Genomic DNA, 60948 nt, shown 5'->3' on the forward strand with positions numbered 1-60948 from the left:
CAGCCAGGAAGCCAGTGGAAGAATTTAAGGAGGGCCTTCAACAAGAGAGGCGATGGAAGCTGGTGGCTCCAATGTCAGTGGAGGGGTGGATCCACTCTGGGTTTTGGTCAGAAACAGACTCTAAAGGAGCTTTCTAAGGTTCAGAGGCCAAATAGGTTCAGCACCTTGGATAGCTCCTTTGAAGTTCGTACTGGTTCTGACCGAAACCCGGAGCACCCCACTGACATTGGAGCCACCAAAATTACTTTGGCGGCAAAATCCAGGACCCTGAAGAGAGGGTTGAGATGTGACAACCAAAGGCCAGAGAGGAGAAGGTTGCACAAGTCAGGCGAGAGATGTGCTAGGCGTGAATCTTGTTGTACAGGGAGCTGTCTTTTTTCTTTCTTTTGTAATGTTTGTAATATAAGAGAGTGTACAAGGAGAGTTTGAGGTTGTGCAAGAGACCACGGGTGCTGGTTCAGCGCAACCCAGCCATCTCACTTGCCATGCCCAGAGATGAGTGCAGATCTTTCTCTTGTCTTTGTTATCTTGATATTGCCCTCAATCCGTGCCCAACCATTTCCAGTGCAACTCACTCCTCCAATTCTACAAGTACGAAAGACCGAAAACAGACTTCTAGTGAACACTACTTTCTCCTACCCATCCTGTGTGAAGGACATCTTTCAACATCTGACCTACGACTTGGAGCTTTGGGCAGTTGGAACAGAGAAAATAGTGAGTAGAAGATGGATATGCAACTTGCAAACTGTCTAAGGAAACATAACTTGAAAGCTACTATCTTAGATATGTAACATTCTTCCCCATTGTAGGACTTCCTTGAGAACTATTTATCAACTTGTATCCCACCCTTCCTCCAAGGACTTTCAGTTAAAACCCCCCAATTCAAACATCATCTCCCCAAAAGCACTTTGTACAATCCTCTTCAGAATTCAGGAGTATGATTGCAAGTTCTGATATGTTAGCTTTGTACACACAGGAATTCTGGAACTCTTGTCCAAAGGAGGCCCGTCTCACTTTCTTGCTAATGACCTCCTGGAAGATGGTATAGAATCATACAATTATAGAATAGTAGGGTTGGAAGGGGCCTACAAGGCCATCGAGTCCAACCCCCTGCTCAATGCAGGAATCCAAGTCAGAGCATCCCTGACAGATGGCTGTCCAGCCTTGTCTTGAATGCCTCCAGTGTGTTGCTCTAACAGTCAGGAAGTTTTTCCTGATGTCCAGCCGGAATCTGGCTTCCTGTAACTTGAGCCCATTATTCCATGTCCTGCACTCTGGAATGATCGAGAAGAGATCCTGGCCTTCCTCTCTGTGACAACCTTTCAAGTACTTGAAGAGCGCTAGCATATCTCCCCTCAGTCTTCTCTTCTCAAGGCTAAATATGCCCAATTCTTTCAGTCTGTCTTCATAGGGTTTTTTTTCCAGTCCCCTGATCATCTTTGTTGCCCTCCTCTGAACCCTCTCCAGTTTGTCTGCATCATTCTTAACGTGTGGTGCCCAGAACTGGACACAGTACTCCAGATGAGGCATAACCAGTGCTGAGTAGAGAGGAACTAGTACTTCCTGGGATTTGGAAGCTATGCTTCTATTAATGCAGCCCAAAAGAGCATTTGCCTTTTTTGCAGCCACATCACATTGTTGGCTCATATTCAGCTTGTGATCGACAACAATTCCAAGATCCTTCTCACTTGTAGTGTTGTTGAGCCACGTATCCCCCATCTTGTAACTGTGCATTTGGTTTCTTTTTCCTAGGTGCAGAACTTGGCATTGATCCCTATTAAATGTCATTCTGTTGTTTTCTGCCCAGTGCTCCAGTCTATCCAGATCATTTTGAATTTTGTTTTTTTGTTTGGGTTTCATCACTTGGGTCGTTCATTAAAAGCCGAAGTGGTGAGCAGGAGGGAGGCAGCCTGCCCACTGGCTCGCTCCCACATGCCCCACCAGTTCCTGGGTTAATTAACTCAGGAATTGTCCATGATGTGTGAACTGGATCTTAGAGTCAACGCTTACAGAGCTTGAAGGGATCCTGTAAAGGACCCTTGAAAACCATTCAGAACAAACCCAAACATGTAACAATATTTTAAATATTTTGTTGCTTATGCATTATGCCTTTCTGCTGTTGTTATTGTGCTTTATGTTACGGGGGGATTTTTTAAATGGTTAAATTATTCATTTCTTGGTAGCCACCCAGAATGAGCTGCCTTTAGTGCCATTTTCCTGGTATACAAATACAGGGATACAAATAAAATAAATAAATAAAAACATTCAGAGATAGGTCAGGATATAAAGGTTTTAGAATAAATAAATGAACTAAAATATTTGCAATGAAGCATACAGCCCTCCCCTCCCTGGTGTCCTCCAGAAGTGTTGGACTATAACTCCCAGAATCCCCCAACTGCATACCAGGCTTGGATTTCTCCACTGTGCTACAGTCCCATGTACATTTGAGAAGAGAGGTCATTGTCTCTTTTGGATGCCCATCCACCTTGGCCCTTAGACAGCAGGGCTGGAAAAGACCCTTCTGCTTGAGATCTGCTGATTGCCAAAATAGGGTAGCCCAGACTGGGCTGGAGGAGCTATTGGCCCACGTCAGGCAGTCTTTCATGCCCTAGCATCAGCAGGTTGTTCGGCAGTAAGGCCAGGAATGTGTTCTACACGCACATTTCGGACGGCTGCCTTTTGAAGCGCCCTTGCTCCATTGCTTTTCATAGCTGCCTGAAATGCAGAAGTTTCCCAGGCAAAGATTCCCTCCCCCACACCCTTCGCTTTATCTTCATGCCAAGAAAAGCTTCACCTGCTAGGTTTCTGCCAGTCTCACTGTTAAAAAAAAACATGGGAGGAGAGTGAGTAAAGCAGGGGTGGGGAACCTCAGACCTGTGGGCAAATCTGGCCTTCCTGGGGTCTCAGTCTGGCCCTCCAGGCTTCCCCAGATGGCCACGCCCCCTTTCCTTGGCCCCACTACCTTTCCCCCCAACCACTAATCATTTGGTGGTTTCCTGCCTTGAACACATTTTGTTTTTCATTCTAAAAAGTTGAAATGTCTCTCCTAAGGCTGAGTTACTGGCAGTATAGAGCTTGAAGATAAAATATGCGTTATCTTTTGGGCCCACCCCTTTGTCTCTGGCCCCGCCCACCATCGAATGTAGCCCTTGAGAGCTTCTCCAAAATGGAATTCGGCCCTCGGGCTGGAAGAGGCTCCCACCTGTGCAGTGAAGGAAGTTGGCTACCTGAGTGTTAATCTGAGGTCCACCACGATTCGTCTTGTTCTTGGGCTGCTTTGCAGCTCAGCCAAGGTGATGTTTCTGCTGATCCCTCTCTTGATTTCTAGGGATGTCGGAGAATTTCTCCACGAATCTCCGGGAGGCCGAATGCCAACACATTCGGCCCCCCGAAATTGGTGGAGAAACGGTCCGCCCCCCCCCCGGGGATGGGACTTACCTTTGGCGAATGTCCCTCGCGGCGGCGGCTCCCGGCGGCGGCAGCGGCCGGTCTTCCAACCAGCTGCTGCCACCGCCATTTCCAAGTAAAAACAACAATAACAACAACAACAAACGTGATCGGCTACGTAAAGATTTACGTAGCCTATCACGGCTAGATTTTCAAAAACCACCGTGATAGGCTACGTAAATCCTTACTTAGCCTATCATGGCTGACTTTGGGGGAAAAAAAAAAGCGCGTACGAAATGGCGGTGCCCATGGGCGCCGCCATTTGTGTTCCTTATTTGGGCACGTGTAGTCTACGTAAACATTTACGTAGACTACGGCGAAAATAAGGGCAACGCTATTTGTGTTGCCCTTATTTTCGCCGTAGTCTACGTAAATGTTTACGTAGACTACATGTGCCCAAATAAGGAACGCAAATGGCGGCGCCCATGGGCACCGCCATTCGCGTACGCGCTTTCCCCCCCCCCCAAAGTCAGCCATGATAGGCTACGTAAGGATTTACGTAGCCTATCACGGCTGACTGCAGGGACGCAAACGGCGGCGGCTACGGCCGCCGCCATTTGCGTCCCGGCAGGAGATGAGATTCGCAGCCGGGGAGACGGGGCGCTCCCCCCCGGCCAGAATTTTGGCGGGGAGGGACAGGGCGCCTCCCCCCCCCACCAAGAATTTCGCGGGGAGAAACGGAGCACCTCCTCCCTACCGCGAAGCAAGCTGCGGGACCAGGTAAGGGACTTTCGTCCATCCCTATTGATTTCAAGACTTTTTCTTTCTTTACCTGCCAGATGAGGTACAGCAACAGGAAGGAGAAGGCACTGGATATCAACACTATAGCGTTAAGCAGCGGCAATTACTGCCTCCGCGCCCGGACCTTCTTCCCCACAAACAAGAAATGGAGCAACTTCTCCGAGCCCAGTTGCACATTGTTGCATGAAAAAGGTACAGCCTGAAAGGAGGAGCACAGGCTTCAAGGCCAACTTTTCATATTTGCCCTGATCCGGTAAGCTCAATCCGTGTGCAGTGGAGGCTGGTGGCTCTGATTTTAGTGGGGCTGTGAATCCATTCTGGGTCTCAGTCAGACCCAGCCAGAACTCTAAAGGAGCTATCCAAGGTGCTGAACATATTTTGGGTATATGGTTCAGCCCTTGGATAGCTTCTTTAGAGTTCTGGCTGGTCAAGAATGGATTCACAGACCCACCGAAATCAGAGCCACCAGCCTCCACTGGGACAAGCTTCTGCACGGGCAGCTGATAATGATACAGATGAGTCTGCCCCATGATCATTACTGTCCACTAAAATGGTGGGCCGTGTCTCTTGTTGGGTGTGGGAACAGTTTCCTGTAACCTCAGCTGAAGGGAAGGGGGTTTATCATGCACCCTGAGTCCTTCCCCCCATCCTGACTCCCTTCAGTCTAAGGCAGAGCTGCAGGGGACTCCTCCCTGTCTCTCCCTTCTTCTAGCTTTCATCACCAGCTCCAAAGCTTCCCCTTCTTTAAGTACATAAGAAGAGCCCTGCTGGATCAAACCAAGGGTCCATCTAGTCTAGTCCAGCATTCTGTTCACACAGTGGCCAACCAGCTGCCCACAGGAAACTCACAAGCAGGACATGAGTGCAGCAGCACCCTCCCACCCATATTCCCGAGGAACTGGTGTACCGAGGCATAGTGCCTCTGATATTGGAGGTAGTAGCATATAGCCATCAGGACTATTGTTGTTATTTGTCGTTAACATCTATATACCACTGTACTGGTTGAAAAGTCATCAAGGCGATGTACAACAATTTAAAGCAATAAATCGCTGCAACCATTAAAGACAAGAACATAAAAAACATAAAAAACAGTACAAACAGCAGAACATTAAAAGTGGCACATTTAAAAGGCTAAATGGAAATGATGCATCTTCACACCCTTTCTAAATGCCAAGAGAGTGGGGCCCAATCGCAGTTCTTAAGGGAGCGCATTCCGCTGTCTGGGGGCAACACAGGAGGAAGCCCTTTATGCATGCCCAGCAAAGGGGCCTCTGCGGGTCATGGTGCCCTCAAGAAGGCCGCTCCTGCAGATCTTAATAGCTGGGCAGGTTCATAGTGAGACAGGCGGTCCCTTAGATAGTCAGGTCCAAAGCCATTTAGGGCTTTAAAGGTTAAGAGCAAGACCTTGAACTGAGCCCGGAAAGCAACTGGCAGCCAGTGCATGTCTTTCAGGACTAGTAGCTTTTGATAGCCTTAACTTCCATAAATGTTTTCTTCTAATCCCCTTTTTAAAGCCATCCGTATTGGTGGGCATCACTGCATCTTCTTTGCTCCTGAATCCTCATTCTCTTTCACTTTCCTTGCTTGCCCGTAGCCATAGCTTCTCCACAAGAATCATGTTCTCTTGCCCTCCGCTTCCTCAGCATCTCCAGGAAGGGCTGAGAAAGAGCCCTGTGTGACACCCTGGAGAGCTAGCGCCATTCAATGTAGACAATAGTGAGCTTGATGAACCAACGGTCCTATATTGCAAGTGATAGGTCAGATGCCCTCCATTCCAAATCCCCATATTTTAGTATATGAAAGATGTTTTGTGCTCTTTTAACTGCTTGGGTTTTTTTTCTTTTCATTTGCAGCAGAAAACTGGACATTGGTTGCCCTTCCATTGCTACTCATGTTGTCTGCCGTTGCCTTTACTGTCATCCTGTGGTACAAGAAGATGGTTAAGCAAGTCAAGATGTCTCAAGCTTTGGTATGGGAAGTATAGCAGGCTCTTGAAATAGAAGTTAGTTGCCCCGCCCCGGCTGCAGTTAGCATCTGTTCTGTGATTCTTGCCCTGGGCCAGGTCCATTCCTCTTCCCAGAGTCTGGGAAGGGCAGCCAAGGGCAGGGCAGCCAAGGCAGACCACTGACAGGCTGAGGCTTCCTCCGCTCAAGAGATGACCCACAGACAGATCTGAGTTAGCTGTGGAGCGCATTTGGACAACTCTCGACTTCACCTTCTGCCATTTTAAGGATCTCCATCACCGCTTTCCCTTTGCTTGTTGTTCCCATAACCGACGGGTAGGGAAGCTCAGGCTTGTGGATCAGATGTGGCCCTCCTGGGTTCCCAGTCCTTTCTCCCACCCACCAATTGTTTGGTGGTTTTCCAGCTTTTGCAGTTTCCCCCCCTTCTAAAAGATTGAAATGCCTCTCCTGAAGCTTAGTGACTGGCATCCAGAGCTTTAAGCTACAACATGCTGGTAGTTCTGGTGTTTTGAGTCTCATCCCTTTTGCCTTCAGCCCCACCCACCCTGGAATGCGGCCCCCAGGAGCTTTTCCGAAATGGAATTTGGCCCTCGAGGTAAAAGAGGTTCCCCATTCCTGAGTTTAACCAGAGCACTCCTGATGGCAGTGGTTTCCAATCCATGTTCCCAAGAGCCCTGGCTTTTCTCCCAAGCCTTTTGGGGGTTCCCTGATGAGAAGAACAGTCATGGAAGACAGCTCCTCACAGCCAGTGGTCTTCCCTATGCAATGGGTAGTTGTAGGGCAGTGTTGGTTGCATTGTAGATCATGCTCTCGGCTCAAGTGGAACAACCGTGAGGCCCCACTACTGCCCTGCACAAATCAACTGCGAGCCCTAGAAAATACCCCTGAATCTTCTGCAGTGTGATAGGGATGACTTGGCAGACATTTTAGGTAGGGTTCCTCAGTAAACAGGTTGACATGGAAAGTATTTGCTGAGGATAAAAGGTTTGGAGAAAACTGACTGCCTTATTGCAAAGCCAGGGAAAAGTCCTAGCACCACCTGCTGAGACGTAAATGTGCATTTCAGTGGATTGCACCACAGCTCAATTAAATGCTGTGTGCTTTGAATGAACCACAGAAGCAGCAGGGAGATGGTGTTAATAGAAATGTGGAGGAGCTGGAAATGGCCACTGAAGGAAGAAAAGAGCCAAATAAGGTTCCTCTGGTAGCTCCAGTGAGCGTTTCGTTGAGTATCTCTGACAAAGCATGTGTATGACACTTAATCCCCACTTGACCCTGTTGATGGTAATCTGGCATTGCTGCTTCTTACTAGACCTGAAACAAATTTGTCCTCAAAACTCTGGTGATGTTGAATGAGAACTTTCACCAGTAGTTCTCTGAGCATGAAATATTTGATACCTGATATCCGTGATATTTATTATCATTTGACAGCTGGCATTACGAACATGTGATGCTGTCTTATACTGAGCCAGAGCATTGCTCTGTCTGATCCAGCACTGCTATCAGCAGCCACTGTCCAATGTTCTTTTTCTGAGTCAGTGGCCTGGAGATTGAAGGTGGGCCCTTCTGCATGTAAAGCAGGTCCCTGTGCCCTGAGCTATGTGAGCCTTTCTCATAGCTTGTTGCTTTTAATAGTCAGTCTTTAACAGCTGATAGGATTTGATAAGTGACATGCAATGGTACATAACTTTTCACACTTGACAACTCATGAGATTTCATATTTGGTGCCTGCCTAACTCAAAAAAAACTAAGGGTTGCAAACAAGAGCAGAGGACTTGGGTTTTGAGTGAGAAACGTCATACTCAAAATCTTGAATGGTGCAACCGACAATGTTGCTGTATTTGAACTATGCAAATATTTGTTCCTGCTCTTCTTCGCCCATGACTTGGTAATCACCCCAGCTATTAATCATTACCAAGATCCATACTAGTTTAAAATGGTTTGTTTGTTTGTTTGTTTGTTTTTTAAATCCAGAATTAAAAGGTCGAGCCAGATACTTCTAAACAGTCAACTGCCTTCTCTTTCCCTAATCAGGATTTTTCTAGGTACAAAAGTCCAAAGAAGCTGCTGGAATTTGGTGAAAGGGAATTGATCAAGGTGGATGCCCTCATGTGCACAGGAGTGCCTTTCGTGTCAGGAAAGAGAAGCAGGCTTGGCCCCCAAATATACTCAACATTCTCCCCATCTGTGCATTCACTGTCAGAAGAAGATGAGGACGATGATGCGGATGACAGTGGGAGCCCCATACCTTACACTGAAGTGCTTCGATTCCAAAGGAAAGGCACTCACTGCCAAATGGTCGGCACAGGTCAGAAAGCACCAGACCCATCTTCCGGATCCGGAAGCTGTCAGGCAACGGAAGGGTGCTGGACAGATTTAATAGTGCCAGGACCCTTCATTTCGGCTGAGTGCATGACAGGGGAGGATGCTTCTGGGTTCCCAGAGAGTAAGAGGACCTCATTTTCTGAGGGTTCTTCTGTGGAAGAATCGCTTCGGTTTCCCAATTGTCCAGCTGCTGGAGGAGAAGGACAGGAAGACATGGATGGGGGTATAGATGTTTTGCTTCAGTTGCCCACACTAGTGGGAAGACCTGACTGTAACTTTCCCACTGGGATGCAGTGTGTGGCTGCAGGAGGCCATCCTGAAGCCAACCATGGAAGATTAGAAGGCTCAGACATAGCTTCATTTGGGTTACAAAACAAATGGGACTCCTTTGAGTTCCTCACTGAGAAGCAGCTTATAGACGAGAGAAGTTTTGAAAATGACTCTAGTGGTTGTGGAAGACATATGGTAGAAATCCCTCTTTTGAATGTGTCTTGTGTGGGCTTGGAAAATGGGGTACTGGGAGGAAACGGAGACTTGGAACTGGACAATGATCCAGAACCTATATTTCATGATTATCAGCCTAGGCACGTGCATTATATTTCAAGAACCTGAATTGGACAACTGGTTGTTGTTGTTCAGTCATTAAGTTGTGTCCGACTCTTCGTGACCCCATGGACCATAGCACGCCAGGCCTTCCTGTCCTCCGCCCTCTCCCGGAGCGTGCTCAAGTTCATATTCGTTGCATTGGTGGGATGACCGGTATCCACCTAAAAATGATGGGAGTAACTCTAGAGGTTTTCCTCACCAAGACCAAGGTTGTGAATTTTGCACTAAAAATCCCAGGAGAGCCAAAAGAAGGAATCACAAATTCTGTGTCCATAACATAATGTTCTAATTAGACTTTTTAAAAAAGTATTTCACTCAGAGCTGTTGGTTTATGACAGTAAGAGGGGCAGGAAGTGCAGTTGAATTGTACTTCCTGTTTCCCACGTTTTTCCATCATGTCCAAAGGCAGTCTTTTGTTAATCAGAAATGTGTGGAAAAAGAAGCATAACTGACCCATGCTTCCTATTTCCTCCACTTATCATTATATCCCAAACAGCTCTCATTGCAGACTTTGCATTGGAAATTGGAATTTCTCTCCCAAATGGAGTCATGTGTGCTTGTCTGGGGTCCATCGAGCAGGCAGAAGCCAATCCCAATGTAAGCTGGCTCAGATTGAGGGAATCTGTCTATGTGTCATCTGCAAGGCTGAGAAAATTGATATGGTGGAGTAGGCTGAACAGAGGTGGATAATTGAGGAAGAAATGTGTAGTGTGGGGAAAGAGAAGTCATCAAATGGGTTTGGAGGCACAGCAAAGCAGGCCTGAGAAACCACTAGCGGAGAAGGGGAGTTCTGAGTTGCAGGAACTAGGTCACCAACAGGATATCCAGGGTTGTGTTCCCTGTTGAAGGAACTTAAGTTTAGATAATATCCCCCCATCCTAGCCAGCCAATCAAGAGATGAGGCCCTGAACCAATCCAGGCCTAAAGAATGCATGAAGAACCTTTGGCAGGTAGAGAGGCGCTGCAGCTCCTCAAGGGTAGCTGAATATTAAAGGATTTCTCTCCTTCGACCAAAAGTACTCAGCTTTGGGACCCATCAGTGCCAGAATCTAAAGGCAGTGTAGTAGTGGCTTAATGAACCATACATCAAGAGTTCGGAGCGCTTCATCTGAGACAGGATTTAAACTCCTGATGTTGGATGTTCTGCAATATTTAACATGTTTACACAAGACAGCAATTGTAAGTGTTTTATTTAAAGATAAAATTTTCTTACAGAAGTCTAAAACAAACTCCCAGAACTTGACAGAGAGTGGAGGTGGTTGCAAGAAATACAAGGTGTGTCTTTTATGGTGGCTGTTTTATCTCACTCCTGGTCAACAACAGGTGTTCAGGGCACACACTGTCATGCTTTGTTGGGGCTTGAGGTTTGCCAGGTCAAGGCCAGTCAGACAAAGTCACTCAAGGCAGGTCTCTCAGAGCAGGACTCAGGACCTTGGAAAGCCTCCAGGTGGCCCTACTGACTGAGCTATAGAAAGGTGTTGCCTCCGAGTGGAGCTGAAATCATCTGAGGAATTATAAAGGCAGGCAAGGCCTCTTCTGGGTTGGGCTTCACCTCCTTGAAGGAGCCAGCTGTGTTCCTTAAAACAGTCCTCCTCTGATTCTGAATCCTTTGGCTTGTGCAATATCTAGGATAGCCTTCTCCATCCTTGTGCCTTCCAGATGTTTTAGACTTCAACTCCCATTAGCTCAACCTAGTATGGTCAATGATCGGGATGCTGGGGTTGTAGTCCAAAACATCTGGAGGGCAGCAGGTTGGAGAAGACTGGTCTAGGAGATGGAAGAGCTGCTGTGGACTCATCTCTGAGTCCAAGGATAGTGGCACGGCTGCGTCCTTTGGACAGGAGGACCTGGCAGAAGGCACTGAAGCCTCCACCCCATAAAAATGGTATGAACCTCATCTGTGTCTTTCTTGGAGCACTGTAGGATCCCAGGATCAGGGGCTGTGGCATACTGTCTTTTGAACAGTTAGACATGTGTCCCAATTGCAAATTGAGAACATGGCATAATTCAGGTGTGTGTTTTTTAAACGCAGAATCACAGTCAAACCATTCACGGGTCAAATTTCAATGTACATCCATCAGTTCAGTAGGTTGAAGTCAGCATGCGAACATGCAGTAGTGGAGTCCACTAGCAATCCTTGGGGAACAATCAGTGGAGAAGAAACTTGTGGAAAGTTAACTATTGCAGAACCTAATTCACTGCAAAGTGATAGTATTTTCTTTAGCTGCAACTATGCAAATCTTCCCCCATAGTGAAGAGCATGTGGGGAGAAAGACTTATCTTCCACTTCAGATAATTATTATTCAGATTATTATCAAATAAGGTAGTTTTAACCATAACGAATATTTCTACATCTGCTATGAGGATTTGGCCTTCCTAAAGAATGTTAGGAGAACAAACAAATGATAGGTTTGTTTTTTACACTGCAATCCTGTGCATGTTTATTTGGAATTAAAAGTTGCAGGGCTTGCTCCCAAGTGAATGTGCATAGGTTTGCACTGTTAATTTGATAGATTTATCTATGTAGAAGTGCAACTGTTGCAGCTGGCATCCACTCTGCTAAGCATGAGAGACCTTCGAAGATACAAGGCTATTATCTGATGAGTGTGTGTGTGTGTGTGTGTGTCTGGAAAAGAGGGAGACTTACGCCTTGTCCATCTCCCAGCAATCACTGGGCTTCATCACACAGAGCTGTTATCCTGTGATTGAGACTGCTTCTTCACGGAAGTTTGCGGGCTGTTTACATGATGCCGTGACCCTGCTGTGACCCTCCCAGGCATCTCCTGCACTAAATGCCCTTTGTTCCGTTTTTAAATAGATCATAGATAATGAGTCATCAAATTACCCAGTTACGTTCCGCTTCAGTTTCCTCCATGAAAAGAGGAAAAGCGGCAAGAGGAGCGAGATCAATGCAAGATCATGGAAGACTCAGATACGGGGAGAAGGAGGGGGAAAGGAAGCATGTGAAAAAGGCAGTCATGATTCTCATTTAAAATGGAAGCAGAAAGCCCCATTTTAAATGCAGGATTTTAGGCTGGTGCAGAGATGCCCAGAGTTTACAGTGCACTGTCTCTGTTTGGTAGTGACAGCAGACTACCCGGGGTGCTGAGTCCGGTGAGCGTTGTATTCTGACCGGCTGCTTAGCAGACATGGCAGGTCAGGCTGGTGAGTCTAGCCAGTGCTCTGTCCAAAAGCTTCTTCCAGTCTCTTTCTGAAACAGGTTGGGAGGAGGATGGAGTAGGATAGCAGCAGAGGCAAGTGCCTGGAGACAGGGCTTCTCTTGACTGCAGGCTCCTCTCTTTCCCTCCCTCCATGTCTTCCCAAGCTGTTTCAGGAGATGGAGGGAGAAAGGAGGTTGGCAACTGGGGGGGCGGGGGGGAGCAAAGTAGCTGCTTCTAATGGGTGAGTAGTGATCCACTGGCTGCCTAGTGTTAAGCCCAGTTTTACATTCCAGGTCCATTGGTCAGTGGCAATACCCCTTGGTCAAAATGGTGAGGATTTCCCAGGAGAACAAAAACCTACCTTGGCCAAAGCTGCTTTCTTCCTTTCCCTTTAGTCTGGGGGTTCTGAGCCTCGGATTTGCTGGCCATATCTGGCCCGTCTGGGGTCACGATCCAATCATCCAGGATTCCCCAGGTGGCTGTGCACCCATCCCCTGCTCCCCACTCCCAGCTGATGATAGTTTGGCAGTTTCCCAGCTTTTACACAGTTTTCCCCCTCCCCCTCTCATTCTATAAATTTTAAAATGCCTGTCCCAAGATTTAGCTACCAACAGTAAGAGCTTTAAGTGAAAATATGTTGGTGTTTTCGCCCTGCCCCCTTTGGCTTTAGTCCTGCCCCCTATTACCTTTGGTCCCTCTCCCACTGGAATGCAGCCTCCTGAGAGCGTCTCTGAAATGAAATTTGGACCTCGGACTGAAAGAGATTCGACAGCCCTGCTTTAGTCCTACATCACCTCGCGGAGTGCCTGGGAAATCACTGTCCATCTCCACCCTAGTAACACTTAGGGCGATTTCAAACAGTGTTTTCTTAAGGATGCGTGCTGTGACAAAGTTTGACACATGCATCCACAAATTTGAATTATGGCTCCGGAAATGCCTCTTGCTAGCAGTATTCTGTTTCTGCAAATAGGAGTGGTTCCTTTCAGGAGCGATTTCTGGTCTTTCTGTCTAAAATGAGAAATGCTTTTTGAATTACCAAATCCCAATTCACCAATAAATGAGACTGCCAAATCACAACCCAGAAATTCCCCACGTGCCTTTAAATTTGCCACTCAACTAGGAGATAACGAAGCCTGGCTTCTCCTGTTTGCCCCCGCCCACCAGCCACCCCTCTTCAGTCAGTTTGTCCATCCCTTTCTCCACCTGCTAGAGCTGTGGGTGTCCCACTCAAGAGCTTGGTGGGAGGAGGGCGAATAAAAGAATGAGGGGAGAGTATCAGGAGACGTTGTGGTCACCATCTCCTGCTCCAGTGGAAAATGTAAAGCCAGGGAGGGAATCTCCAGGTTGGACGCTGGCAACCCTACAATGTACATGTGGCGTGTGTGCATGTATGCGTGTGCCTTTCCAAAGGGTTGTGCACTGTTAAAATTGCCAAGGAATGCGTGTTTCATATTTCGCACCCATAAAAGGGAGAAAAATAAACATTTGGAAAAACCCAAATCAACACAAAAATGGATGTTGTGAAGTGTCCTACACAAACAGGGAGAGCTACTTGAACAATTTCCCACAGAATGAAGAACAACCACATTCATTTTGAGGGAGGTCTGGTTGACCCAAAAGTTCCTGTAAGAACTTTTAGCCTGACAGTCTTCACAAAACGTGAAACCAGACTCCTGGCTCACCTTTTCTGCTGCTGACCTGTTTTCATGATGGGGCACCACTCTTCTCACTGCCAGCAGCCACTCCAGCAGGCTGAGATGAGAGGGAGAGCAGGGCCACTCCACCAGCTGTGCTAAAACCATGTTTTCTTCTTCCCTCCCTATTCCTTTTTCTTTGTGTGCCATGTCTGTTTAGACTGTAAGCCTGTGGGCAGGGATGAGAGGGTTAATTGATTATGTGTAAGCCACTTTGGGAGCCTTTTTGGCTGGCTGAGGCAGCATAAAAATACTTCAAATAAATAACACACACACCCTGCATGGACTAGAGCAGGAGTTAGCAACACGCAGCCTGTGGGCTGCATGTGACCTCCACCAAGTTGACTACGGTGGCAAAAAAAATTGCTGCAGGGAAAAAACACTACAACGGGCAAATTTAGCTTTACATTATAATTGCTCGGCAAATTTTTTTTGCTGTCAGCCACGGAATTCCACGGTATGGCCCACTGGGCAGTTGGGGGAAGTGAAAATGGCCCCAGGACCTCCTGAATGTGCCCACCCCTGCCCTAGAGTGAGGGCAGGATGCACTACCCTCATTCTGAATGGGCTTCATGATGATACCAATGAGAGCGAGGGAAATGCTTCCTCTCCCCAGGGCCTGCTGGGGGAAAACAGCACTTGCCACGATGATATATTTGCCAGCTCTTCTGCATCTCACTCAAACGGCAGAAATTACATTCTCAATGTTGCAGTGTTCAAGCAGGGTGGCAAAGTCAGAGGAGCCATTTCAGCTTAGCCCTATTTTAAAAGTGGAGCCTGCTCATTTTTATATGGTGAAATATATTCTGGCCCTGCTGGATGTGGTTAGATATTTGTTCTGTACCCGTGAATTTCAGACTGTTCCAGGTAACTCTGTGTTAAGCTGATCAGGACTCCCTTAGTGAGAAGGCTGATAATGACGCACATGCTCCTCTGCAAAAAAGAGGTTAGGTGTTTCCAAGAGCGCATTCTCGGTTCATCCAGGGAGACAACCAGCCCCACCAGCAAGGCTGACCTTACATATGAATGGGGTTTTTTTTTTTTCCTCTGCATGGTATGCCAATCTTCCCCAACCTGGCACCTGCCAGATGTGTTGGACTACAAGTCCCATTAGCCACAGCTAGCATCACCATTGGCTGTGATGGATAAGGATGATGGGAGTTGGGAAAGGCTGCTAAGTTACACCCAGTGGAGGCTGATGGCTCCTATGCCAGTGGAGCGGTGCTGACCCATTTTGTGGACAGAGTTCAGAGCTTTTGGATGCCTTCTTTAAAATTCTGACTGAAACCCAGAGCGGATCCGCTGCCCTGCTGACCTAAGCGCCTCCACTGGTTGCACCTATGTAGAACTTCAAACTGCAGCCACTCGGTGGTGGAGACTGACATTGCACTGGTATTGTAAAAGGCCAAATATACATCGCTGTAAAGGCATCTGAGTTTCATGTCGGGTGAAGCTTCATTATATGTTAAATTGTGCAGTTACAAGGGGGGAAATGGTGCTTGGGATACTTACTGTACTTTCCAAGACACCCGTAGAATGCGTCTGGTGCTGGGTCACCCCGACTTACCGTGGTAAGGGAAGCACGGGTGCAGAGCAACCCTGTTCTTGGCAAAGCAAGAAGCTTTGACTTCAGTCTTTCTTTTTCATGGAGTTGATAAATTAAGGGCTGACTTGGTTGTTATGAGATCATCTATTCCAAGACCTATAAGAGTTGAGCGTTGCTGGCCTAGATGCTTGAAATATGACTACTAAGAATCGCAACTCATGCTGCAAGTTACTTGTGGTCCTGAAATGTAAATTAGAGCTCTCTCAGACAGGAAGATACTTATCTAGCATGTCTTGCTTCACTACTACGTTCTCCAGACTTCCTTATTCTCTTCATGGGAGGAAGCGTTGGCTATTTGCCAGCACAAGATGCAAGAAAGGAGAAATGGGTACACACACGAGGTGTAACGACGCTGTGCAGAAAAAACAGAAGCAGAAAAAAATGAGTTTCCCATGAGTATAGAATCAGAAAGAGGGAAAGATCCATGAACAAAACATGCCCTCTGAATTTTTTTTAATAGAAGCAAAATTCCTCTGGGTGACCAGAAGGGCAGGCACGCCTCTGAACCGAAACGAGCTGTTGACAAAGCGGTTCTGTTGTCTTACGACAACAAGTCTTTAAACCAGTTCAGCAAAGGGGCCGGTGATGATGAGCAGCAGATTAACAGCAGATCTGTGGCACAGCTTCATTTGCCAAGGAGACAGATGGCACTCGAGGAGTGATGTGAAAGAACCTATATGGGAACCTAGGATGTACATATTGTAAGGATCCCGGGGGTGGGGGGTGGCATGCAGGCTTTGTAAAGTGCCATGTACAGTAGGTGGATGGTGCTATAGAAATAAATAATACCCCCTCACTGGCAGACATTGTGCCCCCTCTTACATCTGCTTCTTGCTCCTACTCCTCCCCCCTCCCCAGCAATGCCAGTCACAGAAAATAAAGGTTTTTATCTAGCCCCTCGCCTTCTGTCCCTCTTCGAATCCATCTCTTGGTCATGCTGAAGTATGACCAGATGTTGGATTCTGGTGAGTGAGTGAATGAGTGAGTGAGTGAGTGAGTGAGACAGAGAGCTACTGTTACAAGATGTCAGGGTTGGATCGGAGACCACAGAGCCCCAAAGCAGTTCTGATTCTGAGGAAGAGATAGAAACCATGGGAGAGGAACCCGCGTGCTGTTCAGAGGCACAGCCGGGGGGAGAGCCCCTCCCTGCTCACATTCATGAGAGTGGTAGCGACCCTGGCAGGCAGGGGGAGGGACAATTGGAGCTTCGGGATGCGAGGAGCTGGCGAAGGGACAAGTGGGAGAAGGAGAGCGCCGAGAGGAGGCGCTCAGCTCTCTTGGCATGACATCAACAGCTGCATCCCGATGCCCCATGGGAAAGGGGCAGACTTTCGCCTCCTAGCCCTTAAATCCAGAGGTTTCCCGCCTCTGTCCTCCAAACGGAGATCAACTGATTTCACTAAGGCTAGAAACCTCTGGTAGGTAGCTCTCTAGAGTTTCCCTCATTAGGCTCATGCAATTAGTATCTGTAAGCGTCATTAGGTTGAATGGAAATAAAGCCTTGGAAAAGAGCCCTATCGTCTGTGTGCTGATTCTGGCTACTTGAGGATTTCAGAAGGCAGCAAGGGTGCTCCTGACACAAGCAGTTGAGGCTGGTGGGGCAGTGAATCCGCTCCAGGTTTCAGTCAGAGCCAGTCCAAGGCTTCGCATTTGGAATGATCTGGAATTAGGAATGAGCAGTGAAATGGCCAAGTTTGTGGATGACACCAAATTATTTAGGAGGGTTAAACAAAAAGGGATTGTGACGAGCTCCAAAAGGATCTCTCCAAACTGGGAGAACGGGCATCCAGATGGCAAATGTGGTACAGTGTAAGCAAGTGTAAAGTGATGCATGTTGGGGCAAAAAATCCCAAATTAAGGTATAACCTGATGGGATCTGAGCTAGCAGTGACCAACCAGGAAAGAGATCTTGGGGTTGTGGTGGACAGCTCAATGAAGATGTCAACCCAGTGTGCGGCTGCTGTAAAAAAGGCAAACTCCATGTTAGGCACAATTAGAAAAGGAACTGAGAATAAAACTGCCAAGATCATACTGCACTTATACAAATCTATGGTGCGACCACACCATAGATTTGGAATACTGTGTACACTTCTGGTCACCACACTCCCCCAAAAAGATACTGTAGAGCTGGAAAAAGTGCAGAAAAGGGCAACTAAAATGATCAAGGGGCTAGAACATCTCCCCTATGAGAAAAGTTACAACAGCTGGGATTGTTTAGCTAAAGGAAAAAAGGGGTAAGGAGAGACATGATAGAGGTGTGCAAAATTATGCATGGTGTGGAGAAAGGGGATAGGGAGACATTTTTCTCCCTCTCTCAAAATACTAGAACCCAGGGTCATCCTATGAAGCTGATTGGTGGGAGATTCAGGACAGATAAAAGGAAGGACTTCTTCACACAGCATCTAGTTACACTGTGGAATTCACTTCCACACAGTTTAGTGATGGCCACCAATTTGGATGGCTTTCAAAGGGGGTCAGACACATTCCTGGAGGAAAAGGCTAACAATGGCTGCTAGTCTTGGTACCTCCAGTACCAAAGGCAGTGAGCCTATGTACACCAGTTGCTGGGGAACATGGATGGGAAGGTGCTGTTGAGCTCATGTCCTGCTTGTGGGTTCCTGGTCGACAGCTGGTTGGCCACTGTGTGAACAGAATGCTGGACTAGATGGACCCTTGGTCTGACCCAGCAGGGCTCTACAGGCACTCCAAGTTGTTTAAGATCATGAAAGGCTTCACAGGACGTGGCTTTCAGACACGGATTCTCACCTTTATTTATTATTACCGATTTGAATGTTGTGCTCCTTTCACCTTGGGCTGAGAAATGCATGACTTTTCTGTTGTTTAATCGAGCACATATGAAATGAAAATACTGTTTCAAAATTACACGCTGATCCCCGTCACCCATTGTGCTGTGCAACTTTTTCAGAAGGATTTTGCCTTCACCACCTGCCAAGAGCAGCACAACAGAATTGCAGAAGTTCCGTAGACACAGGCTGAGGCGTGGAGCCCTGCTTCTTAAAAAAAAGAGAGACGCCGCTGGACCAGAAAAACGAGCTCTTGTTCTGAGGAATGCCAGCAGGAAGTTCCTTATCAGGAAACACACTTGGCCTTTGCTCAGAATACTGGAGGGTTTGGCGTCTTCTGCGTCATGCGGCTCTGTATGCCTGTGGTGCTTGTGCAGGGAAGAGATCGTGGTCAGGCATTCGTGCCCACGGGTGTTTGTTCTGCTCCATGTGCTCTAGTGGGGATGGAAAGACCATGTTAATCCTCCAGCCTGGGCAAAGGGAGTAGCCCAAGATCATCAGCGCAGGAATTCAGAGCCTCCCCAAAAGGGATTTAGCCAGGAGTGGGGGAAGCTAGCCTTGCTTCGTGACTAATCGTGCCTCACTATTAATGAAGGACTTTTTCGCCTTCTGGGTCTTGTGCTCCCTAGTGGGTAAGTGACCAACCTTCAGTTCCTCTCCCTTCTTTCTTTTTGGTGTCTCTTTATTAACTCTGGCTCTTTTAGCTACAGCAAGAGTTCATCAAGGCGGTGAACATGCTGTCCATGTAGCTTCTGGTTCACATTGCATTTGTGTTGAGTTTGTGCGTCGTGACGTTGTCATAGCTCCATTTGTTTCAACCACCAAGCAGGTAGCGAAGGCGTCCTGTGAACTACCGAGATCAGCATCTTCAGGAACTGCTCTCTCCCCCCCCCACCCCGATACTGGTCTCGGAGAGGAAATGTGAGAGAGTGTCCAATCCAACTGAAGAAAAATGCAATAATGGGAAATGGGAAATAAATCAAAAGTATCACACTGGGGACTTTCTGATTCAAAGCCGTGCTTCATCGCTCCCAGATCACATGCTTAGAGTGTGAATTGACAGTGACAAAGCCACAGCTTTGAATCGGGAAGCCCCCAGTGTGACTCTCACCTCAGCCACACATCTCCCAGGGTGGCTTTGGGAAAACCATTGGCTCAACCTTCCACTCATAAGAGGGGGATAATACGAGTGACTCAGTCGTACAGTTGTTGTAAAAATTACTCAATTACTAGAAAATGCCCTAAATGCATGGCACTGAAATCTAACACATCCAGAGGGCACCACACTGGGGAAGGCGGCTTTATATTTATTTATTTATTTATTTATTTATTTATTTATTTGCAATATTTATATACCACTTCTCATTTGCAAAAAAACTAAACACCGTTTAGAGAGGGATCTGATGGCCTCTAGTCTAGACTGCATCGGGTGGGAGCCGGGGGGATAGGATAGTGGGCATAGGATAGTTTGGATTCCTGGATCTGCGGTTGGAGTCAGTGCTCTGACTTCAGACGCAGGAGTCCAAGCTCTCTGCCCCCTCCCCCTCCCAGCTGGCATGGAGAAAACTGCGCTGGCTGCCTCTCCGAGCTCGCAAAGGCGACCTTGGAGAGGAGGGAAAGGGGCAGTTCTGTGGACAGGGAGGGGAGGGTATGGAGTAGGCTGCTTACAAGGAATCCTCCGGCCTCCCCAGCCCCCTTCCTTCCTGCTCCTCAGAGCTCCAGCTAGACGGGAAAACAGCCTGTCTAGCAAAAATGCAGAGCGGAATGGGTGTGGAAGCAAAGATCGCCTCCACGCTTCTCCCACTCTGCATTGGATACCCATCAACCTCTGAGTTCAGAAGCTGACAGGCATCCCGATAGGACTGCACCCTTAGATGCTTGAATTTAAATATTTAAAACACTTCAAATACATGCTAAATAGATGATGATGATGATGATGATGATGATTTTAAAGCATGCCCCAACAACATAACCTACTTCTGTGCCTTTAACAGCCACCTTGTCTGCACAAATCAGCAAGTGCAGCTTTCTTCTGTCACGCTCCTCCGCTGATGTTGACGCAACAAGCTACTGCACGGCGCGTGAGACGGGGGCAGTCCAAAAGCCGGCAATGCTGCAGGCCCCCTCCAGCATGTTATCCATAGTGCAATAAGCTCCTAAGCCAGCCTTCTCCAACCTGGTGCCCACCGGCTGTGTTGGACTACGACACCCATCATCCCCAACCATCATGGCCAACACAGGGAGCGGGCACCAAGCTGGCTTCCTAAGCAGTGTTCCAACAACAACAGCACAAAGTCTCACCCCCTACCGTAAATGTCGACATTTGCGAGGGGTCTCTGTAATGTGCAGTCCTAGCTTCATACCACGGTCACCTCTCTCACTGAAGCTGCATGTTATTCTTTCCCACCTGCTGTATGCCATATTCATTTCTGGTGCAGTGGCTAGAGAGTGTCGGACTAGAACTGGGGAGATTCCAGTTCCCCACTCAGCTATGAAGCTCACTGGGTGAAGTTGAGCTGGATGCTATCTCTCCACCTAGTCTACCTCACAGGGTTGTTGTGAAGATACAAATGCAGGGGAAGGGTTGACCATGTACACCACTTTGAGCTCCTTGGATGAAGTGTGGCTTGTGTGTGTGTATTATATATAAATTTCATAATTTAATGATGAAATTAATCTGCAATAGACTTTATGGCATTGGGTTCTGAAGAAGCAGGATGTTTTAGGGCCAAACTAGATGTATGAGGCAATTTCATGTATGTTAAACACGTATAAACACTGTCCTGGGTATCTACTCTTTATGTAATTGTAGCAGGTGGGGGAGGGGAGCAAAACCTATTGGCTCCCCCTCCATACCTTGTTGCACTCTATTGCTTAGGTAGGAAGAGGCTTTCTTCATGCGGAGCTGTTATCCTGCAATTGAGATTGCTCCTTCATGGAAGTTTGCAGGCTGCTTACATGACGCTGTGACCCTCTTGCACTAAATGCCCTTTGTTCCATTTTTGAATAGATCGCAGATAATGAGCGATCAAATTACCCCGTTGTGTTCCGCTTCAGTTTCCTCCGTGAAAAGAGTTAAAGCGGCAAGAAGAGGAGCGAGATCAATGAAAGATGATGGAAGGCTCAGACACGGGGAGAAGGAGGGGGAAGGGGGGCGAAAAGGAAGCACGTGAAAAAAGGAGTCGTTGTGATCCTGCATTTAAAACAGAAGTGGAAAGCCCCGTTTAAATGCAGGATTTTAGGCTGGAGTAGAGATGCTCAGAATGACTGCAGAATCAACAGGCCTCAAACGCAGCTGTTCTATAATTCAACACACAGAGACGTGGCAACTGAGCAGAGCTCCATCCGCTGTTGCTGCTCCCAGTTCTACAGGAGCTGCCAAGGTTCGAACCAATAACTAAGCCATAGTACACCACCACCACCACCACCACCCGGATACATGACCCTCTCCATAATTTCAAGGGATTCCTGGTGGCCAGATCACTTCTGGTATCAGAGCAGAACTGGGCGAAAACAGTTTAAAAGCAATGGAGGAGTGGGCAGGTTTTGCTCCTCAGAGGCGGCTTAAACCTGGTGTGCATGTGTGAATGCTAACATTTTTTTTAAAAGGCATACTCAACATCTAGGGTGGCCACCACGTGTCCTCTTTTACAGAGGACAGTCCTCTATTTGAAGGGCTGCCAGAAGACCATCCTCTTTTGCAGGCAGCCTCTATTTGAAGGGTCGTCCTGTCCAAGTCTGCTTGAAAGCTAAAGAACCAGAAGAACCAGTGTCCACCAGCCGAACAGGCAGGCGACACATAGGTGACCTGGCCAGAGCCATCTGCACCATGGTGAGATGGACTGTACTTCTATTTAAATTACAATAATTATTTCTAAATTTGCTTCTATACATATAAATTGGCATATGAAAATGTATATGCAAATCAGTGTCCTGTTTTGTCTTCTTTTTGGTGATGCATCTCCTCTTTTTTGGCAATTCATAAGTGGCCACTCTACCAAGCGTCTCCCTAAAATGACAAAATGGAGACAAAGTAGGAAGCAATGTTTTGTCAGGGGCACTTGCCAGAAAATAGAGATTGCCTCTAGGAAATGGGGCCAGTTAGCCCATGTACCATCTCCATGTAATGCAATGGATTGAAAGAATGAACGAATGAAAGGGAACAGGGCTCTTTCCATTAGGATCTGGCAGTCTAAATGTACACATTTGCAAAGTGTGAGAGTTCAACACGACTGAGGGCAGGGGCAACGCAAGGGAGTTGCCATCTTAGAAAGAAAAAAAGGAAGTCCAGATGGGTGCTCCACTGCAGGCATTGTTATAACAGGGGAATTCACAGACACTAAGGAAATGTAAAAAATAGAATTGAATGTGAACGTGTAAGGGCCAGACCAGACAAGACATGGGAGTTCTGGGACTGGGACTTCCCATGTCTTTTTCTTTGTCAAATACCTGCTTCGGGGGAAGGCCACATTATGGGGCAATTTAACTGGGAGAAATGGGGCAGGGGAAAGGGTTAACTCCCTCCCTCCTGCTCCAAGGACCCAATCCAGATACTCCCTGCAATGCAGCTAAGGTGGCATTGTCTAAGAAGAGGACAAAAGAGGACACAAGTGTCGGGATGCTAATTTCTAGCTGTAGATGCAAATTTAGAAGTAATTACTATCATTTAAGCAGCAATAAAACACGCCTAACCCTAGCGGGGGAGACTGTGACCTGGTGAGCTGTTGGCCTCCTGCTCCGGCCGCTCCCCAGGTGCTAACAGGGGATGGGCAACGCTAAGGTGCCTCCTGGTCTCCTTTCTTAGGGCTCTTTATCTTTAAAGCAGACTTGGACTGGACAGCCCTTCAAATGGAGGCGCCTTCAAATAGAGGGCGGTCTGCTTGACAGGTCTTCCAACAGAGGACAGTCCTCTGTAAAGTAGGACACATGGCCACCCTACAATGCAGCTGCTATTTTAAAATAAAATGCAATAACAGAAAGCAAAGAGACAGAGATGCATTCACAACTTTAAAGCGAAGCTTTCGAAACAAGCGGGACTAGTGTTGAGTAGCCTTCCTTGTTTCTAACCTTTTCTGAGGAATTTGCAGCCACGGGGGCAGGTGAGTGTGCATGATGCAAAAGTATAAACATTAAAATGCACAAAACGGCACATGTGTGGAAGTTTTAATGATTTATTTATTTATTTAATTTCTTAATCGCCCATCTGGCCAGTCATCTGGCCACTCTGGGCGATGTACAATGGTACAATTTAAAACGGTAAAATTATACATTAAAACATTATTTAAAAATACTCTAACCCACCCCAAATGCCTGCCTGAATAACCAAGTTTTCAATGCGTGGCAGAAGCTCATTAAAGAGGGGGCATGGCGGAGTTCCCTAGGGAGGGAGTTCCACAGAGTAGGGGACACCACAGAGAAGGCCCTCTCCCTCGTCCTCACCAGCCTAACTGTCCTGGCTGATGGGACAGAGAGAAGACCATCCAAGGCTGATGTTGTTAAGCGGCCTGTCTGGTGTTGCTGGAAGCGCTCCCTGAGATAGGCTGGGCCGGAACCACATAGGGTTTCAAAACCAACACCTTGAATTTGGCCCGGAAAACAACTGGTAACCAGTGCAACTCCTTCAGCACCGGAGTGATGTGATCACGCTGGTGGCTGCCTTTAATCAGGCGAGCTGCCACATTCTGCACCAGCTGCAGCTTCCAAACCGCCTTCAAGGGTAACCTCACGTAGAGTGCATTACAGTTGTCTAGATGAGAGGAGACCAGGGCATGTACTACCAATGGGAGCAGATGGTCGGGAAGGTAGGTGCGCAGCTGCTGTATCAGATGGAGTTGGTACAACGCTGTCCAGCTCACGGCTGACACCTGAGCATCCATGGACAGCTGGGAGTCTAAAATGACCCCCAGGCTGCAGACCTGGTCTTTCAAAGGTAGCCGTACCCAATTCAACACCAGGTCAACATCCCCCAACCTACTCTTGTCTCCCACCAGAAGTACCTTGGTCTTGTCAGGGTTCAGCTTCAGCTTATTCCTCCCCATCCAGCCACTCACCGTCTCCAGACATTTAGACAGGGATTCCATGGCCAATCCTGGTGAAGATTTGAACGAGAGGTAGAGCTGCGTGTCATCCACATATTGATGACACCACACCCCAAACCTCCTGATGATAGCCCCCAGCGGCTTCACATAGATGTTAAATAGCATCGGGGAGAGGATGGAACCCTGTGGCACCCCACACGTGAGTGGCCATGGGTCCGACACCTCCTCTCCCAGTGCTACCCTCTGGTACCTGCCGGAGAGGAAGGACAGAACCACCGTAACATGATGTCTCCAATACCCATCCTCTCCAGGCGGTCCAGGAGGATACCGTGGTCAATGGTATTAAAAGCCGCTGAGAGGTCGAGGAGAACAAGGAAGGAGCATTTGCCCCTATCCAAAGCCCTCTTCATATCATCCACCAAGGTGACCAAAGCCGTTTCTGTCCCATGCCCAGGCCTGAAACCCAATTGAAATGGATCTAGATAATTGGCTTCTTCCAAGTGTGCCTTCAACTGCATCGCCACCACCTGCTCAATCACCTTGCCCAAAAATGGCAGATTCGAGACTGGGTGAAAGTTGTTCAACATTTGGGGATCCAAGGAGGGCTTCTTTAGGAGTGGTCTTATCACTGCCTCCTTGAGGGCTGACGGCATCACTCCCTCCTCAAGGGAGACATTCACCATGACCCTGATCCCCTCACCCAACCTCTCTCTGCAGCCCATAATGAGCCAAGATGGGCAAGGATCAAGTAAGCAGGTGGTCGGCCTTACAGATGAAAGCACCTTGTCCACTTCAAGTGGGAGTTGTGTCACTCACTGCCAATGATATCACAGATAATATCCAATTATTCATGATACCCACGTGGCCACATTCTGCTTGGCTGTCATGGTAGAAACAGATTATTAGGCGAGGGATGTGTCACCTTTTCGATGTACAAAATGTAACACATGGGAAATGCTTATAAATCTTCCTTACAATATACCTACAAGGTAAGCCAAACCACAAGAGAGCACTTCATGCAATGATTGAGTAACATTTGCTTACTTATGAATGACAAATGACATATTTATTGAGTAAAATAGATTCCAGAAGTGTCCATAGAATGGAGTGCAGCTAAACTGGCCTATTTTTTAACATTATGTGCTGAAATTTCCTGTACAGACTACAGCTAATATCAAGATGCCATTGCCCTGACATCATGATTTGCATTCAGGTTCCAGATGTTGTTGTTGTGTTTTGCTTTAGGGGAAGGTATGTCTCTGCAAAATAGGTGCCAACCTCACTGTTTCATCTCTTAGTGCTAGCAAATTATATGGATCTACCTTGGGTTGTGATTAACAACTTGCCTAGGCATGGTGTTTTATTTAAGTGGAAACAAAACCTTGAGCAAATTTAACATTCTGCAACATTTAAGAATTTGAATCCAACTTTTCACATTTTGCTTTGCTTTGGAAATTCAGCTTTAAAGATACTTTTAAAATATAATTCTTCACTCTTGATCAATGTTATGCCACAAACGTTATTGTTGTTATTATTATTTATTTCATTTCTGTGTTGTCCCATAGCTGAAACTCACTGGGCGGTTTACAACAATTTATAAAAATACACCAGCATTAGAAAAGCACATAATAAAAACAGTCGAATGTTTTTAACACAGAAAAATTATAACAATGTAAACAGCTAAAAGCAATTTAAGTAAACAATATTTACTTAATATCGCATCACCTTGTCAAATTCAATACTTCCCCCCCCTAAAATCCCTGACAGTGCGATCCTATACATAGCTACTCAGAGGTAAGCCCCATGGAGTTCAGTGGAGCTTACTCCCTGGTAAGTGAGCAGGAGATTACAACCAAAATCTGACAGCATCCTTCTGAGAATGTTGCCGGTTAAAAACAATTACACTGGAAGGGTATAAAATTGACATTTGGGGGGAAGCAAATCTGAATGAGGAAGATTCATGTGAGAATCTCTCCCCCAGTTTATTTCCACTTTAATTGCTCTGCTCCCCTCTCCCAAATTCCATCCAAGCCTTTATCCCACCCATCACACTGACCACAGCATCTGTATTCAGAGGCAACGTGCCATTGAATACCAGTTTGTGTGGGACAACGGGGAGGAATAGCAAGGGAAGACTTATGCCCTAGTGCAGCCTTCTCCAACCTGGAGTCTTCCTGATGTGTTGGACTACACAACCCCATCATCTCCAGCCAGCATGACAATCTTCTTTGAGGGAGCTTCTCTGAAGTATCTAGCTGGCCTTATTGGGAGTGGGATGCTTGCTGGTCTACGTGTCTCCCGCCTTCTCCAGCAGGGCTCTTCTTACACCATTCTCTTCTGCACTTGTTGAGGACAATATTGTAATGAGGAGAAAGCTTGTCCTCCACCTGACATTGGGCACTCTTCACGGACAGAGATCCTTGCAGGGAGGTTACACCCACCCCAGGAATCTTTGCACTCTCTCAGCACACACCTTACTCATCATCATGACAGGCAATTTGATAACAGACTAGTGCAAATCCCATGTCACCACGGGGGCTAGTAGTCTGAGAATGATGTGATAAAAGCACCTTTGCCCATTTCCCTTGCGATTGGAACAACTTCACCATTTCTTGAAGTTTGAGGACAAAAACACGTGATGTAAGATCGTTCTCTCTCTTCTCCCTCTGGTGCCCTTTCAGCTCTTTCTCCTCAGCTTCCCTTCCTGCTCCTCTAACTGGCACCAACTGACTTTTCTTCAGCCCTTTCAGCTCTTTCTCCTCCTCCTCCTCTAAGGCTGCCTTTACACTAAAGAAAACCCACACAGTCCTCCCATTCTGGAGGCCTTCCACGTTTATCGCAGACTCCCCCCAGGCAGCGACCACATGATTGCTGAGAGGGGAAGCTTTTAATTTTCAAGGTTCCATAGAACTCACTGAAACAGCATCATCTAGTGGCTGTTTTAATCATGTTACATTCCAAGTTTAAAAAATGGTTCATTAGTTCTGGATCTATTTCAGACAGAATAACCAGAAAATACCTCTGGATGTGCCCTGGAGGTTAACAACATCATGAAAACGACCTGCAAATGTCCGTGAGTGAGCAATCTCAATAGCAGGATAAAAAGCTCCGTGTGAAGGAGCCCTAACTATCACCAACTGACTTCTCTTGAGCCCCTTTCCCAGCATTCTGTGCCTGTCCTTTCATTGGCCCAGCACTCTAAGATCTCACAGGAGTAAGCAGTATTACACATGCATACATACACTGTGTCACATGCTACATTATATGTACAATGCAGGACATATGCATTAATCCCCCCTTTGCCTCATCCCTCTCATTTCTCCCTTCCCAAGCTGTCCAAAGTTCGAGCTCTGAACTTTTTCAAAGTTTCAAAATGTTCTGCACGTCTACACTGCTCAAGTTTCAGTTTTTAAAAAATGAGCAAATCGGTCTGGTAGATCTCTAGTAATAAGCCTTACACTACCATATTCTTATATAAGATGCCCATTCTCAGCTTTCATCCCTTGGTCATGCTGAGTTTTGGGGCACAGTACATCCTCCTGACCTTTAGGAGGTGCTCACCATGACCAAGAAATAGAGGAGACAAGGCAGTATGGGCCGTACCATGTGGGCTGGGCACACACCCTCCCAGGAAAGAGGGAAAGGCAAGCCCAGGGCCATAACTGTATAAGCCAATCTGTTGCCCTTCAGTTGTTTTGGACTTCAACTCCCAATGCTCAGGAATGCTGGGAATTGTAGTCCAAAACATTTGGAAGGCACCAGGTGGGGGAAGGCTGAGCCACCAAACTTTGTTAGTGAATACATAAACACGGCTCTAAAAATAAATGTGTATAAAATGCCATAATAAAACCACCACCACAGTCCTGTGCTCTGATTACATTGGACTGCAGTGTTAGATTAGAAATTTCAAAGGAACTCTCCTATGTTGACCTGTGAGGTCAAGGGAACATCATGGGCATAGTGTTTAATTCACCTTTGAGGATCCTTCAGAAAAATATAGTAGCTGGATAAGGTGTGCACGTTATCTCAGCAGCACAGGCGCTGTAGCAGTCCCACTCACCCCTTCCTCTGCCATGAGGCAAAAGTGAGAACCCCAGTGCACTGAGGCAGTGGAGGCTCATGCTTCCGATGTCAGGGGGGCAGTGAATCTGCTGTACACCTTGGATAGCTCCTTTAGAGTTCTGACTGATTCTGACCAAAACCTGGAGCAGATTCACCATCCCACTGGCGTCAGAGCCACCAGCCTCCACTGCACTGAGGTTAAGTTAGGCTCTGAGCTTAATGGTCTGAATCACAGAATCATAGAATCATAGAATGGTAGGGTTGGAAGGGGCCTACAAGGCCATCGAGTCCAACCCCCTGCTCAATGCAGGAATCCAAGTCAGAGCATCCCTGACAGACGGCTGTCCAGCCTCGTCTTGAACGCCTCCAGTGAAAGGTGGGGCTCCTGTGACCATGTCTTCACTTCAAAATGTGGTAAGCCAGCCCTGTTGTGTTGGGTTCCTCTCTTGCTCTTGCTGCCAAGTCAGCCCCGGACTTTTGGCCTACAGGTGCGCCACTGGCCCCAGACCGTGCAGGAGGACCCCACTCTGCATCTCCTCCCCACACCAGCAGTAACCCTGTTTTTCAAGGGTTGACGCCAGTGTGGGATGCTGCCGTCTCTGAGGTAGGCCTTCTCCCCTTGCTGACACAGGAAGGACCAGTCTGTTCAGTTGCCGCACTTCTGAGGGAACGCAGGTAGTACACAGCCACTGCCTTGGATTATCTCCGCCAGCTGCATTCCATTCCAGATGGTGGGAAAAACCCGGCCTTGTGTATTCATTTCTGCAATCCTCAAAATGGTGATAAGCCTGTTAACCAATGCAGCCCTGGATTTGTTGGTTGGTGCCTTGGCAACAGCAGAAAATGAGCAGTAGAGAACTGGGGGTAGTCAGCAGGTTAAAGCAGAAGTGCTGCCAGGTATGAGGGGAACCCCCCTGGGCAATTCCGGCAGGCTTCCCCCGGCCAGCTTCTCCCTGCTGCCCTGACAGACTTGCCTGCGTTTACCTGGCAACAGAAGCAGTGGCTGTGGCTCCTCCTTCTGCTGCTGTGCCGCCAAAGGCCAGCGCTGTGGTGGGCGGCCGGCGGAGGCCACAGCCCCGCGATGCGCCGTTTTCAATGAAACGCCTTCCATTCCCGGAAGGTAGCCATCTTAAGTCTATTGAAGCACAAGCAATGAAGCGCCTGGGGGTCATCCTGTGACGCTGGTTGGTGGGAGATTCCAGACAGATAAAAGGAAGGGCTTCTTCACACAGCGCATTGTTAAACTGTGGAATTCACTACCACAAGGTGTTGTGATGGCCACCAGTTTGGATGGCTTTAAAAGGGGGCTGGACAAATTCCTGGAGGAAGAGGCTATCAAGGGCTACTAGTCCTGATGGCTATGTGCTACCTCCAGGACCAGAGGCAGCATGCCTATGAACACCAGTCACTGGGGAACATGGGTGGGAGGGTGCTTTTGCACTTGTGTCCTGCTTCTGAGTTCCCGCTCAACAGCTGGTTGGCCACTGTGTGAACAGAATGCTGGGCTAGATGGAGCCTTGGTCTAATCCAGCAGGGCTCTTCTTATGTTCTTGGATAGCTGCTTTAGAGATCTGACTGAAACCCAGAGCAGTTTTACCACCTTGGTCTGATCCAGCAGGGCTCTTCTTAGGTTCTTATGTCTTGTGCCACTTTGAAAACTAACAAACTGAAATATATGTTTATTTGCAAATTTTGAGTAGCACTGAGCCAAACCAATCAGATGCTGCCTTTGTGGGCGGCCAATGAGGGAACCAGAGCAGCGAAGGGGTGGCCTTCCTGCCACTCTGGTGACCTCATTGGCTGCCTGTCCCCAAAGTCAGCTTATGACTGGTTCTGGTCACTGCTAGTCCAAATTAGCAAACAAAAAATACTTTCATTTAAAATGGCGCAGCCTCAACCGGCCAGGCACCACCACTGCTGCACTTTCCTTTGGCAGCACAGTGGCAGAAGGAAGAGGAAAGGAGACGCTGCCTGTCAGGGGGTGGTTCGGAGCCCCTCCCATACCTCGGAGCCCCAGACCTGTGCCTTGTAGTCTGGCTCTAGTGGTGTCACTGAGGGACACAGAGGGAACCTTCAGCCTTTCCCCTAAAGCCTGAGATCCTCATGGTTTGCCCAGTTATCAAGAAAACACACACATCTGTCACGAGGGCATCATGGTCTGGCACTGTTCGTTTTTTCCTCGGCACTCCCAGGACAAAGTCCGTGCTGAAGGCCAAGATTTCTTAAAATAGAAAGCACATTTATCTATGACATAACACAGAGTTGCCACCTTCTTTCTTCCGGGCCCTGCTATTGTGCCTTCGGCAGCAGTTTTGGCACACAGAGATCCAGCAGATGATGTTTTCCCCCATTAGAGCAATGTTGTTTTATTCAGTTGATTATGTAAATTTGTGGTATTTTGTGTTGTTATTTGTATTGTATGCTGCCTAGAGTGGCTGGGTAGCTGGCCAGATGGACGGCTAATAAATCAATCAATAAATAGAATTACTTATCACCACTCTAAGAAAAGCTTCAGCAGCTAAATTTGTGTATTTCAGGCTTCAAGGCATTGAAGCAAGAGGGCCAGAAAGGGGTGTCAACCCTAAATACTTAGGGTTGTTGTGCGGGTATGCTGCCTTGCAAGAAAGGCAGGACAGAAAGGTAACAAATACATAGGGATGTACAGGTGGTGTAAAATCTATTCCGTCTGTGTTTCATGGATTGTCAGCTGCCTTTTCTTCTGTCCTCCACCCATCGATGGAATCGGATTGTTTTTTGTTTCTGAATTTGTGCAAATTCACATTTGTGCAAATTCGCACGTGCAGAAATGTGCATATTCCCCCAAAATGAGCATTGTCACGTTTTAGCCTATGGGGGAAATGCACATTTTTTCCCCCAGGTTTTTTATTTTGCATATTTTTCTACGACAAAATTTCAGCAAAATTTGGGAAAGTTAGAAAAACAGCCCACGAGTCTGCAGAATTCACCTGACGGGGGAAAAGCCGGTCCTCTGTGGAATCCACAGGTCGGATTCATGAAAATCCGAATTCATTTGGTTCCACTGTGGATTTCTCCAACATCCCTACAAATAAACATCTTTTCTGCCCATTTACTGTAAAACCGGAATGTCAGGGAGAAAGTTAGGAAGAAGCTGTACAGCTCAGGGAAGCAGGGAGCACATACTTTGTTTTCTATGTGAAGGGAATGATTTTGCATGGAAAAGCATTCAGTCAAGTGAGCCATACTCACCTTCAGATTTGGGGGTGCCTTTGGGCAAGATGCCCTCAGTTTCCCTTCCCTGGGCGGGTGCTACCTGTGGATGGGCACCAGTCAGTGGTGTAGCAGTAAATGTTGAAGTGCAGGCCCTCCTCATAACAGTCCCCAGTGCCACGCTCCCAAGGAGAGTCCAGAAATCCAGGCAGCTGTGTTGACCCAAATCAACCACTCAGTTCTACCAGTTTTCATCTCCATGAAGAGCGGGTCTATTGTAACGCTCATGGGTCTTCATTGCCGGTCCAGGACCAAGCCACCGCAAAGTCCTTTGCATTTTCAACAAGGAACCTAGTTAAACTATGGAATTCGCTGCAAGACGTAGTGATGGCCACCGATTTGGATGGCTTTAAAGGGGGACTGGACAAATTCCTGAAGGAAAAGGCTACCAATGGCTACTAGTCCTGATGGCTATGTGCTACCTACAGTAGCAGAGGCAGTATGCTTATGTACACCAGTTGCTGGGGAACGTGGGCGGGAGGGTGCTTTTGCACTTATGTCCTGCTCGTGGGTTTCCCGTGGGCAGCTGGTTGGAACAGAATGCTGGACTAGATGGACCTTGGTCTCATCCAGTATGGCTCTTCTTATGTTCCGATTGTGAGGACTAAAGCTAAGTTCAGAGGGAACAGGAAATCCTGAGAGCAGTGGCTGATGTCATCAGCATCCTTGCTAATAACGAAGACCCGGTGCGTTGACTCTGTAAGCCCTGGCTCCATTATACCACTGCCAACAGTTCTGATGGTTCTGCTGTCTTTAAGCCAGAATTTGACAGGACAACCCTCCCAACATAAGACACCTTCAAATAGAAGATGGTCACGTGGCAGCCCTTCAAATAGAAGGCTGTCCTCTGTAAAAGAGGACACATGGCCATGCTGCCTGCCACAGTCACCACAGTCCATTGCTTGCCCTCTCTGTCTGGGCCCAGGCTGCATCAATACCCAAAAGGAAAGAGCAAGGCAAGTGGAGGCTCAAAAGCTTGGGGAAGGCAGGTGAATAAGTAGCAATAGCCAGGAGGAGAGGGAGGGCGGGCAGGACCCAAAGGTCTGGAGGTAAACAGTGGGTTTGTTCACTCTTCCTGGACTGTTTGTGAGAACTGGGCCGTGCAGCCTGCCCTTCTGCCCTTGCATGAGCCTTTATTCATCATGCATTCATTCATTTAGGGTGCAATCCTATGCATGTTTAGACAGAGAAAAAGCCCCACTGCATGGCTGGCTAGGGAATGCTGGGAGTTGTAGGGCTTTTTTCTTTCTAAACATGCATAGCATTGCACCCTTATTATATTTCTATACTGCCCCATAGCCGAAGCTCTCTGGGCAGTTCACAGGAAAACCTTCCATCTGCCTCAGGACAGACAACAGCTGTTCCAGTTCCGGATTTGGGCTGGGCTGCCTATGGCCTCTGAAGCATATCCGATAGTTCGATATCAGACAAGCCTTGAAAATCCAAAAAAACGGAAGATCCTTCTCCTATGAGAAAATGGAAAGCAACAGCAAGAAAACCTGAGCAGATACTTTTACTGTTTGCTTTCATTCAGAGAATAATCCTTAGTGGAATATTGTAAAAGACCTTGGCTCCAAATGCTTCCTCCCTCCCATGTTGCCTGGTTGCAATCTCTGTGGGCCATGGGGTTCAGACAGTAAATCCAGAAAGCTATGAGTTTAGTACAACCAAGGTGTTGAGCTTGCAATTTCTGCTGTAGTTAGCCTCTAATAACAGCTCATTCTGTCCTGCAGGGATTTCGCTGGCAGAGAGATCACCACTCATTCAACAAGCAACATTTTTGTCCACAAACTTTGAAAATATCTTCACGTGGAAAAGCAAGGAGGAGACCTTGCCAGGCACAGTATATGATGTACAGTATAAGAAGTAAGGGGACTCTGCTTCTCAATGGTGACTGGTGGTTGGTATTGTCTGCAATTGAATCCACTGATATTTCAGCATAGGAGGAAAATACTGTTATGGTGATGCCATTGTGTGGTCAAGTGAAGAGATGGACCAACCTCTCTTCTTACTCCGTGGTATAGCTTCCAGGTTCTGGCTAATGGGCACTGATAGTCAGTAGCTGATACTCCTTGCGCAAGGAATTCAGGTCATTCACTCTTACCTGCCAAGATTTCCATTTTGCAGTTTGGAATGTGGGTGGCAGCCTTGAGGACTAGCAAGCATACACTGTTGCTTTGGGGGAACTGATGTTGCTTCAAAAACTAATGCTGCCTTTCCACGAACTTGCTCTTTCTTTCCCCCTTGCTCAACATGTGTATTTGTTAATAAAACATACACAAATATACACATTCACCAAGCGTGAATGGCAGCTTTCCTCCCAGGGCAAATACCAGCCATGGTGTGTGTGTGTTTGGGGGGCAATCCAGAACACCAGTGTGGTGGGAGAAGTGATAAATCCCCTCTTTCCCCCACTAGGGTGGTCATGTGTTCTCTTTTACAGTGGACAGTCCTCGATTGAAAGGGTTGCCAGAGGGCCATTCTCTAAGGCGTCCTCTGTTTGAAGGGCCGTCCTGTCCTGTTTAAAGATAAAGAGCCCTGAGGACTCTTGCCCATCCACAGTTAGCACCTGTCCACCCTCCCTCTACCATGCTGTGGTCCTGCTTTAGATCCCGCCCCCATCCCATGGTTGCTATTTAGTAAACAAAAAACAAGTACACAGGGGTCAGTCACATGCTTAACATGACATTGAGTTTGTCCCCCAGAATACCTCCTTTGTTGTTGTCATTGTTGTTAAATTAGTACCCCGGCTTTCCACCCAATGGTTCTTAAAGAAGGTAGTAGCAATAATGCAAGTAAGATTGCAACTGGATCTGCACACGTGACATAATTATGTGGCAGGGTCCTAAGATGGCAGAGTGGACTGAAGGTGAAGGCTCACACTGTTAGGTTTTCCTCTATGTTGAGAAGTCTCTGCAAGTAGAAATGTAGCACAGCAAGGAGAGAATTGGGCTAGAACAGCCTTCCCCAATCTGGTGTCCTCCAGATTTTTGGACTACAACTCCCTGCATTCCAGACCATTGACCATGCTGGCTGGGGCTGGAGGGGACCAGGTGGGGGAAAGCTGGGCTGAACTTTTCACCCTCATGTACTAGTCTTCTACTTGCAAGGAGGGTTGCATCCCCCACCTGCAGGCTGGTGGTACAGTCTGCTTTACCACTTCAGTCTGCTGCATAAGTGGTCCCAAGACATGGTGGGATATAAATTTAATAAATACATGTGGTTTTAGATACAGCCTAAATGTTTTCCAGGGATTGTGAAATTACCAAAGAAGTAGTGTAAAAAAAAAACCTTGAGGGAAGTTTTTACCCATTTGGTTCCACTGTGTTACTGAGCTAGCTGACATGTCTCTTTGCAACAGAGGTCACTTTCTCCCTGAAGTGCAGTGCACTTTGGATTTGTCCTCAGTGGCAACACACTTGAACTTGGCATCCAGACAGCTTTCCCTCTGACAATGCCAGTAAACAGGGCTGTTTTCTCATAAGCCATGGACAGATTCCACAGAGGAGTACAAAATGGAAGTGCTCATTAGACTTTAATTTCCCAACTCTCTATTCATTGTAGCAATTAAATTAGAGCAGAAGAAAACCTACAGGAAAATGACACGTGATGCTTGCATGATGCAAGGAAGAGTGGATGAGAAATGTCTGTCTGTGCTTTGGAGGTTGGGCACAGGAAGCTTAAAAGCTCCACGCCCAAGGAACATCCACCCAAACCAGTAGAGCCAATTAAAGATAATGAATGCCTGATTAAGAGTTCACTGAAAGTAAAAACACAATTTCCATATTTCAACAACATTTTTGTAATAAAAGATAGCACATTTTTAAGCCTTCTTTAAGTCCAAGGGCCAGTCTACACTTGATGCTGAGTTGGGAATAATGATTCTGTTTTTTCTTATTTTGCAAGGTGCAGCCACAGAAGTTGCAATCTGATATGATACTCACAGATAGAAAAGCATCTACCGGGATGATGTTGAGTGGGGGCGGGGTGGGAAAACACCCGACAGGAAAGGGTCAGGTACCGTAACTGCATTTTGTTAAATAAAAGAAAGAAAACTACACATGACTGAGTGTCCTAATAGTGTTTTCACCTTCACGAAGGAGAGTTATAACTAGGAATGGACAAATCTGTCATTTTTGCTTTCTCCTGCATTTGAATTTTTTAATATCTCAAGTTCTTTCTCTCTCAAATAGGAAGCACTTTGCGAATTATGGTAAATTATTATCAGAAATTAAATTCTCACCCATCCACCCCAGCCAAATTCAATAAGTACATATTCCCAGCATAAGAACATAGGAAGATCCCTGCTGGATCAGACCAAGGGACCATCTAGTCCAGCATTCTGTTCCAACCAGCTGTCCACAGGAAACCCACAAACAGGACATGAGTGCAGCAGCACCGTCCCGCCCATGTTCCCCAGCAACTTGTGTACATAGGTTCACTGCCTCTGGTACTGGAGGTAGCACATAGCCATCAGGACTAGTAGCCACTGATAGCCTTCTCCTCTAGGAATTCGTCTAACCTCCTTTTAAAGCCATCCAAGTTGGTGGCCATCACTACAACTTCAGGTAGCGAATTCCATAGTTTAACTCTGTGCTGTGTGAAGAAGTAGGAGATTAAAGATGCCCATTAAAGATGTCCATTAGCTCTTAAAGATGCCCATTAAAGATGCCCATTAAGAAAAAAAGGTGGCAACTTTAATTCCACACAAACATGACTGAATACACCGGATGCAACCCCTGACTTTGAAGAGTGAAGCACTTAACACTTTCTACAAGGACAGCCAAATCTCTTAGTATCAGTTTCTTCCACATTCTGATTTTTTAAATCTCAAGTCCTTTTTGTCTTGAATACGGAGAACTCTGGCAAATTCTTATCAAAGCCGAACGGAAACGAAATTCTCACCCTTCCCTATTTATAGCACGGGATGGTTTCTGGCATGCATTGTAAGAATGTGCATCATGTCTGGAAGAGAAAAGAGCCAAAGGTCGGGAATCCATATCACATTCGCTTGATACAGCAAATATAACAGTTGACAGGCATAAACAATCAGGCACCAATCTAATGAGAGAGGTTAAATATGAACATAAGAGGAGCCCTGCTGGATCCACCCCACTGCCCAGGCCTTGCTGCCACCTGGCTTCCCACGAGGGAGCCTCTCCTGTCTGACATTCTGTACAGTTCCCATTAAAGGGGAGGGAGGCAAAGAGAGGCGCCTACGTGAGGAGCCACTTTGGTGTGACTGCTGCCAACCACCTCCTACACCATGGCATTAGCAAAAAAGCCTGTTGTTATCATGGGTGGAGTGTGTTTGGAGGGAGGGTTTGTATGTTGCAGAGAACCCAATGCGCTCTGCATCCCATCTGTGAGATTGCTGTTGACAAAGGCCACTGATTATCAGGGTGATGGCAAGCACTTTCTTTTCCCCTCCTATGAATGAATGGCAGCTGGCAAATTATACAGCGCCGACTCCGGGTTTTGGAGGGCCCTTGAGCAAGGCCCCCTACATGGGCCCCCTCCCTCAGTGGATCTACCTTCCCACCTCCATCGTCACCAGCTGCTATCGCTCCTCCTTCTCCTTTTTCTTGTCACTGCTACCACTTGCTTGCTGGGGAGGCAGAGAGCCAGTGACAAAGCTGGCTGAGGCATCTCGTGCTCCTCCTTCTCACCACCTCCGCTGTCCAGGACAGAGCGAGAGGCAGGTGAACAAACAGGTTGCAGTGATGAAGAAGAGCAGCAGGTTCAGGGGGCTCTTGTCAGAGGGCCCCTACTGGGATGGTAGCCCTTGGCAAGTGCCCAACCATGCCTACCCTTGGCGCTGGCCCTGTGCTTATACAGGACAAAGTTAAAGGACATTATTGGTTTGAGGGTGAAACCTGCCTCTGGATCAAACCTGCCGCTGCTGGAAGGGATTTGCCCCTTGCCTGCTGTGTCCCAAATTGCAGCCTGTTTTCTTTAACCCACAGAGCTCAGTGGGAACTATTGCAGACTGGGCCAGCCTCTTCTCTGTGCAATTTCCCCCCACCCCACCCCAATTTCATTGGCATAGCCCCAAGCCATTCCCCATTTCTTAGGTGATGCTAGAGCAGCCTTTCCCAACCTGTTGCCTTCCAGATGTGATGGACAACAACTTCCATCATCCCCAAGCAGCATGGCCAGTGCTTGGGGAATGGAGCACCCCAGTGTCACTTGGCCGAGATGGGAAAACTGTGGAGATGTTTTCTTGCACAGAGCAGCAGGAGGAGCAGAGGATGAATTCCCTGTGCACGAGGGGAAAGGGAGGAGGGGACAGCGAGGATGCAACAGGCCTGCTGCTGCTGCAAAAGAAAACACCCCTGGCACAGCCCTGGACAAGCAGCTGACAGGGATGGGGAACTTGTGACCTCCTACATACTGATGGGCTACAAATCCCATCATCCCCCTGTTAGCTAGGTTTGATCAGACTGGGCATCCAACAACATCTGGAGGGCCACATGTCTCTCACCACTGCCCGAAGAGGTAGTGATGCCCTCAGTGGTGCAGTCAGTCATGTCTTGCATCTTTTGTCTCACTGCCATGCTAGAGTCATGCATCTAGGTATGTGCCACTTTTTGACAGTTGCTTATCTCCAACCTAAATTACCCTCTCTTGCTGCTCAACAGTCCCACAAGGGGTGCAGAACTTCTTTCAGCCCAAGGGCCAAATTCAATGTCAGACAAGCTCTTGGGGGCTGCGTTCCAATATGGGAGGGGCCAAAGGCAAAATGGGGTGGGGCCAAAGGGGAAGGGGTCAAAATACCAAAAACACCAGCTTATTTCGGCTGGCTGGGGCATGCTGGGAGTTGTAGGCCTTTTCTCTGTCTAAACGTGCATAGGATTGTGATCAATCCTACTTACTGCCGGTGATCAAGCCTTAGAAGAGGCATTTCAGCCTTTGAGAAGGGCGGGGGGAACATGCAAAAGCTGAGAAACAACCGAATGGTAGTGGGGGGAGTAGAAGGGGGCATGGACACCTGGGGAGCACCCGAGTCCTGAACTGGAACCCCAGGATGGCCAAACGTGGCCTGCAAACCTGAGGTTTTGCACACCTGATCTGTACCCACACCATGAATAAGGCATATTGGAAGCAGTCATTGTGTCTTCTCTTAGATATGGGGACGCATGGCAGAACAAAAGCGAGTGCCAGAACATCACACAGCACTTCTGCAACCTCACGCACGAGACGGAAAACTTCACCGAGCGCTACCACGCCAGAGTGAGAGCCATCATCCATAACTGCTGTGTTTCCGACTGGGTCATGTCCCTGAGATTCTGTCCCCGGGAAGACAGTAAGTGGTTCCAGCTATTGTGGTTGTAAACAAAGAGGTTCTGGGGCTTGAACCCATCTGAAAACCTGTCTTCCTGAAATGGAGGCTTTCTGTCCTTAGGCTGCCACCTTCTTCCTGGCAGGATGCTTGTGCTTTCAACCACAGGGTGTCACGTAGGAATTCAGAAGTTGCCGCTCTTCCCAGCATAGAGATCCACCGTTTCATCGATCAAATAAATGTTTGCCTATCATGCAGCTGTTTGCCATTTGCTGCTTCTGTTTAATGCTTGTTTTTAAATTTTTAATTATTATTTATGTGCGAGGATTTTCATGTTATCATTCTGAGTTTTCTGGTAAAAGAAAGGTGGGCTATACTTTTTAATGAATTTTTAATGAATAAATAAATAATAAAACAAACAGAAGTATTACTAAGGGGGAAAAAGTACTCCCCATTGACTACTTAAGTGTAGCTGAAGTAATTCATTGATGGGAAACTTTTTTTTTTTTTAAGTCTTAGAGTGCAATCCTATGCATATTTAGACAGAAAAGGGTCTTACAATTCTCAGCATTCCCCAGCCAATATGCTGGGAGTTGTGGGACTTTTTTCTATCTAAACATGCATTTAGTGCACTTTTAGATTTTTGCATTGCGCTGGCTTTTATCTTCATTCTTATTTTGGTTTTAAACTTAATATTTTATATTATGCTTTACTATGTATTATTATTTAAGGACATACTCCTATGCATGTTTAGACAGAAGAAAAATCCTACACCTCTCAGCATGCCCCAGGCAGCATAGTTGGCTTAGGATTGTGTCCTAAGTTTGTTTTGTGAACCGCCAAGACAGCTTCAGCTAACAAGTGATATAGCAATGTAAGAAATAGATAGATAGATAGATAGATAGATAGAAGAGTAAGAAGAATGATGGAGAAATTAAGCTATCTCAGAACATGTCAAGGTGTAGAAGACCCTGTCTCTAAGTAAAGAAGTTGACATTCCCTGGGAGTTTAGGCCTACACAACCCACCATGCCAAATGGTTCAAGCCTGCAAATAAACTTGGTCCCTTACACACAGTCCTGTTTTTGTTGCTGATGACTGCACCTCTGTAGATTTTTTACAAAATTAATTTCTAAGGGAGGGCTGGAATAAGTACCTGTGAGGAAGAATGCTAAAATGATACCCTCTGGGGTGTAATTTAATGAAAGTTACTTAATCTTTCTTCTGGAATTCATAAAACTCCCTGAAAAGTTTCACAACATCCAGGCTGTTGGTAGAAATGCTACTGACATTAGGGCATTTGCGTGCATTCTCCACCTCATCTGTCCCCTTTTCTTTACTATATATGCCCAAGGTTTAGGATTCATTATGAAATAGGGCTATTGTGTGTTTAATAAATATACAGACTCCTGAAATTATATTCAAAGGCCCTTCTCCAGGTGGTCTTTAGAACTCAGACAGGCTGCTAACAGCAGGGCTTTTTTGGTAGTGGCAACCCAGTTGTGAAATGTAGGGTGGCCATGTGTTCCACTTTGGAGAGGACAGTCTTCTATTTTAAGAATTGTCAGAGGACAGTCCTCTGTTTCAAGAGCTGCCCAATCCAAGTCTGGTTTAAAGATAAAGAATCCTAGGAAGGGATTGCAGGGACCAGCCTTCAAGATGCCCCTCAACCAGTGGGGTGTCTCCATGACAATGGAAAGAGAAGCCAATGGTGGCTTACCTGGATTTTTCAAGGAGCCGGCTTTGGTCCACGCAGAGCTTCACGAACGAGTGTATAGTACCATCCTAAGTCTCTTCATAGGAACATACTTCCAGGTAGGGTGGGGGGATTGGAGTGAACGTCATCAGACTGGCAGGGGCTGATCAACCAATGCGAGAGGCTTCCCCCCACCCCACAATGCGAGAGGTTTCCCCAGCCCTTCCTTACAGCTGACAAAGCTGTGAACAATTTGCATTAATTACTCATTACGCCAAAACAAACATTAAAGAAACACAGGTGCAGCCTTCTTTCTCCCCTGAAGCTCCCAATGCTGTGAATGATCGAAGCTTTGCATTAATTACTCCCTTACAGCTGAGAAAGCAGCTTCCACAAAGCACTTTACAGTCTTTAGGAGAGTTAACCCTCTGAACGCTTAAAGCACCGCGGCTCCAACCAGCCCCCTTTCTAATCCCCTTTCTCTTTTCTGCTGAAGCTCCCAATGCTGCAAAAGATCGAAGTTGCCAATTAATTACTTCCAAAAAGCAAGAAAGCAAATATCAAAGACACGCAGTTTTGACATTAAGGCCCCTAAATGTGTTATTTTGATGCATGGGAATCTCGATAACTTCTGGAGTACGCATTTCAGGAAAAAGCCTCATTGTCCATAATGGGAGTTACTTCTGAGTAGACACAAATATGTTTATGCTGGGAAAGGCAGGGACAGGAAACACAGGGATGGAAAACCAGCCCGCTTTCTAGCCTGATGCAGTGCAGGGTCAAAGGTGCAAATTAGTTACTTCCGAACGGCAATACACCAACAACTGAGAATCGCAGCTTTGAGATAGCGCTTTACAGCCTTTAGGGAATTAGTGCTTTAAAATGTGCTATTTTGATTTAGGGGATCTCTGTAAGTTCTGAAGTGCACATTCAGGGGACAAGCCATATTGACCACAATGGGAGTTATTTCTGAGTAGACACTAATTGGTTTGTGCTGGGAAACACAGGGACAGGAAACACCCCTTGACTAGGGTCACGGCGAAAGGCACACCCCTGGGCAGGGCAAGTGGACCTGAGGTAAATGCAGGGGTTGGGGCACACAGCAACTATACCCCGAAGAACCTGACTTAAGGAAAAGAATCTGACTTAAAGTAATCTCAGGAAATCTGGGTTGTCTGTGAAAAGCTCCAGGGTGGCTGCAAGATGGCCACAACATTATGTGCCCCCAAATGACCTCCAGTCCAAACAGAGCCAGCTCACAGCAAATTGACCATGGAGACACCCCCCAGTTAGCACCTGGACAGCAGACCAAGCAGGTACACAGCTCACCTGTCCACAGTCTTCCCCACTATGGCAGGATGTATTATATTTCTATTAAAATGACAGTAATTCTTTCGAAATGTGAATTTATGTATAATTTATTACGTGCACATTTAATGCAAATCTGTGCCCTCTTTTGTCCTTGTTTTGTTTTTGGGTGATGCATTTCCCCTTTTCTGGAAATGTGCCTGTAGCCACCCTATTTGTGGGAGGAAGTGGGAAGAGCCTCTTAGACCAGCCCCTGGCTGAAACTTTCTCCGAGGAACTTGCCCCCTGGGGGACAGAGACAAATTGGCCTGGCACTGTCATTTTTACTTGTTAGGCAACAGGGGAAGTCCCTGAGCTTTTAATGGCAAATAAGATTAAATGGCTATAACTATGTTCATTGGCATTTCACGTTGCTGTTGTGTATACTGTGTAGCTATTTTAGCCGGATGTTTTTTGTAGCTTTGTTACCAAAGTAGTAAGCTGCCTTGACAGCTACTTTAATGGAAAGGTGGAATATCTCATCTAAAAACAAGTCAATAAACTTCAACCGGTGCAGCTTCTCTCACCACTGTGGCACTATGATGAGCTGCATTTGCTAAAATTCTCCATTCTATACAACTGTTAAAAGCTTCAGGAATAAGGTAAACATGTTCCCAAACAGGCAGGGCTTATGTTCTCTTAAGGTGTCTGCAATATTCAACAGGGACAGCCATCTCTCCCTTCCAGTACTGCCGCACTGTGCTTGGGAAGAGCTGTAGAACTTCTGCCTTCCTCAGGACTCTTTAAAGGACAGGAGGCCTGGCCCCTTTGAGAATAATTTTCCTTCCCAGGGAGCATGGAACTCTGCTATTTCACTCAGTTGAAACTGAACTGCTTATTTTTAGTGGATTTGTTGGTTCCATGGTCCACCTTTCTCTCAGTTGCATCTCAAGGCTGCTAGCAATGAAAAGTCAGTATGAAAGAAATCCATCCAGTTAAAAACAAAGCATATACATTACCAAAACCTCAAAGTGACTGTATCTAACCTTGGTGATGTCTGTCTCCAGCCCTAAACAAATCCTCTGTTTTCTCTTTTCTAGCTAATATTGGGAATCCTGAGGTGAAATGCACCCCCAGCACCCAATCCATAAAGTTCTTTATACAGCCACCGTATACCCCTCTGAGAGATGAAGATGGCCAGACCCTGACTGTGGCAGACATTTTCAGTCAATTTGGTGCTGTTGTCCAGTACGAAATAACGATGTTCTGCCAAAAGACAGGGCAGAGGGTAAGTCGGGAGGGAAGGACATACGAATGGCAATTTCTGGCAAGCCTGCCAGCTCTGTTTCTCCAACTATTGTGTGTTTGTTTATTTATTTATTTACTTATTTGTTAGATTTATTAGCTGCCCATCTGGCCGGCTACCCAGCCACTCTAAGCAACGTACGATACAAATGCAAAATACACAAATTAGAACAAATTTACATCATCAACTGAACAAAACAACATTGCTCTAAAAAACCCTGACCCTCCCCAAATGCCTGCCTGAACAGCCAGGTTTTCAAAGCCAGGCGGAAGCTCATCAAAGAGGGGGCATGGCGGAGTTCACTAGGGAGCGAATTCGACAGAGTGGGGGCCACCACAGAAAAGCCCTCTCCCTAGTTCTCACCAGCCTAGCTGTCCTGGCTGATGGGACAGACAGAAGGCCTACTGAGGCCAATCTCGTTGAGCGGCATCCCTGGTCTTGCTGGAGGTGCTCCTTAAGATCGACTGGACTGGAACCGTATAGGGTTTTAAAGGTCAATACCAACACCTTGAATTGGGCCTGGAAAACAACTGGCAACCAGTGCAGCTCCTTCAGCACTGGAGTGATGTGATCTGGCCAGCAGCTGCCTTTAATCAGGCGGGCTGCTGTGTTCTGCACCAGCTGCAACTTCCGAACCATCTTCAAGGGTAACCCCACATAGAGCGCATTACGGTAGTCTAGGCAAGAGGAAACCAGGGCGTGAACTACTGATGGGAGCAGATGGTTAGGGAGGTAGGGGTACAGCCGCCATATCAGATGGAGTTGGTACAGCTCCGCCTGGCTCACAGCTGACACCTGAGCCTCCATGGAGAGCTAGGAGTCTAAAATGACCCCCAGGCTGCAGACCTGGTCCTTCGGGGTAGCAACACCCCATTCAACACCAGGGCTGGATCTACACTTACCGCCTTTTTTCGCTTCCAGTGAGGTTTCACCGCCCACCTTTCACACTACGCAGTACCAGCCTCGAATTAGAACCGGAATTTCCCACTTCCGTGCTCCCGCTTTCAATACCCCAATATCCTGGTATTTCCCCATAATGTGCTCTGATTTTCCCCCTTCGCTACCATATCCAGCCATAGTCCCCTCCCCTGCCAGTCCATATGCGGCAGTGTTTGTATTTCCCTCCTGTCCAATCACAACTCTCAATGGCCCCATGTCTTCTTCTGGCTACTGATCGCATAGCTTCCTCAGCAGCCCCCATTTCCTCAGCAGCAAGCAAAGGGCTGGATGTGTGCGTGCTTGTCTGATCTCGGAAGCTAAGCAGCGTCGGTCCTGGTCAGTGCTTGGATGGGAGACCGCCTGGGAATCAGCTTCCTGCATTAAGCAGGGGGTTGTTTTATCCCTTCAAATGAGACTAAGTTTTACCCCCTCCTATCCCCCGCTCCAGATGTGTGTTTTTAAATTAAGGCGTTATCCTCGCAGAATCGGGGCTTCTCCGCTATGTTTTTTTTTCTAATTGAGGCATGATAGAATCATAGAATAGTAGGGTTGGAAGGGGCCTACGAGGCCATCGAATCCAACCCCCTGCTCAATGCAGGAATCCAAGCCAGAGCATCCCTGACAAATGGCTGTCCAGCCTCGTCTTGAAGGCCTCCAGTGTGGGAGAGCCCACCACCTCCCTAGGGAATTGGTTCCATTGTCGTATTGCTCTTACAGTCAGGAAGTTTTTCCTGATGTTCAGCCGGAATCTGGCATCCTGTAACTTGAGCCCATTATTCCGTGACCTGCACTCTGGGATGATCAAGAAGAGATCCTGGCCTTCCTCTCTGTGACAACCTTTCAAGTACTTGAAGAGTGCTATCCTATCTCCCCTCAGTCTTCTCTTCTCAAGGCTAAACATGCCCAGTTCTTTCAGTCTCTCTCTCTTCATAGGGCTTTGTTTCCAGTCCCCTGATCATCTTTGTTGCCCTCCTCTGAACCCTCTCCAGTTTGTCTGCATCCTTCTTAAAGTGTGGTGGCCAGAACTGGACACAGTACTCCAGATGAGACCTAACCAGTGCTGAGTAGAGGGGAACTAGTACTTCCCGGGATTTGGAAGCTATGCTTCTATTAATGCAGCCCAAAAGAACATTTGCCTTTTTTGCAGCCACATCACATTGTTGGCTCATATTCAGTTTGTGATCGACAACAATTCCAAGATCCTTCTCGCTTGTAGTGTGGTTGAGCCACGTATCCCCCATCTTGTAACTGTGCATTTGGTTTATTTTTCCTAGGTGCAGAACTTGGCATTTATCCCTATTAAATGTAATTCTGTTGTTTTCTGCCCAGCACTCCAGTCTATCAAGATCACTTTGAATTTTGTTTCTGTCTTCCAAAGTATTAGCTATCCCGCCCAATTTGGTGTCATCTGCAAATTTGATCAGCATTCCCTGCACCTCCTCCTCCAAGTCATTAATAAAAATGTTGAAGAACACTGGGCCCAGGACTGAGCCCTGCGGTACCCCACTCGTTACCTCTCCCCAGTTTGAGAAGGTCCCATTGATAAGCACTCTTTGAGTCCGATTCTGTAGCCGACTGTGGATCCACCGGATCATTGTTTCATCTAGCCCACTTTGAGCTAGTTTGCTCATCAGGAAATCATGGGGCACTTTGTCGAAAGCTTTGCTGAAGTCGAGGTATATGATGTCTACAGCATTCCCATGGTCTACAAGGGAGGTTACTTGATCAAAAAATGAGATCAGATTTGTCTGGCAGGACTTGTTTTTGACAAATCCATGTTGGCTTCGAGTAATCACAGCATTGTTGTCAAGGTGCTTCCAGATGGATTCCTTTATCATCTGCTCCAGAATTTTCCCAGGGATTGATGTCAGACTGACTGGTCTGTAGTTCCCAGGTTCCTCCTTTTTACCCTTTTTGAAGATAGGGACAGCATTAGCCCTCCTCCAGGCATCTGGCACTTCCCCCGTCCTCCATGATTTCTCAAAGAGAATAGACAGCGGTTCTGAGAGTTCTTCTGCCAGTTCCTTTATTACTCTAGGATGCAGTTCATCTGGCCCTGTAGATTTGAACTCATTCAAAGTAATTAGGTGTTCCTTGACCATATGCCTATCGATCTCAAGCTGCAATCCTGCCCCTTCAGCCTGTACTTCGCCTTTGCCAGGGGGTCATAGACCCTCTTTTGGGAGAAGACTGAGCCAAAGTAGGAATTGAGCACCTCTGCCTTTTCTTTGTCATCTGTTATCGTTTTGCCCTCCTTATTTAATAGCTGAACCACCATTTCTTTCCTCTGCCTTTTACTATGCACGTAGCTGAAGAAAGCCTTTTTGTTGTTTTTAGCATCCCTTGCTAACCTCAGCGCATTCTCAGCTTTAGCCTTCCTGACGCCATCCCTGTAATTCTGTGCTATCTGCCTGTACTCTTCCTTTGTTACTTGGCCTTCTTTCCACTTCCTATATGTGTCCTTTTTTGTTTTCAGGTCATCCCTAAGATTTTTGTGAAGCCACATTGGCTTCTTCTGTTGTCTTCCACCTTTTCTTCTTGTTGGAATTGTTTGTGATTGTGCCTTGAGAATTTCCTTTTTTAAAAGCTCCCACCCATCTTGGACTCCTTTTCTCATTAGCGTCGCTTGCCATGGGACCTTACTGATCATTGTTCTGAGTTTATTAAAATCAGCTTTCCTAAAATTCAGGGTACGCGTTTGACTACACTCGGCTTTTGCTTCCCTTAGAACCAAGAACTCAAGTACAACATGGTCGCTTTCCCCCAGAGTTCCTGTAACTGCTACTTTATCCACTAAGTCATCTCTGTTGGTTAGGATCAAGTCAAGGATAGCCGATCCTCTAGTTCCTTCCTCTACTTTCTGTAGGAGGAAGTTATCCGCCACACAAGTCAGGAATTTCCAGGAGGGGCCATGTTTTGCAGAATTTGTCTCCCAACAAATATCGGGGAAATTGAAGTCCCCCATTACTACTACATCATGCTTCCTTAAAACATTGGCTATTTGCTTTTCAAAAGTTTCATCCTTGTCTTCTCCTTGATTGGGTGGCCAGTAGTAGATTCCGACCACCAGGTTCCTTTTATTCTTTGCTCCATTTATTTCAACCCAGATGCTCTCGATGGGGCTACCAAGCTCCTCCTCCTGTATTTCTGTGCAGAGATATGTATTTTTCACATACAGTGCAACCCCACCTCCCTTTCTGTTCCTCCTGTTCTTTTTGAACAAGGCATGATCTTTGAAGCTTTGAAGTTGTGAAGCTTCACAACTTCAAAGCTTCGAAGATCATGCCTCAATTAGAAAAAAAAACATCGTGGAGAAGCTCCGATTCTGCGAGGATAACGCCTTAATTTAAAAAAAAAAAATCCGGAGTGGGAGATAGGAGGGGATAAAACTTAGTCTCATTTGAAGGGATACAACAACCCCCTGCTCAGTGCAGGAAGCCTGATTCCTAGGCGGTTGCCCATCCAACTACTGACCGGGGCCAAACCCACTTAGCATCCGAGATCAGACAAGCACGTGCAGGAAAACAGCAGGAAAACAGCACAACGCTCGCTCAAGTGTGAACCGAGCTTGTGCATTCGATGAAGCACTGCAACGGGGAAAATGAGTGAGTGTGAATTATCACGTTTTAATGTGAGAGCGCTTAACCCGATGGAACACCGAATTCATTGCAATGGTGGGCGCAATGTAGATCGGCCCCAGGTCAACCACCCCAACCTCCCCTTGTCTCCCACCAAAAGTACTTTGGTTTTGTCAGGGTTCAGTTTCAGGTTATTCCTTCCCATCCAGCCGCTCACCAACTCCAGACACTTGGACAGGGTTTCTACAGCCACCCTTGGCAAGGATTTAAATGAGAGGTAGAGTTTTGTGTCATCTGCATATTGGTGGCACTGCATCCCAAACCTCCTGATGATAGCCCCCAGCAGCTTCACACAGATGTTAAATAACATTGGGGAGAGAATAGAACCCTGTGACACCCTGCTAGTGAGCAACCAAGGGTCTGACGTTTCCTCCCTCAGAGCTACCCTCTGGTACCTGCCAGAGAGGAAGGACCGGAACCACCATTATACAGTGTCCCCTATGCCCAATCTCTCCAGGCAGTCCAGGAGAATACACTGGTTGACAGTATCAAAAGCCGCTGAGAGATCAAGGAGAACAAGGAAGGAGCATTCACCCCTATCCAGAGCCCTTCCCATATCATCCACCAAGGCGACCAAGGCCGTTTCTGTCCCATGCCCAGGCCTGAAGCCCAATTGAAATGGATCCAGATAATTGGCTTCTTCCAAGTGTGCCTGCAACTGCAATGCAACCACCCACTCAATCACCTTGTCCCAAAACGGCAGATTCGAGACCAGGTGAAAGTTGTTCAAGTCTTGGGGATCCAAGGAGGGCTTCTTTAACAGTGTCTTATCACCACCTCCTTGAGGCTGTTGGCATCACTCCCTCCTCGAGGAAGGCATTCACAACTGTCTTGATCCCCTCCCTAAGTCTCTCCCTGCAGCCCATAATGAGCCAAGATGGGCAAGGATCAAGTAAGCAGGTGGTTGGCCTTAAAGATGAAAGCACTTTGTCCACTTCCTTAGAAGGGAGAAGCTGGAACTGATCCCACACAACTGGTCTGCCACTGGCCGCCCCTCATTCACTAACTGTATCCACACCACACAGAATAGCACTCCTGATCCAGTCCATTTTATCCACAAAGTGCTTGGCAAACTCATCACAGGAGGCCTTACAATACTCCATTGGTTCCGGAACAACTGGACCAACCAGGTCCAGGTTCTGGACCACTTGGAACAGCCTCCTGGGACAGCACTCTGCGGACGTGATAGAAGCAGCATAAACATTCTTTTTTTGCTGCTCTTATTGCCACGTGGTAGGCTGAAGCTCCCCTTCATGGATCACTGCCTTGTTGTGGCGAAGGGGCTTGCGTAACTCAGTGAAGCCATAAGCTATGCCGTGCAGGGCCACCCAAGACGGACAGGTCATGGCAGAGGGTTCTGACAAAATGTGGTCCACTGGAGAAGGAAATGGCAACCCACTCCAGTATTCTTGCCAAGAAAACCCCATGGAACGTATCACAAGGCTAAAAGATATGACGCCGGAAGATGAGCCCCTCAGGTCGGAAGGTGTCCAATATGCTACTGGGGAAGAGCAGAGGGTATTTCCAAGTAGCGACAGAAAGAGTGAAGCAGCTGGGCCAAACCCGAAAGGACACTCAGCTGTGGATGTGTCTGGCGGTGAAAAGAAAATCCGATGCTGTAAAGAACAATATTGTTTAGGAACCTGGAATGTCAGATCAATGAATCAAGGTAAGCTGGAGGTGGTCAAACATGAGATGGCAAGATTGAACATCGACATCTTGGGAATCAGCGAACTAAAATGGACAGGCATGGGCGAATTTAATTCAGGTGACCATCATATCTACTACTGTGGGCAAGAATCCCTTAGAAGAAATGGAGTAGCACTCATAGTCAACAAAAGGGTGGGAAAAGCAGTACTGGGGTACAATCTTAAAAATGATAGAATGATCTCAGTACGAATCCAATGCAAACCATTCAACATCACAGTAATTCAAGTCTATGCCCCAACCACTGATGCCGAAGAAGCTGAGGTTGATCGGTTCTATGAAGACCTACAACACCTTCTAGAACTAACACCAAAAAAAGATGTCCTCTTCATCATAGGGGATTGGAATGCTAAAGTAGGAAGTCAAGAAATCACCGGGATAACAGGCAGGCATGGCCTTGGTGTACAAAATGAAGCAGGACAAAAGCTAATAGAGTTTTGCCAAGAGAACATGCTGATCATAGCAAACACTCTTTTCCAACAGCACAAGAGGCGACTCTACACATGGACGTCACCAGATGGTCAATATCGAAATCAGATTGATTATGTCCTTTGCAGGCAAAGATGGAGAAGCTCCATACAGTCAGTAAAAACAAGACCTGGAGCTGACTGTGGCTCAGATCATGAGCTGCTTCTTGCAAAATTTCGGCTTAAATTGAAGAACGTCGGGAAAACCACTAAACCGTTCAGGTATGACCTCAGTCATATCCCTTCTGAATATACAGTGGAGGTGAGGAATAGATTTCAGGGATTAGACCTGACAGACAGAGTGCCTGAGGAACTATGGACGGAGGTCCGTAACATTGTTCAGGAGGCAGCAACAAAATCCGTCCCAAAGAAAAAGAAATGCAAGAAAGCCAAGTGGCTGTCTGATGAGGCTTTACAAGTAGCTCACGAAAGAAGGGAAGCGAAAAGCAAGGGAGAAAGGGGAAGATATACCCAACTGAATGCAGAGTTCCAGAGAATAGCAAGGAGAGACAAGAAGGCCTTCTTAAATGAACAATGCAAAGAAATCGAGGAAAACAACAGAATGGGAAAGACTAGAGATCTCTTCAAGAAAATTGGAGATCTCAAGGGAACGTTTTGTGCAAAGACGGGCATGATAAAGGACAAAGAAGGCAGGGACCTAACAGAAGCAGATGAGATTAAGAAGAGGTGGCAAGAATACACAGAAGAACTATACAGGAAAGATCTGAATGTCCCTGATAGCCATGATAGTGCGGTCACTGAACTTGAGCCGGACATCCTAGAGAGTGAAGTCAAGTGGGTCTTAGGAAGCATTAGTAACAACAAAGCTAGCGGAGATGACAGTATTCCAGCCGAGCTATTTAAAATCCTAAAAGATGATGCTGTTAAAGTGCTGCATTCAATATGCCAACAAATCTGGAACACTCAACAGTGGCCACAAGACTGGAAAAGGTCAGTTTACATTCCAATTCCAAAGAAGGGCAACGCCAAAGAGTGTTCAAACTACCGCACAATTGCGCTCATTTCACATGCCAGCAAGGTGATGCTCAAAATCCTACAAGCTAGGCTTCAGCAGTATGCCAACCGAGAACTACCGGAAGTACAAGCTGGGTTTCGAAGAGGCAGAGGAACTAGAGATCAAATCGCCAACATTCGCTGCATCATGGAGAAAGCAAGAGAATTCCAGAAAAACGTCTATTTCTGCTTCATTGACTACGCTAAAGCCTTTGATTGTGTGGATCACAACAAACTGTGGCAAATTCTGAAAGTGATGGGAGTACCAGACCACCTTACCCATCTCCTGAGAAACCTGTACGAGGGTCAAGAAGCAACAGTAAGAACCAGACATGGAACAACCGATTGGTTCAAAATTGGGAAAGGAGTACGACAAGGCTGCATATTGTCACCCTGCTTATTTAACTTATATGCAGAGTACATCATGAGAAATGCCGGGTTGGATGAATCACAGGTCGGAATTAAGATTGCCGGGAGAATTATCAACAACCTCCGATATGCAGACGATACCACCCTAATGGCAGAAAGCGAAGAGGATCTCAAGAGCCTCTTGTTGAGGGTGAAAGAGGAGAGTGCAAAAGCTGGTTTGAAACTCAACATTAAAAAAACTAAGATCATGGCATCTGGCCCTATCACTTCCTGGCATATAGAAGGGGAAGAAATGGAAGCAGTGACAGATTTTACTTTCTTGGGCTCCAAGATCACCGCAGACGGTGACTGTAGCCATGAAATTAAAAGACGCTTGCTCCTTGGGAGGAAAGCTATGGCCAACCTAGACAGCATAGTAAGAAGCAGAGACATCACCTTGCTGACAAAGGTCCGTCTAATCAAAGCTATGGTTTTCCCAGTAGTAATGTATGGCTGTGAGAGCTGGACTATAAGGAAGGCTGAGCGCCGAAGAATTGATGCTTTCGAACTGTGGTGCTGGAGAAGACTCTTACAAGTCCCCAGGACTGCAAGGTCAAATCAGTCCATCCTAAAGGAAATCAACCCTGAGTGCTCATTGGAAGGACAGATAATGAAGCTGAAGCTCCAATATTTTGGCCACCTAATGCGAAGAGAAAACTCCCTGGAAAAGACCCTGATGCTGGGAAAGACTGAAGGCAAAAGGAGAAGGGGACGGCAGAGGATGAGATGGCTAGATAGCATCACTGATGCAATGAATATGAACTTGAGCATGCTCCGGGAGAGAGCGCAGGACAGGAAGGCCTGGCGTGCTATGGTCCATGGGGTCACGAAGAGTCGGATACGACTGAACGACTAAACAACAACAACAAGGCTGAAGCTACAGCTTTAACCCGTGTCTTCGGAGCGACATTTCCGCCACTGGCGCTCTAGCCATCTTGCCTCCCACTTCAGAGCTCACAACTATGGGGTGAACCATGGTGCAGTCTGAGCTCTGTTCATGGGGAGAGGGCGTCTCAGAGCCATCCGGTCTAAAACCCCGGTGATTGCGGCATTCCAGCCATCCACCAGGGTCTCGACCAAGCAGCTGTTTGCGTGCTCCAAAGAATCCCTAAGCGCAGTCAGGAATCCATTTAGATGCATAAGATGGCCGGCTACATGGGTGGGCTCAGTTGGATAGGGTGCAGCTCCCAGGAAGTCATGTTATCCATGAAGTCCCGAGGCGACCCCATGAGGATGGCCTCTGAATGTACACTGAAAGTCCCCCAACACCAACAAGTTAGGGGACTGCACACACACTTCAGACACCACCTCAAGCACCTTGGCCAGGGAGTCTATCATGCAGCGGGGTGGGCGGTACACAAGCAGAATCCCCAGACTGCCCTTCAGTCCCAACCTCCAGTACATGCAAGCAGAAACTCTGGTCTCTCAGAGAGGGAGTCTGGTGAGGACCAAGGACTCCTGGTAGATAACAGCCACTCCCCCTCCCTGACCCCCAGCCTTCGGTTGCTGCACATACAAAAATCCAGCCAGGCAAATGGCCGCAAGAGTGCAAGCAGCGGCCTCATCTAGGCAGGTCTCTGTAATGCATGCCAGCCAGGTCCACACCCTCATCCAGGATCATGCCATGGATGAGAGATGTTTTATGGGCATCAGACCTGGCATTGCACAGCAGCAGATGAAGGCCAGAGGATGGAATCATGCATCCCCCAGCCATCCTTCAGCTCTGGACAGGCCCGGAACAGGGGACAGATATTACGCATCTCTCCCTTGTTCCCCTTACACGGCATGGCCTGCCCCTAGCATTCTGCCAGCATCTGCCACCCAGCTTTGGTATGTTCTGGCCCCCAAGGTTGGGAAAGGCTGCCCTAGGCAAATCAGCCCATCCATCACTTGAAAATCTTCCATCTGAAATCAGCTGAGCTTTGAAGTCCATTACACCACTTTGCCTGTCTGAAATACCATTTTCCCTGTCTCTCAATATAGTGGAGAAAGACTGAGAGCAACAAAGAATTTGAAATCCCTGACTTGGATCCTGACACAGAATACAATGGAACAATACACATCAGATATTTGGACAAGATCAGCAAACCCCATGTGTTTCGAGTGTGGACACTACCAGGTGTGGCTCTTGTTACATAATCCTATCTGATCTTAATTACGATCAAGATTACAATTAGCTGCCCAGACAGCTTCAGCTATGGGGTGGTATAGGAATGTTGTTATTGTTACGATGATTATGATTATTGTTTTTATCAAAGCAGAGACTCGTCAGAGAGAGTTAGTAGTCACAGCAGGCAATTCACCCACGCTGGCCCAGTTTGCACAAATATGGTAAAATTTGGTTTAGTTCAGGGCTGCAGAACTTCAGGCCCAGGGGCCAAATCCAGACCACTTGGGATCCCAATCCAGGCCCCCAGGCTTCCCCAGGAGTCCAGGTTCCTTTCCTCTGGCCCAGTGTAGGCTGGTGGCTCTGCTGCCAGTGGGGCAGTAAATCACCCTGGCTACCTCCTTTAGAGTTCTGACTGGTTCTGACTGAAACCCGGAGTGGATTCACGGCCCCACTGACATCGGAGCCACCAGCCTTCATTGCCCTGGCCTCACCTTCTTTCCCCAACCACCAGGCTTTTGTGCAGTTTTTATCTGGCTTTTGTGCAATTTTCCTCCCTATTCTAAAAGGTTGAAATGCCTCTTCTGGGGCTTAATTACTGGCAGTGAAGAGCTTAAAACTAAAATATGTTGGTATTTTTTGTTTTTTGGCCCTGCCCCTTTTGCCTTCAGCCCTGCCCGCCACTGGAATGTGGCCCCCAAAATGGAATGTGGCCCTCAGGCTGAAAGAGGTTCTGCACCCCTGGTTAAGCATAACATGCACCATCAGGAACAAGCCGCGGTGAGACTTCCTCCTACTGACTGTGCAGCTGGGAGGAGGAGTTCAGAAGCTTCCACTTCTGCATTTGGTTAAGGCAAGCAAAGCTGACTGCATCATCTGGACACGGAACTGTCATTAACATTAACTATGGGTAGTTTAAAGCCAGGTTCAGAAACCACAGTTTCAAGCTGGGTTGTTTTAAACCAAGAATAGTTAATGTTAACCACAGTTTGTTGGTCAGGGCGATGTGACAAATCACAGTTAACCAAAAGTGGAAAAGAAAGCTCCCAAACTCCTTTTTCATACTGTGTAAAAGGAGAAGGCAAAGGGAGGGGTGCATGCAAACCCAAGGCTCCCTGCGGCTCATTCCAGCTTGTGCACAGTGCACTAAATATAGTTTAGCAGAATGTGCAAACTGGGCTAGTGTGAACCCAGTGGGACAACTTGCATTACAAATGTGAACAAGCTGTAATTTGTTTATTTGTCTGAAAGACCATTCATGGCTAAAGCAACAAACCATGGTTAATATAAACCAGAGCTTAGCATTATGTGCGAACACAGCCATTGCATTTTTGCCACACATAGACTTTCTTTCTGCCCCCCAGAATGAGGACATTTTGCTAGTTTCAAAGAATGAACAGATATCACTCTCCTGCATTCAACTGGAGTGATGATTACTCTTTTAAAAAGAAATCTGGACAATTCAGGGTATCTTTTCTGACTCTTCAATCTATCCTGATGCTGCTATCTTTAACGTTTTATTTTTTCTCTCTACAGACAACACCTGGCTGCCGTATTTGTTTGGGGTGGTCCTATTTATGGCAATATCAATCTTTGGAACGATATATTACTTGATTTACAAGTATGTTAAACAACACACTGCACAGCCACCCACATCTCTGGTATGTACCTGTTTGACCATTATGGAAGGTCTTTTAAATGGGGCCTCAGGACTTCTAATTTCAGGACATTTCTCAGACATAAAAGAGGAGCAAGTGAAGGGCAAGTAGAATTCTGGCACCTGTGTTCCCTACCCCGACGTCGGTCGGGGAAATGGTCACCAGTGACTGGGCGCACTATTAGGAGGAAGGGATGATTTAATCTCTTTTTCACAAATTTCTTTGCAAGAGGCAAGACTTTCTGTAAAGCTATGGCAATTTTAGGTGCCTACTAAACAGGACTCCACATATTTTGGCTTGGCTTAGTAGCCAGCTGTGATTTGTGGTTGCCACCATCCTCTCCCCTCTCCCAAGTCCTGTGGCATGCACAGTGAATTCAGGGGAGGGGTGGAGTTAGTTTCTCTCACTTAGTGGTGGGCTTTGGACAACATAGAAGCGTGGGGTAGTAGCAAATGTTGAAGTATATGCCCCAAGGAGAGTCCAAAAGTGCAGGCAACTGTCTTGATCCATCGCTATCTGTCTGTCTGTCTGTCTTTCTCTCTCTCTCTCTTTCTCTCTCTCTTTGTATTTGTGGGCCTGTTCGCATGTCATGGCAGCCCACTGTGGCTTATTTACCCACGAGGCTGACACATCATGCTGGGTGCCCACAGGCAACATTTTTCCATGGTGCCCATAGGCACCTGGCTTGCTGTGGTTGCCATGTTGTACAAATCCAGGCGGCAGGGGTTGAGGGTTAGACAAATATACCTGTCACCTGGGTTCACACAACACGACAACCACAGCAAGCCAGGTGCCCATGGGTGTCTTGTTTGAGTTAATTGAGGGTTAGAAAACAACACATGAGTAAGTTATGTGAAGCCACTTAGAATGGTGCAATGTACACCCTCATGGAGCCCTGCCCGGACCAAAAGCGGCTCCTACAAAAATGCAGGTGAGCCACTGCTCCCTTCTCCTTCTGTTGTCGTGGAGACAGAGTCCAGGGGCAATCTACATTGCGCCCGCCATCGCAACGAAGTCAGGTCCTGTTGGGTTAAACACACTTGCATTAAAACGTGATTATCCACACTCATCCATTTTCCCTGTTGCGGTTCTTGATCGAATGCACGAGCTCAGTTCACACTCAAGAGCTGCGCTGTTTTCCTGCTCTTAAAGACGGCGGCTCTCACTGGAGGAGCAGAAACTCTCCCTGTTTCTGCTGATTCCCCACCCACCGTCCCTCTCTTCCTCTATCCCTCTGTGTGTGTGAGTGCGCGCGCATAGGATGGTGCGAGCATCCTGCTGGGGCTCAAAGCCGGGTGAGAGCTTGTCCCTTGCTGCCGCCGCTGTAACAAGTGGGGGCGGAGGGAAGAAGGAGGTACCTATCCTCTTCCCCCCCCCACCCCGCTGGAGGCCAGGGAGGCGAGAGGCTGGGGGGTGTCTGCCGATGCTCTTTCCCCCAGAATGGGAGGTGAAACCTTATTGGAAGCAGGGGAAAACGTAAGTGTAGATTGGCCCCAGGTCTGTGTGCATTATATGTCTTTTGTAGGCTTTCTGTAAAGCTAATGGGTCATTCAAGACCAAGCCACCCCAACATACTTTGCATTACAGCAGGGATTGCTCACCACAATATATTGTTGCTGGGAAAATCAATCCCCCACCCCAGCTACTGTGAGTACTGCAGCTAACCTCAAAGGGAACAGGGAAGTCTGAGAGGGGTGGCAGATGTTGTCATCGTCCCTGCTAATCCAAAGTCCCAGCACTCGGCCCTTCGAGCCCTTGCTCCACTGCACCGCTGGGCAGAAGCAGTGAGAGTGACTTGTACTGCTTCTGCCTGCTCCAAAGCCCATTCTGAAGTGAGACGTCTCTCCCTCCCCTGCCCTGAGTTCTGTGTATGTTGGGGGGGGGAGCACTGTTGATTCATGCACCGAAGTGAAAGGCCCCTTCCTGCCCCTTGCTGTAAAGAGGTGTTCACCACTACCCTTACCCACTCAGCCATTCCACCCCCAGCTGCTTTTCTAAGCCAGGAAGGGCAAGGGTCCAGCATCCAAGTAGTAGCCTGTCTCTTGGTACCACTGCCTTTAGTGGCACGTTCGGAGAGAGGGCCTTGTCAGTGGCCACTCCCAGGCCACGGAACTCCCTGCCGAGGAAGATTAAGTCGGACCCCTCTCTGTTGTCCTTCCACCGGCAGGCGAAGACCACTTTATTCAAGAAGGCCTTTGGCCTGTAAATCAGTCTGTTGGGCAGGGTGCTGTTTTTATTCTGTCATTTTTGGTGCGTTTTGATGTGTGTTTTTAATGTACAGTATTTGTTTTATTACTGATTTTAACTATGGTGTTTTTTTAAAAAAGTTTTTATGGTTGTTAGCTGTCTTGAATGCCATTTTCTTGGTGGAAAGGTGGGGTATAAATTTAATAAATAAAAATAAAATCAATCAATGTACATGGTGTAAAGCTATGGCAATCCTAATTGCCTAGTAAACAGGAGTCCCTGTATTTTGGTCTGGCTTAGTAACCACCCATGATTTGTAGTTGCCACCAGCCTCTCCCCTCTCCCATGTTTTTATTATTGGTGGCTGCCTTGAGGGCCATTTTCTTGGTGGAAAGGTGGGGTAAAAACTGAGTAAATACAAATATAATAAATAAATCCATGTAGATGGTGGTGGCTGAGGCCCAGAATGAATGGATTGCTTAAGACCACCTAGTGAATTCATGGCAGAGGTGAGATTTGCACTGGGGACTTCCTGTTTCACAGGTTAGTCTCTTAGTCACTAGACTACAACACTTCTCTAGATGCCTATATTTATGTACTTTGCCAGCTGCACTGGCTGCCAGCCCATTTCCAGGCCTGATTCAAAGTGCTGGTATTAACATTCAAACCCTTTAACAGCTTTGGGCCAGGTTATCTGAAGGATTGCCTCCTCCTCTGTGTGCCTGCCCAGACCTTAAGATCATCCTCAGCGGCCCTTCTCCATGAGCTCCTGCCAAAGGAAGTGAGGCAGGTGGCTACTAGAAGGAGGGCCTTTTCTGTTGTGGCACCCCACCTGTGGAATGAGCTCCCTAGTGAGGTTCGCCTGGCACCTACACTGTATTCTTTCCAGTGCCAGGTGAAGACCTTTTCATTCTCCCAGTATTTTAGCATTTTAGCTTCCTAGTCTTTTAGCTTTGCTGTTTTAAATCTGTATTTTAAATCCCTGCATCGCTGCTAGGTTTTATTCTGGTTGTATGGTTGTATGGTGGTTTAAATGTTTTATATATTTTATATTGTTTTATTGTGTGCTCTTTGGTTTTAATTTCTGTGAACCGCCCAGAGAGCTTTGGCTATTGGGCGGTATAGAAATGAAATAAATATGTAGCTAGTGACTAATCCTTCTTTCCTAATAGGATTTCAAGGACATTCCTCTTCGTTTCCAACCTCTCATGCCAAATGCGGAGCACGTTCTGACCCCTTACGATTTCTCCAAGTCTATCCAACATGTTCCAGAGAAGCGACCAGCACAGCTTAGCCAACATCTCCTGGGAGCGCTAGAGCACCAGGAACCATTCAATCTGACAGAAACCGTTTATCAGCAACAGGCCAAAGCGTCAGTGTTCCAGACCACTGCTCAGCCCGTAAGCCAAGCAGATGATCTTCCTGTCGGTTATGCTCCACAGGTGGTGAAGAGTAACCCACACTGCACACTAGGGGACAGCCCCACAACCTTAACCTATGGCATGTGCATTGATGGCACCGGCTGCGCCAGCAAGGCGATCTGTCCACCAAGCCGAATGGTGACGCTCGATCCTTCCCTTGTGGGCTCTGTGAGGAATGGACACTATAAAGCCCAGAAGCCAGAACAGCTCAAAAGAGGATTGTGGGAAAACAAGGCCCAGCAGCAGCCGGCGTTGGTGTGGGAATCTGCACAGAAAGCTCAGCACCTGCTACGGCAGGAGGAGATGCAAAATATGCCAGAGCAGTTTCCGTCTCTTCTAGAAGAGAGGGCACCTGCCGCTGCAGATGAAAGGACAGGAAGCTACAGACAGCAGCCTGTGGAATTGCTACCGGCCACGTTAGAACTTGGTCCAAGTGCCATCTTGGAAGGTGGCCCTCTTTTGTCGGCCTTGCCACCGTCCTCGTTTCCTCATTGTGCCTCCAACAGCCTCTCTCAGGATCACAGCCCAGGACAGTGGGTGGCCTGGGAATCATTCGCCTGGACTGGTACCCAACAGCAGCCTTTCAGATTCCAAACGACAGACTGCATAGCTCAAGTGAGCGAGGGGTTGAAATGTGATCCAGCATCCCTTGGTACAGCCCCAGGTGCCTTAGACTCTTCTCAGAACAACGGGCTCTTCACGGGTCTGTTCAGAGACTTGGAACTGAAGTTGCAGTGGGACCATGGGCCAGATGAAAATCCACCAGTTTATTAGCAAAGTGTGGGGTATGGAAATGACTCCCTCCAAAACAGAGTTGAAGGGAAATGACCTTTCCCAACTGTCTCTAATTTCTCTATGTGAATCACACTTCTGTCCATTATATATATAGGATATATATAATCAGTCTGAATTTATATGGCAGATTCATACTCTAGCAACAAAATAGCCTAGCACTATTCTTCCTGTGCAAGCCCACCCCTTTTGCATGGTTTTTGTGGGGGAGATCCTGGCTATTCTTGGCTTACCTCCAACTTGGGGTACTGATCAGGGTGAATAAACCCAGAATGGTCTGCCTTTTGTGTCTTTAGAAGCTTCCTCTTCAAGTCACCAGAGGATGCTTTTCAAGGCATGGTGATAAGCCTGTTCACACGCTAATGTCTATAGAAGAACCTTCCGCTAAAGGCACAGGAATAAGGGCCGATCTACCTTGCGCCCGCCATTGCAATGAATTCGGTGTCCCGTCGGGTTAAATGCTCTCACATTAAAACGTGATTATTCACACTCACCCATTTTCCCTGTTGCAGTGCTTCATTGAATGCGCAGGCTCGGTTCACACTCGAGTGCTGTGCTGTTTTCCTGCTGTTTTCCTGCGCGCGCTTGTCTGATCTCGGATGCTAAGCGGGGTCAGCCCCAGTCAGTAGTTGGATGGGCGACCGCCTGAGAATCAGGCTTCCTGCATTGAGCAGGGGGTTGTTGTATCCCTTCAAATGAGACTAAGTTTTACCCCCTCCTATCCCCCGCTCCAGATGTTTTTTTTTTAATTAAGGCGTTATCCTCGCAGAATCGGGGCTTCTCTGCAAAGTTTTTTTTCTAATTCAGGCATGATCTTCGAAGCTTCGAAGTTGTGAAGCTTCACAACTTCGAATCTTCGAAGATCATGCCTCAATTAGAAAAAAAAAACATCTGAGGAAGCTATGCGATCAGTAGCCGGAAGAAGACATGGGGCTGTCGAGAGCTGTGATTGGACAGGAGGGAAATACAAACACCGCCGTATATGGGCAGGCGGGGGAGGGGACTACAACCGGATACGGTAGCGAAGGTGGAAAATCAGAGCACATTAAGGGGAAATACTGGAATATTAGGGTATTGAAAGCAGGAGCACGGAAGTGGGAAATTCTGGTTCCAATTTGAGGCTGGTACTGCGTAGTGTGAAAGGCAGGCGGTGAAACCTCATTGGAAGCGAAAAAAGGTGGTAAGTATAGATCCAGCCTAAGACCAGTAGAGACGTTGTGACTCTGCCCCCAACTATCTCAAAGAACTAACTCCCAGCATTCCTTGGGAAAAACCATGGGTGCTTCCAGATGTGGCCCTGCCTCACACACGGAATTTTACAATGGGTCCAGACAGTGACTTCT

General features: G+C 47.2%; 2 protein-coding genes across 4 annotated transcripts in view; both read left to right on the forward strand.

The window, feature by feature from the left end:
- The window catches only part of IFNLR1 (interferon lambda receptor 1), a 20550-nt gene extending 9571 nt beyond the window's left edge, over nt 1-10979 (forward strand). For 2 of the 3 annotated variants that reach the window (XM_084814412.1, XM_084814413.1), the window contains exons 4-7: nt 566-714; nt 4227-4380; nt 6042-6157; nt 8187-10973. In XM_084814412.1, the coding sequence (XP_084670538.1) occupies nt 566-714; nt 4227-4380; nt 6042-6157; nt 8187-9089 (1322 nt within the window). In that variant the 3' untranslated portion in view covers nt 9090-10973. Of the gene's footprint in view, nt 1-565; nt 715-4226; nt 4381-6041; nt 6158-8186 lie in introns of all 3 variants that reach the window. The other variant, XM_084814411.1, reaches the window with a different exon arrangement.
- Nucleotides 10980-18479: 7500 nt separating this feature from the next.
- IL22RA1 (interleukin 22 receptor subunit alpha 1) lies at nt 18480-60105 on the forward strand. Its single transcript, XM_084815913.1, has 7 exons — nt 18480-18980; nt 33431-33563; nt 38825-39003; nt 43062-43249; nt 53424-53559; nt 55084-55208; nt 58565-60105. The coding sequence occupies exons 1-7, from the start codon at nt 18938-18940 to the stop codon at nt 59585-59587; spliced, it is 1827 nt and encodes a 608-aa protein (XP_084672039.1). The 5' UTR covers nt 18480-18937; the 3' UTR covers nt 59588-60105.
- Nucleotides 60106-60948: the final 843 nt, after the last annotated feature.

Source organism: Heloderma suspectum, chromosome 10, assembly GCF_057233095.1.
Source record: "Heloderma suspectum isolate Gila_16-S chromosome 10, 16-S_ref, whole genome shotgun sequence".
Taxonomy (NCBI): Eukaryota; Metazoa; Chordata; class Lepidosauria; order Squamata; family Helodermatidae; genus Heloderma; species Heloderma suspectum.

What these genes read in the sequence shown, in the direction of transcription:
- IL22RA1 (XM_084815913.1), top strand. Translation starts at nt 18,938, where the DNA reads ATGAAGGACTTTTTCGCCTTCTGGGTCTTGTGCTCCCTAGTGG. An exon ending in GCCAAAAGACAGGGCAGAGG is followed by an intron (nt 43,250 to 53,423) that starts GTAAGTCGGGAG and finishes CTCTCAATATAG; the next exon opens with TGGAGAAAGACTGAGAGCAA. An exon ending in CACAGCCACCCACATCTCTG is followed by an intron (nt 55,209 to 58,564) that starts GTATGTACCTGT and finishes CTTTCCTAATAG; the next exon opens with GATTTCAAGGACATTCCTCT.